The sequence below is a fragment of the Salvelinus namaycush genome, chromosome 38, assembly GCF_016432855.1.
Source record: "Salvelinus namaycush isolate Seneca chromosome 38, SaNama_1.0, whole genome shotgun sequence".
In the NCBI taxonomy this organism is placed as follows: domain Eukaryota; kingdom Metazoa; phylum Chordata; class Actinopteri; order Salmoniformes; family Salmonidae; genus Salvelinus; species Salvelinus namaycush.
Genome location: NC_052344.1, coordinates 4,104,217 through 4,176,305, shown reverse-complemented (window position 1 = coordinate 4,176,305; position 72,089 = coordinate 4,104,217). Strand labels below are relative to the sequence as shown.

At 44.7% G+C, this 72,089-nt stretch overlaps 1 protein-coding gene across 1 annotated transcript; it reads right to left on the bottom strand.

The window, feature by feature from the left end:
• Window positions 1–22,425: 22,425 nt before the first annotated feature.
• Window positions 22,426–34,500, bottom strand: LOC120031809 (interferon-related developmental regulator 1-like). The gene is made up of 11 exons (XM_038977630.1): window positions 34,301–34,500; window positions 32,581–32,685; window positions 32,262–32,343; window positions 31,889–32,013; window positions 28,482–28,639; window positions 27,343–27,393; window positions 26,938–27,116; window positions 26,621–26,729; window positions 24,463–24,597; window positions 23,990–24,214; window positions 22,426–23,367 (listed from the first exon to the last, which is right to left on the bottom strand). Exons 1-11 carry the CDS (start codon window positions 34,329–34,331, stop codon window positions 23,281–23,283), a joined length of 1,287 nt encoding a protein of 428 aa, XP_038833558.1. The 5' UTR covers window positions 34,332–34,500; the 3' UTR covers window positions 22,426–23,280.
• Between the last annotated feature and the right edge of the window lie 37,589 nt (window positions 34,501–72,089).

Below are 72,089 nucleotides of genomic sequence, written 5' to 3'. Positions count from 1 at the left end.
GGTTATGGTGGTGATGGTAGTGGTGGTGGTGATGGTGGTGGTGGTGTTGGTGATGGTAGTGATAGTGATAGTGGTGGTGGTGGTGGTGGTGGTGGTGATGGTAGTGGTAGGTGTGGTGATGGTAGTGGTGATGGTAGTGGTGATGGTAGTCGTGATGGTGGTGGTGGTGGTGGTGTTGGTTATTGTGATGATGGTGGTGATGGTAGTGGTGGTGGTGGTGATGGTAGTGGTAGTGGTAGTGATGGTAGTGGTGGTGTTGGTGGTGGTGGCAATGGTGGTGGAGGTAGTGGTGGTGATGGTGGTGGTAGTGGTGGTGGTGATGGTGGTGGTGGTAGTGGTGGTGGTGATGGTGGTGGTGGTAGTGGTGGTGTTGGTGGTGGTGGCTGTGGTGGTGGTGATGGTGGTGGTTGTGGTGATTGGGATGGTGGTGGTGATGGTAGTGGTGGTGATGGTGGTGGTGATGGTAGTGGTAGAGGTGGTGATGGTAGTTGTAGTGGTGGTGGTGGTGGTAGTTGTAGTGGTGGTGATGGTAGTGATGGTGGTTGTGATGGTAGTGGTGGTGGGGGTGGTGGTGGTGGTGATGGTGATGGTGGTGGGGGTGGTGGTGGTGGCAATGGTGGTTGTGGTGGTGGTGATGGTGGTGGTGGTAGTTGTGGTAATTGTGATGGTGGTGGTGATGGTAGTGTTAGTGATATAGGTGGTGATGGTAGTTGTTTTGGTGGTGGTGGTGATGGTGATGGTAGTGGTGCTGGCCGTGGTGGTGATTGAGATGGTGGTGATGGTAATGGTGGTGGTAATGATAGTGGTGGTGGTAATGGTAGTGGTAGTGGGGGTGATGGTAGTGGTGATGGTAGTGGTGGTGGTGGTGTTGGTTATTGTGATGGTTGTGTTGGTGGTGATGGTAGTGGTGGTGGTGATGGTGGTAGTGGTGGTGATGGTAGTGGTAGTGATGGTAGTGGTAGTGATGGTAGTGGTGGTAGTGGTTGTGGTGGTGATGATGGTGGTGGTAGTTGTAGTGGTGGTGGTGGTGATGGTGATGGTAGTGGTGGTGATGGTGGTGGTGGTGATGGTGGTGGTGATGGTAGTGGTGGTGGTGATGGTAGTGGTAGTGATGGTAGTGGTTGTGGTGGTGGTGATGGTGGTGGTAGTTGTAGTGGTGGTGGTGGTGATGGTGGTGGTGATGATGCTGGTGGTGATGGTGGTAGTGGTGGTGATGGTGGTAGTGGTAGTGGTGGTGGTGATGGTGGTAGTGGTGGTGATGGTGGTGTTGGTGGTGATGGTAGTGCTGGTGGTGATGGTGGTAGTGGTGGTGATGGTGGTAGTGGTGGTGGTGGGGATGGTTATGGTGGTGATGGTAGTGTTGGTGGTGATGGTAGTGGTGGTGGTGATGGTGGTGGTGGTGTTGGTGATGGTAGTGATAGTGATAGTGGTGGTGGTGGTGGTGGTGGTGATGGTAGTGGTAGGTGTGGTGATGGTAGTGGTGATGGTAGTGGTGATGGTAGTCGTGATGGTGGTGGTGGTGGTGGTGTTGGTTATTGTGATGATGGTGGTGATGGTATTGGTGGTGGTGGTGATGGTAGTGGTAGTGGTAGTGATGGTAGTGGTGGTGTTGGTGGTGGTGGCAATGGTGGTGGAGGTAGTGGTGGTGATGGTGGTGGTAGTGGTGGTGGTGATGGTGGTGGTGGTAGTGGTGGTGGTGATGGTGGTGGTGGTAGTGGTGGTGTTGGTGGTGGTGGTGATGGTGGTGGTTGTGGTGATTGGGATGGTGGTGGTGATGGTAGTGGTGGTGATGGTGGTGGTGATGGTAGTGGTAGAGGTGGTGATGGTTGTTGTAGTGGAGGTGGTGGTGGTGGTAGTTGTAGTGGTGGTGATGGTAGTGATGGTGGTTGTGATGGTAGTGGTGGTGGGGGTGGTGGTGGGGGTGGTGTTGATGGTGGTGGCAATGGTGGTTGTGGTGGTGGTGATGGTAGTTGTGGTAATTGTGATGGTGGTGGTGATGGTAGTGTTAGTGATATAGGTGGTGATGGTAGTTGTTTTGGTGGTGGTGGTGATGGTGATGGTAGTGGTAGTGGTGGTGGCCGTGGTGGTGATTGAGATGGTGATGATGGTAGTGGTGGTGGTGATGGTGGTGTTGATGGTAGTGGTAGTGGTGGTGTCAGTGACTGCAGGGATGGGATTGGTTGTGAATGTTGCTGTTGGTTGTGGTATATTGGTTGTGGTATAAAGCTACGGGCAAAAAAGTTGCACGTTTCAGTCGCGTTGTGGAGAATTTTAGCATTTTAGCTAACCCTTAATCTAATTCTCCTTACGTGCTATGTTCATTTCTATGAACCTGCTGCGTAAGTTCTCCTAACCTGCTACAAAAAGTAAATCTGTCCATAGTTTTATAGCTTACTATCTAAAACCGATGGCTTTAGTGTTGTGTTGAGAGGAAGATGGGGAGCATCTGAGCATTAAGCTCACCTATGATGACTGCATGCACTGCATGTCACGCCCTGACCATAGTTTGCTTTGTATGTTTTATGTTTTGTTTGGTCAGGGTGTGATCTGAGTGGGCATTCTATGTTGTATGTCTGGTTTGTCTATTTCTATGTGTTTGGCCTGATATGGTTCTCAATCAGAGACAGGTGTTTTGAGATGTCTCTGATTGGGAACCATATTTAGGAAGCCTGTTTTGTATTGTGGGTTGTGGGTTATTGTCTATATGTTAGTTGCTTGTGTCTGCACTGTTTGTATATAGCGTCACGTTCGTTTGTTGTTTTGTAAGTTTGTCAAGTGTTCTTCGTTTCTTCTTTAATATATAGAAGAATGTATTCACTTCACGCTGCGCCTTGGTCCTCCTCTCTTCCTCCATACGACGAACGTGACAGAATAACTCACCATCAATGGACCAAGCAGCGTGAAATGGAGGAACAGCGCTTTGTGGAGAAATGGACACAGGCTGGTGAATATCGCCGCCCAAAAGCTGAGCTGGAGGCAGCGAAAGCGGAGAGGCGGCGGTATGAGGAGGCTGCACGTAAGCGCGGCTGGAAGCCAGAGAGGCAGCCCTAAAAATGTATTGGGGGGGGGGGGGCACACGGGGAGTGTGGCTAAGCCAGGTAGGAGACCTGAGCCAACTCCCTGGACTTACCGTGGAGAGAGAGCGACCGGGCAGGCACCGTGTTATGCAGAGATGCGCACGGTGTCCCCGGTGCGCAGGCATAGCCCGGTGCGCTACATAACAGCACCTCGTATCGGCCGGGCTAGATTGGGCATTGAGCCAGGTGCCATGAAACCGGCTCTACGCATCTGGTCACCAGTGCGTCTCCTTGGGCCGGGGTACATGGCAACAGCCCTACGCATGGTGTCCCCGGTTCGCCAGCACAGCCCAGTGTGGGCTATTCCACCTCGCCGCACTGGCCTGGCTACGGGGAGCATTCAGCCAGGTAGGGTTGGGCAGGCTCGGTGCTCGAGACCTGTAATGCGCCTCCACGGTCCGGTTTATCCGGTGCCTTCTCCACGCACCAGTCCGCCTGTGACAGTCCCTCGCACCAGCCCAGTACCACCAGTGCCTACACCACGCACCAGGCTTCCTGTGCGTCTCCAGAGCTCTGTACGCCCTGTTTCTCCTCTCCGCACTCGCCCGGAGGTGCGTGTCCCCAGCCCAGTACCACCAGTGCCGGCACCACGCACCAGGCTTATAGTGCGCCTCGGCAGTCCAGTATGCCCTGTTCCTTCTCCCCGCACTCGCCTTGAGGTGCGTGTTCCCAGCCTGGTACCACCAGTTCCGGCACCACGCACCAGGACTACAGTGCGCCTCGGCACGCCTGAGCTGCCCGTCTGTCCAGCGCCGCCTGAGCTGCCCGTCTGTCCAGCGCCGCCTGAGCTGCCCGTCTGTCCAGCGCCGCCTGAGCTGCCCGTCTGTCCTGAGCCGTTAGAGCCATCCGTCAGTCAGGAGCCGCCAGAGCCGCCCGCCAGTCAGGAGCCGCCAGAGTCGCCCGCCAGTCAGGAGCCGCCAGAGCCGCCCGCCAGTCAGGAGCCGCCAGAGCCGCCCGCCAGTCAGGAGCCGCCAGAGCCGCCCGCCAGTCGGGAGCTACCAGAGCCGCCCGCCAGTCAGGAGCTGCCCGTCAGTCCGGAGCTGCCCCTCAGTCCTGAGCTACCCCTCAGTCCTGAGCTGCCCCTCAGTCCTGAGCTGCCCCTCAGTCCGGAGCTGCCCGTCAGTCCGGAGCTGCCCGTCAGTCCGGAGCTGCCCCTCAGTCCGGAGCTGCCCCTCAGTCCTGAGCTACCCCTCAGTCCTGAGCTACCCCTCAGTCCTGAGCTGCCCCTCAGTCCGGAGCTGCCCCTCAGTCCTGAGCTGCCCCTCAGTCCTGAGCTGCCCCTCAGTCCGGAGCTGCCCCTCAGTCCGGAGATGCCCCTCAGTCCGGAGCTGCCCCTCCATCCAGTGGCGCCCTCTAGGATGGTCTTCAGTCCGGGACCCGCTGCAAGGGTCCCCGCTCCAGAGGCGCCACCAAAGCGGGTTATGACTATGGTGGAGTGGGGTCCACGTCCCGCGCCGGAGCCGCCACCGCGGACAGATGCCCACCCAGACCCTCCCCTATAGGTTTAGGTTTGCGGCCGGAGTCCGCACCTTGGGGGGGGGGGGGGGTACTGTCACGCCCTGACCATAGTTTGCTTTGTATGTTTTATGTTTTGTTTGGTCAGGGTGTGATCTGAGTGGGCATTCTATGTTGTATGTCTGGTTTGTCTATTTCTATGTGTTTGGCCTGATATGGTTCTCAATCAGAGACAGGTGTTTTGAGATGTCTTTGATTGGGAACCATATTTAGGAAGCCTGTTTTGTATTGTGGGTTGTGGGTTATTGTCTATATGTTAGTTGCTTGTGTCTGCACTGTTTATATATAGCGTTCCGTTCGTTTGTTGTTTTGTAAGTTTGTCAAGTGTTCTTCGTTTCTTCTTTAATAAATAGAAGAATGTATTCACTTCACGCTGCGCCTTGGTCCTCCTCTCTTCCTCCATACGACGAACGTGACACAGCAACTGACCAGGAACCAGTAGCACGGTTAACCCTCCACAGCCCCTCTAATGGATCGACTGGTCTCACCACTGATCCAGGATGAATTATGACCCTCGTTGGATAACGTACTGTATGATTCACAATGCCAAACTGAGCCAAACCATGCCGAGCTGAACTGACCTGGTTACGCATTCACCATAGCTGCTGTAACAATGCTGTAGAGGACAGTGTGAAAGGGAAATATCAGAGAAACCACAGTGTATCCACAGTGAATCAGATATAATGGTCCCCCTTGGTTTCACCACTGATCCAGGGAGAGTTACGGCCACGGTGGGATGACACACTGTATCTAAAGTCTGAAGGGGACTCATCAGGTTGGGGTATGTCCAACAGATACCTGTCTCCATCTGTAACCCATCATGCATCTCTTTAGAAATCTAATCACACATTAAGGGGCAACAACCTTGAGATCCAAACAAGTCTCCCTTCATATGAACTCCCCATTACTAATCTGTTGTCAGGGAGGGACACCAATATGGTGAGTTAGGGGAGGAGGAGAAGGAGGAGGCGTGAGTTACCGGTTTGAACTCTCTTCCTGTCCGTGCTCATTTTCAGCATCAAATGACCTCGGGAGCGCATCACCGTACAATAACTGTAAATCACCAAATGAGAAGAAATGATTTTGCAATTTCTAAAGGGCAAAAGAGCTCAGCCGATGAATTACAAGGTAGGGGATCTAACTGAAGCGAAAGACTAATTAGAAGACATCAATAACCAGGCGAGGAGGAGAGCTGTCCACGGCCAGCAGACCAAAGGTTAATAGATAAAAGGATAGCGATCCCACTCCATGGGTTTTCAGTGACACCCGCTTTGACTCTGAATATTCAACGGGCTTGTATTCATCCCTTTGACATGCTGTCAAAATGGAAATCTATCATTTGAATTGCAAGCAGTCAAGCACTTGCTTTCATATTTGAGTGCGAGGGTGTTTGTGATTTTTGTCAAAGACAGGTGTTCTCTGTAGGCCGGGCGGATGCAACTTGAGAGTGTAATTTTGGAAGATATTATGTATTATTCTTTTCCTGGTGGATAGTTGTTATAGCGACTGCTTGACTAGTTGAGAGAGGAAGTGATTTGTACAGCTGAAGGAGTAAGCCACTGATTACCAGGTAGGCTAATTATAATTCTTTCTATGATTTTAGTTCTTGGCACCTGAAAAATTTAGTTAGTTAATATTATATCATTGTACTAATTTTCTCCACAGAGCAGTGAAGATCACTTCTCTTGGTTATTTTGACAGCGCAGGAAGAAGCGACTTATCAACCACATTTTTATAATGAGATTATCCTTGCTGACTTATGCATGAAATACTAGATATGGTCTATGTGGTTTGTGTATTTCACGGGGGAATATGCAAATCAATTGGATGTGCAATGTAGTAAACGTAATGTCAAACCAACAATATCCCTCTACTAACCACTACTAAACCACTCAAATAATGAATGGATATATTTTCCCAATTTGTCCTCTATTTCATTGTCAAAGTGACTTTGTATTTTCATGTTCTTTCTGTGGCTGGCTGAGTCTGTGGTCAGAAGTCAGTGTCTTAGCATCACCAGGCTCAGTAGTGTGTGTACTGCAGTGCAGAGATAGATAGGACTCTGACTGACCAACAGAGAGAGAGAGAGAGAGAGAGAGAGAGAGAGAGAGAGAGAGAGAGAGAGAGAGATAGAGAGAGAGAGAGAGAGAGAGAGAGAGAGAGAGAGAGAGAGAGAGAGAGAGAGAGAGAGAGAGAGAGAGAGAGATAGGACTCTGACTGACCAACAGAGAGAGAGGGAGAGAGAGAGAGAGGGGATGAGAGAGAGAGAGAGAGAGAGGAGGCTAAAATTAGCCTGTCTGATATCATTCCCAGAGACCATTGGACTGTAATGATGTTCTTGTCATCTGAATTTGCATCTGAAGGGCCATTCTTCACAATCAAATCAAATCATATCACAGACACACACACACATGCACACACAGATATGTACACACAGGCATGTACACAAGCACTCATACACACAGAGACAGACAGACATAGACACACACACACACACACACACATTCCCTCAGGTGAGGGGATAACATAATGCATCAGCTGAGGGATATTGAATGCATGAAACCAGAGCGTTCGTCTGGAATGTGATTACCATTTTGATGACTCTTCTCATTTCTTCCTCTGGATTATCTATGAGATTTTCATTTGTTACATGTCTATCAGCTGTGATGAAAATCATACTTTTTCTGACGAATCCAGTGCCTTTTCCTGGTCTAGCTAGTCATCTGCTTTCTCTTTTGTGTGCAATAACTGGGGAAAGCAGAGAATTCAAATGCCAGTCACATCATCTGAATATCACGGTTCAAAAAGATACATGTGGGCAGATCCTGGAGCTGAGCAGTAGTCTGTGAGTGTGCTTCAGGGAGCGACTCGAAGTCAGACCACAACATCGTTCAGCAGTACAGAGGCAGACCAGAACATCCTTCAGCAGTACAGAGGCAGACCAGAACATCCTTCAGCAATACAGAGGCAGACCAGAACATCCTTCAGCAATACAGAGGCAGACCAGAACATCCTTCAGCAGTACAGAGGCAGACCAGAACATCGTTCAGCAGTACAGAGGCAGACCAGAACATCCTTCAGCAGTACAGAGGCAGACCAGAACATCCTTCAGCAGTACAGAGGCAGACCAGAACATCCTTCAGCAGTACAGAGGCAGACCAGAACATCCTTCAGCAGTACAGAGGCAGACCAGAACATCGTTCAGCAGTACAGAGGCAGACCAGAACATCCTTCAGCAGTACAGAGGCAGACCAGAACATCCTTCAGCAGTACAGAGGCAGACCAGAACATCGTTCAGCAGTACAGAGGCAGACCAGAACATCCTTCAGCAGTACAGAGGCAGACCAGAACATCCTTCAGCAGTACAGAGGCAGACCAGAACATTGTTCATCAGTACAGAGGCAGACCAGAACATCCTTCAGCAGTACAGAGGCAGACCAGAACATCGTTCAGCAGTACAGAGGCAGACCAGAACATCCTTCAGCAGTACAGAGGCAGACCAAAACATCCTTCAGCAGTACAGAGGCAGACCAGAACATCGTTCAGCAGTACAGAGGCAGACCAGAACATCCTTCAGCAGTACAGAGGCAGACCAGAACATCCTTCAGCAGTACAGAGGCAGACCAGAACATCGTTCAGCAGTACAGAGGCAGACCAGAACATCCTTCAGCAGTACAGAGGCAGACCAGAACATCCTTCAGCAGTACAGAGGCAGACCAGAACATCGTTCAGCAGTACAGAGGCAGACCAGAACATCCTTCAGCAGTACAGAGGCAGACCAGAACATCCTTCAGCAGTACAGAGGCAGACCAGAACATCGTTCAGCAGTACAGAGGCAGACCAGAACATCCTTCAGCAGTACAGAGGCAGACCAGAACATCCTTCAGCAGTACAGAGGCAGACCAGAACATCGTTCAGCAGTACAGAGGCAGACCAGAACATCCTTCAGCAATACAGAGGCAGACCAGAACATCGTTCAGCAGTACAGAGGCAGACCAGAACATCGTTCAGCAGTACAGAGGCAGACCAGAACATCCTTCAGCAGTACAGAGGCAGACCAGAACATCCTTCAGCAGTACAGAGGCAGACCAGAACATCGTTCAGCAGTACAGAGGCAGACCAGAACATCCTTCAGCAGTACAGAGGCAGACCAGAACATCCTTCAGCAGTACAGAGGCAGACCAGAACATCCTTCAGCAGTACAGAGGCAGACCAGAACATCGTTCAGCAGTACAGAGGCAGACCAGAACATCCTTCAGCAATACAGAGACAGACCAGAACATCGTTCAGCAGTACAGAGGCAGACCAGAACATCCTTCAGCAGTACAGAGGCAGACCAGAACATCCTTCAGCAGTACAGAGGCAGACCAGAACATCGTTCATCAGTACAGAGGCAGACCAGAACATCCTTCAGCAATACAGAGACAGACCAGAACATCGTTCAGCAGTACAGAGGCAGACCAGAACATCCTTCAGCAATACAGAGGAAGACCAGAACATCCTTCAGCAGTACAGAGGCAGACCAGAACATCCTTCAGCAATACAGAGGAAGACCAGAACATCGTTCAGCAGTACAGAGGCAGACCAGAACATCCTTCAGCAATACAGAGGAAGACCAGAACATCCTTCAGCAGTACAGAGGCAGACCAGAACATCCTTCAGCAGTACAGAGGCAGACCAGAACATCCTTCAGCAGTACAGAGGCAGACCAGAACATCGTTCAGCAGTACAGAGGCAGACCAGAACATCCTTCAGCAATACAGAGACAGACCAGAACATCCTTCATCAGTACAGAGGCAGACCAGAACATCCTTCATCAGTACAGAGGCAGACCAGAACATCCTTCAGCAGTACAGAGGCAGACCAGAACATCCTTCAGCAATACAGAGGCAGACCAGAACATCCTTCAGCAGTACAGAGGCAGACCAGAACATCCTTCAGCAGTACAGAGGCAGACCAGAACATCCTTCAGCAATACAGAGGCAGACCAGAACATCCTTCAGCAGTACAGAGGCAGACCAGAACATCCTTCATCAGTACAGAGGCAGACCAGAACATCCTTCAGCAGTACAGAGGCAGACCAGAACATCCTTCAGCAATACAGAGGCAGACCAGAACATCCTTCAGCAGTACAGAGGCAGACCAGAACATCCTTCATCAGTACAGAGGCAGACCAGAACATCCTTCATCAATGCAGAGGCAGACCAGGGATAGGGTGACTATGCAGCTACTGACGGTAAATGACTGTTTCCTGTTAGAGAGGAGAACAAAATGTTACAGTAAACGGGAAAGCAGTGACAGTGCTGATGGAAAGTGAAACGGCCGCCATAAATAATGGCGATGTATTTACTGCCCTTGTAAAGAAATATGATGGAATGCATTTGAACCCTGAATGCATATTAAAATGAGTTGAAGGATATATGGCGGGTGGCGGATGGCTAACTGACGGTAATTGCGCCTTAGATAACCTTATCTATTGTAGAGGGGTGTTCAGACGGCTGACATACTGTATGGGAGTATTCCTTTAGAGGAAATCATTGTTGCCAGCCTGGCACTTGATGACCTTGTTTAATTCACTGGCACACTCTTACACTCTTGCCGAGAGACGCAAGCGCACACACACACACACATGGATATGTACACACGGACGCGCACAAACTCACAAACGCACGCGCAAATGTGCAGACCGGCCACACACACACACACACACACACACACACACACACACACACACACACACACACACACACACACACACACACACACACACACACACACACACACACACACACACACACACACACACACACACACACACACACACACACACATACACACCAGCACCAGCCCCAAGGCAAGACATCTCAGTCCTCAGTGTTATCAGCAACCAGAAGCCACGGACAAGGAAGCTCTGTGAAGTAACTGTCTACTCTACATGTCTACATAGATTTGTCTGTGTTCTACGATCCTCTCGTGTTAATACACAGTTATCTATTTTCTGCCTCACACAGCTAACCTTCATGTCCTTTTATCAAGTAAAGATCGCAGAATGTTCTAAAAAAAATCCCTCCTTTTACAGAATTCACAACGCTTCCATCCACACTGATACACTCATCATTTGTGTAATTACGATCCCGAGGATAGATCTGTCAGATGAAAACGAGTGTCCCTCACCTTGGCTACTGTACTGTAGCGCTGATATAAAAACAGCTCCTTTGAAACAAACCTAATTAAAAGAGGATGGGCTGTGTGGGCTGATGGGGAGTGTAACGAGAGAACCAGTGGTTGGTGGGGGAGATGGGAAAACAAGTTAAAAGGTTCCTGTTTTAGAGGAGAGAGAAGACCGTCTGACTGGTGGGGGATTCTCCAGTCATGGGAATGAGCCAATCGGCTTGCTCTCTCCCTCTGAGCCGCTTGGCAACAACCTCCCCGGCAAAGGCAAGCTTCTGTGTGTGTGAGGAGTGTGTGTGTGCGGGCATGTTAATCATATGACAGCCAGTACATGCCCCACTCCTCTGTATTCAGGTATTGTATGAGAGTCAGCTGTTTAATGCACTCAGGTTAGACTAAGCACACACATGTGCGCGCACACACACACACACACACTTTAATTTGTGCTATAAAATGCATGATTCAGGGGCGACCACTTCCATCCCATGATTGACAGATAAATGGATGACCTCGTGAATTAATAATGAAGATCCAGCTATAAGTAGACATGGCATTACAGTCTGTATAGTTGGGACCAGAATATACAATGAACATTTACAAGCTGCAGTTTAAACTGATAGCACAAGTCCAATACAGAAAACATAAAGAAGAATTGAGCAAGATTCTTATTTTCTACCTGCAGCAAATACATATGCAATATTTATAGAAGATTCTTGTAATAGCTGACTTACTGTTTGTGTTGCATGTGTTGTATTAAAACCATAGAAGAGACATGTAAGCTACGTCTTCTCAGGTCTCACACACCATATCTATGGAGGAAAATCATCACAGTCCTGTATTCAACTCAAATCAAATGTATTTATAAAGCCCGTTTTACATCAGCAGATGTCACAAAGCTTATACAGTATTCAATCGTGTTGCCACATAGGCATTCAAGGTAACACGTATACAAATACACCACTGACATATAATCAGACGTACGAGATTCTTATTTGACTTTGATTATTCTTTTCCATGTGGGTTTATACATCCTTTATCGTGTATCCAGGTTAGTCCTATTGAGATACTGACATCTCCATTCTATAAGGAAACCCAGGGCAAGAGGATGTATAATAATGTTTTTATTAACCAGTGTAAGAAGTCTACGAAAGGGTACAGAATATTCTCACTCACCAGCATATTAAGGGAATTAAAGGGTGTTCAGCACATGATATAGGTAAACTTCACTATTGGCCCCTGTATCTCTCCCTTCCTGTCAGGGTGGCTCTGTTTTGGGCTCCTAGGCAATGTTTCTAAAGAGGAGATGAAGTCGGGTTCCCGCTGAGGCGTTGGCTCCACTGCCAGAGCGCTAGCTGGCTCGTGCTGCTCACTCACAGGTGTCTTCCAATGCACCATGGCCTCCTGTATCTGGCAGATACACACAAACAGTTGTCAGCCTCAATGGGGGGCCTGTGTGTCACTGGCCATCATAGGAGAGAGGGGAGATGATGGAGGGAGAGGGTAGTGGGGAAAGGGGGGTGTGTGTGTGTGTGTGTGTGTGTGTGTGTGTGTGTGTGTGTGTGTGTGTGTGTGTGTGTGTGTGTGTGTGTGTGTGTGTGTGTGTGTGTGTGTGTGTGTGTGTGTGTGTGTGTGTGTGTGTGTGTGTACATGCTTTGCTGGGTGAACATCTAAGTCACACTGCCGCACAGAGTAGGAGCTACAATGCATCTGTGCCCAGCATGACAAATGCGTACCACTTGACTCAGGCCCAGAAAATATTATGTCTGGACACCCAATGACATACAATAATGTGTAGACTGATGGGTTGCTGTTTTACAAAGTGGATTAGTTCAACAAACTATTTCATTGGTCTGTTAAGTGATTATATCATCAGATTAAAACAAAAATGCATATATTTTCTTATGGCAAACAAACATTGTTTTCACAAATTCGCTGCTGTAGATCAGCGTCTGTTGAATGTTTACAGAAAGGCAAATGAGATAAATCAAATCAAATTTTATTGGTCACATACACATGTTTAGCAGATGTTATTGCGGGTGTAGCGAAATGCTTGTGTTTCTAGCTCCAACAGTGCAGTAATATCTAACAAATAATTTCTAACAATTTCACAACATTTAAACACAATACACACAAATTTAAAGTAAAGGAATGGAATTAAGAATATATAAATATTTGGATGAGCAATTTCGGAGCGGCATAGACAAAAATATGGTAGAATAAAATATAATAAGGTATATACATATGACATGAGTAATGCAACATATGTAAACATTATTAAAGTGACAAGTGTTCCAATTATTAAAGTGGCCAGTGATTTCAAGTCTATGTCTATAGGGCAGCAGCCTCTACGGTGCTAGTGATGGCTATTTAACAGTCTGATGGCCTTGAGATAGAAGCTGTTTTTCAGTCTCACGGTCCCTGCTTTGATGCACCTGTACTGACCTCGCCTTCTGGATGATAGCGGGGTGACCAGGCAGTGTCTCGGGTAGTTGTTGTCCTTGATGATCTTTTTGGCCTTCCTGTGACATCGGGTGCTGTAGGTGTCCTGGAGGGCAGCTAGTTTGCCCCAAGTGATGCGTTGGGCAGACCGCACCACCCTCTGGAGAGCCCTGCAGTTGCGGCCGGTGCAGTTGCCATACCAGGTGGTGATACAGCCCGACAGGATGCTCTCAATTGTGCATCTGTAAAAGTTTGTGAGGGTTTTAGGTGCAAATACCCATATATTCAGTCCCCTGAGGTTGAAGAGGCACTGTTGCTCCTTCTTCACCACACTATCTGTGTGGGTGGACCATTTCAGTTTGTCAGTGATGTGTACGCCGAGGAACTTTAAGTTGTCCACCTTCTCCACTGCGGTCCCATCAATGTGGATAGGGGGGTGCTCCTTATCCACAGTGGAGTAGTTTCAGAAGTGAAAGAAGCACCAATGTGATATTCCCAAGGCTCTCTGTTTGTACAGTATAGTGCATAAAGACCTGCCATTCCATTCAGTTTAGTGGTAAATAACTGCCACCTGCTGGTGGAAAATAAAAACTACAGTCTGCTTGAGATTACTCAGACATACTCTCAGAAAATGTAAATGTTTTTAAAAAATTATAAAGATGAAGACATGAATACACAATTATAAACTGTTTAAAATAATGCCAAATACAACGCATTCAAATACCACCTATTATAAATTTAGATTCTACAGCCGTACAGTATCCCTTCACCCCCTTCATAATCATTTATTTGATTAAAACAGGCTCTAAATAATCCACTGTATCATTCTCTCCTCACATAACCTATCATAACAGAACCTATATGATACGGGAGAGGAGGAGGAGAGGAGAGGGACAGTCACAGAGCCATATCATCAAGAAATAAATTGTGCCATTAACCCATACGGCCTCTTTTGAGGTAAGTGCTCCGTTCAAGTCGGCCCTGCATCAAGCGCAGCAGACCGCACCAAGACAAAAGACTTACGTCTAAATCCTTTCTAAGAACTGCTTAGGAGGCTGACGATGAGCGACCGACCCTCTCTCTTTGGCAAGCATGCTGTTTCAACATGCGTTCTGTCTGTGTAAAGTGTATTATGAGCCACACTCTCTTGTGAGCGTTGAGAGGAAGGCTGGAGAGAAGCGGTACCTCACTATGAGCAGTGGTTCTGGCTGAGGTCCAGGTACTGTTGAAGGAGAATCTTCCACTGTCTCATCTCCTCCAGGTAAGTCCTCTCCACCTCACTACCGCCTGCTAACTCGCCCATCCTAGATGTTGTCTCAACTGAGGACACAACATGGAAAGATAGAGTTGATTGAATGATTGCTTGAATGAATGAATAGGGGTATCAATATGTTGCATAGCATAATATTTGCATAGCATAAAGCAGGTGGGGTTTGGGTTTCTTGAGTGATGTAGGCCTATAGCATTTGAAATAATGTATGTAGAATATTGCTAGGTTACCCATGAGAAAGACAGCGTAGGCAGACAGCACCAGGATCAGCAGCAGAGCCAAAGTCAGGAGGATGAAGAGGATGAGGAACAGTCTGGGTCGAGGGTGAGTGTGTGATGTTTTACTGCCCTCCTCTACATCACTGGTGTGTAGAGTCTTGATGCGCTCCTCTTCGATGCCAACAGCACTGTGTACATTTACCAGCTGCATCACACCACCCAGGCAGTCTGGGAGATTAATAAATACTTGAACCTTTTCTTCGAAGGGTTATCGTTGAGCTTCATGTTTTGTTTGTAGAGGTAGATGGAGACGCTGCCTCTGGCTCTTTTAGAACATATTTTGTGTGTGTTAAGGAGCCTTATCTATGTCTTTTGATAGTACTTTGATTGATCCCTGGTAAATTAGTAGGAATAAATTCAGAGGTGTCATAGACATATTTTTTGAAACGTATAATTAGGCATAATAATTATGGCTCTAGATTGCAGGAAAATTATGTTTCAGGTGTTTGAAAAATGCTAAATTCAGCGAACCCCCCTCCATCCTCACATACTTTGTGCCTCCTCTACAATAATGGGTGCATGACGCCCCTGAATATATTTGTATGCTTTTGCTGCCCTAACCTGCTGCCCGTGTTATGATACTGATGATTTGTCGCCACAGATGGATTGTTTAAGTTCTAACGTTGTGACTAGATGGAGTTGGCCTACAGCTCCATCTAGTGGTCGCGTCGGGGAGCATTGAAGCTAAGTCTTACCCTAACCCTTTTCCTAAGCATAACCTCATTCTCCTAACCTGCTACTTTAATTTACCTAACCTGCCACGTTAATGATCCTAACCAGCAACGTTTGTTATCCTAACTTGCTTTGTAAACTAACCATACCATCAGTATCACCACACTGGTCATTGCTGTTGGCATTCTTCCCTCTTCTTTCTCCAGCAGTGGGTGTGGTCTGAGAGCTCATTGGCTGTTCTGAAATCAACCGAGGAGAGGACAGTCAGGGCCTACTACTATATCTATCCAGAACTCTTAAAGACCAATCACACTACCATAGAAAATAAGCCATGATATTATAAAGAAGATACAATTCATATACTGGACCATCATGACAGGAGCATTTATAACTCAATCTGGTACAACTGATTCCAGATAAACCATGTGAGGGACATTTTATTTCCTGGATTCTGCCAGATCTCTGTCGTTGATCAAAATAAATGCATGCCTCTCATTATGGGGGATTATTGATATGCACATATTAATAATCAGAGTACATAATATGAATATCTGAGTACATACAACAGTACATTTTGCACATACAGTACCAGTCAAAAGTTTGGACACACCTACTCATTAAAGGGTTGTTCTTTATTTTTATTATGTTCTACATTGTAGAATAATAGTAGAATATGTATGTATGTATGTATGTATGTATGTATGTATGTATGTATGTATGTATGTATGTATGTATGTATGTATGTATCTATCTATCTATCTATCTATCTATCTATCTATCTATCTATCTATCTATCTATCTATCTATCTATCTATCTATCTATCTATCTATCTATCTATCTGTCTGGTTTCTTGTTGATGAGGAAAGAAAATTATAAACTCTTCCTTCATTCCTTCACCGTATTTGTGCATGCTCAGTCTCAATACATAATTTCCTCCGTCCATCATATTTCCTTCTGTAAAAGAAGATTGACATCCACCATCTTGAAACCAGGTCCGTAAAAACACTTCACTGTGAGCCTATACGTGTACCTGCACCTCTCAGTGAACGTTTCTCTGACACAACCATAGCCCCACACTTCCTTTGTGCCTTGTCACTAAGGCAGAGAGCCTCGAGGCCAGAGCTGGCTAATTATACCCCAGCGGAGGTGACACACTAACAGGTGGCCGCTCTCCCAGGCTCCCAGTCTCCCTAGAGACATGGACAGCCGTGCCACCACTGCAGCCAGCCAGCACTCAGTTCAGCTGTTTTTTTCTTGCTCTTACAGTACCTCTGAAGACTAGTTTGCTGCATCTGATTTATAGGCACCCAACACTCGCCACCATGGAGAGGTTCAGATTAGATATACTGTATATGCTAGGAGTCACCTGGACACTGTGAAAACAATGCATGCATCTCCCAGTGTGTTTACATCCATCAGCGGGAGCTGCCATTTTGTCAACACAGCAGCACACACAACAGTGAGCCCCTGAGAAGAAAACATGAGGAGTGAGGCGTTCTGTGACAATTTTTTTATTGTGATAGGCAGCAGAGCTGGCTGACTCCAGGGCCAGCTGTATACAGGGGTGGAGGGCTGGTTGGGTGGACAGTGTGAGTGTGTGTGTGGGGGGGATAAATGCTATGGAGATGAAAGTGGTTAGCATGAAAGTGGTTAGCATCCATCTGGAAGTGTGTGTGTGTGTGTGCGTGTGTGCGTGCGTGCGTGCGTGCGTGCGTGCGTGCGTGCGCGGACATGGTCACACCTGTTCTTAGGCTTCGATAGGCTGGATGCCTCTATTACCCTGGGGGGACTAACTCTAACATGACCGGAGCCTGGAGCATAACTACTCATCACTAAGAGCTATTCTATGCTGTTCAGACCTTCAAGCTCTCAAAAGGTCTAGACAATATTGTTGTTCACCATGGAAAGCACATATTGGTAATCCTAGAGAGGTTTAGTGAAGAGAAAGTGCTAAGTCATTCAGTGAAACAAGCACAGCTATTGAGTCTAGACAAAAGTGAGGTGAGGTCAGAGAATGCATTCAATAGCCTGATGGAATTCGTACCCTCCGAGGAACACTCCTTCTTCTTTGTATCTCGGACTGAATAACCCACAGATAGATAAAGAGCGTATATATTGTAAGATTCCACACAGCCTCAAGAGAATAGTGTCTGTGGACTGACTGACCTACAGTCTGCATGCATATGACGTGGGAATGAATATGACAATTCATTCATTAATAAACACCAACCTGTGAGTTTCAGCAGGTCCTTGGGGTCGGAGCACACGTTCATCTTGTGGAGGTCGTTCAGTGATTCTGCCGAGTACAGTTTCCTCTCCTCGTCGAAGCAGTCCAGGTCTAGACATATCTCTGTCATCGTCTCTGATGTTAGGGCCATCTTGAAGACAGGAAAGTCTCTCTCAATGGAGTGTTATCACAAACTTAACCAGAGAGCGCCAATTCCATGCCTTAAACCTGAACCCCTTCCATAAACCAGATACTTTCAAAACAAATGGACTTCAAAATGAGTTGAATCCAAAAATAGTCCAAATTAAGAGGCTAACAGTCTGTTTTTTAAGTGAGTCTAAAAGCCTAGCTTTGGTAATGGGTGACCCAGTGGCCCCTGAGAAATGGGGCCAGGGTATGGACCCCTGGGGAGGTATGTGGGGCATGACCCTCAGCAGGTCCACCCAGTCAGGGCAATGGAGGGAGGAATGACACTGTCTGGCACTGCCATCCCCTATATCCCTCCGTCACTCCCGATTCGTCTGACTGACAGACAGACAGCTGTGCCCTTGTCTTTTCCCCTGGGTCCCTGATAAATGACAGCTCGGAGGGTTTTAGAGAATGCTATTTGCCATACCAGAAGGGTCTCACATATCGGAATTCACACATTAAAGGGTCAGTCCATGTCCATTAGCACGCAGCCTTCACCCCCATTAACACTGATACTGTAGGTCTATCGGTCTCTGGTTCCAAGTGCCTTATAAAGTGACACGTACAGTAGTCTGGTCCAAGATCTGTATGTGATTTATTCAATTCCTCTGAGTATCATTGTTATACATACATTATATATCATGATAACAATAGACTGCGGAGTGAGTTCTCCAGAGCACACAGTAGTGATTTGGGGCCAGGCTAGTGTAGCAGTGTGATGCTGTTCCTCTAGATTATGCACCAAGTTGCACACAAGGACCAGTTCGCATAGGCCAGGTCAAGAAGGGATGTTAATCATTTGATAATAATAATATTTCAGTGTGTTTTTTTTATTTAATTACAGCTGCATAGCTAATGTTATTTTTTGGTGTACAAACACTTTTTCATATCTATATTGTACATACACATGATTGTAAAGGTTTTGTATATTTTGGTTTGGTCCATCGCGGGTTACCATCGTACCCCCTTATTTTTCCCTTTTGCCCGACCTTCGGCTAGCGAGTTATGTATTCCTTGGCTCCGCAATTGTTCAATATAAAACCGTGGTAATGTTACACAATGTGCTGTTATGCAACCATTAGTTTTGTTACAATGTGGACAATATAAAGATTTATGTTAACAAGTTTCACCGAACTTGCTAACTAGGGTACCTATTGTAACTTGTGAGTACTTGGGACAGTGTTTGAGTGAGTTTCCATGTGCTCGCGCACATGCCTGAGATCTGTGACTGCGCCAAGGGTTAACATAATGTGTGTTGTCTCTTCGTGTGCAGGTATGTCTTTTATTTTGTCCGAATTATGTTGTATGTCATTTTACTTGTATTGTGTGGTGTGCTGTTGTGCACTGAATGTGTGCACGAAGCACCTGTTATTTATTTTTGGCGCTCTCTTTTGCCTGACCTTCGGCTAGCGAGGTGCCTGAGAGCTGTGACTGCACCAAGGGCTAACATATTGTGTGTTGTCTCTTCGTGTGCAGGGCAAATAAAAAAATCCAACCAGCAGACCAGTTGTGGCAGTGTCCTACTTAAATCACACAACGCAGAACGAACCACGCTACACTAGCAAGTACTGTCGTCTAAACAAAATCAACAGAAAGTGTTGATCATTAGCTAAGCTGGTTTGACAACAAAGATACTTTGTTCCCCCACCTTTAAGAATCACTGGCTGAGATTGCTAATTTACATACTGTTAGTCCTAATTGTAAAACTATCAGTTATCTATTGCCTGGCCTTACTCTACAGTTTTCTGTCAGCAAGTTATTGTTTTTCTATCACTGTACTTACCAGTTTGCAGGAGAAAAACAAAGCCCGAAAGATACAGGATTTCCAAGCTGGATCACAATAAACTTGTGTGGTTGTTAACCCAGGCGGATACAGTGTTATTATCACAGCATTGTGTGTGTGTGTCGGTGTGTCCTCCTTTGCATGAGGATCCATTTATCCCGACTAAATTTGTCTCGAGAGACAGAGCAGAGGATCAAGTTTCCGAATAGGCCTACTACCCGCCAGAACTTTAGATGGAGACCATTCCGTTGCCAATGTAAGTGGAAACCCTAGGCATGAAAGATGCATCTGAATATTTGTTCCTAACTTGGTGTACCGTTTTCATAGCCTAAAGTTCAAGGCTTTGGTAGACTAAAGGGATATAGTTTACCAAGTCTATGGACAAGGTATGACAGTCAATGGTACACTATATATACAAGGTATGTGGACACCCCTTCAAATGAGTGGATTCAGCTATTTCAGCCACACATCTTCATAGACAAACACTGGAAAATGGAATGAATGGCCTTACTGAAGAGCTCAGTGACTTTCAACGCGGCACCGTCATACGATGTCACCTTTCCAACAAGTCAGGTCGTCAAATGTCTGCCTTGCTAGAGCTGCCCCGGTCAACAGAGCTGTTATTGTGAAGTGGAAAAGTCTAGGAGCAACAACGGCTCAGCCGCGAAGTAGTAGGCCACACAAGCTCACAGAACGGGATTGCCGAGTACTGAAGCGCCTACCGCTTAAAAATCACTCACTACCGAGTTCCAAACTGTCTCTGGAAGCATCGTCAGCACAAGAACTGTTCGTCGGGAGCTTCATGAAATGGGTTTCCATTGCCGAGCAGCCGCACACAAGCCTAAGATCACCACGCGCAATGACAATCGTCGGCTGGAGTGGTGTAAAGCTCACTGCCATTGGACTCTGGAGAAGTGGAAAATGTTCTCTGGAGTGATGAATCATGCTTCACCATCTGGCAGTGCGATGGATTAATCTGGGTTTGGCGGATGCCAGGAGAACGCTACCTGCCCAAATGCAAAATAGTACCAACTGTAAAGTTTGGTGGAGGAGGATTAATAGTCTGGGGCTGTTTTTCATGGTTCAGGCTAGGCCCATTAGTTCCAGTGAAGGGAAATCTTAACGCTACAGCACACAATGACATTCTAGACGATTTTGCGCTTCCAACTTTGTGGCAACAGTTTGGGGAAGGCAATTTCCTGTTTCAGCATGACAATGCCCCCATACACAAAGCGAGGTCCATACAGAAATGGTTTGTCGAGATCGGTGTGGAAGAACTTGATTGGCCTGCACAAAGCTCTGACTTCAACCCCATCGAACATTGGAATGAATTGGAACGCCGACTGCGAGCCAGGCCTAATCGCCCAGCATCAGTGCCTGACCTCACTAATGCTCGAGGCTGAAAGGAAGCAAGTCCCCACAGCAATGTTCCAACATCTAGCGGAAAGCCTTCCCAGAAGAGTTGAGGCTTTTATAGCAGCAAAGGGAGACCAACTCCATATTAAATCCCATGATTTTGGAATGAGATGTTCAACGAGCAGGTGTTCACATAATTTTGGTCATGTAGTGTAACAACTGTATCCTATCTATGTTAGCATGTTCACATTTCACATCCAAATCATCTATAAATAACTTGACTCACACAGATTTTTATTCTTAAGGTTGATTTGGACATGAAGCACAAAAATGCTTATATAGAAATGCTTATATAGGTACCGTTCACTTGCATTGGTGCAATATGTCATTTTGCGATTTGGTTGAACTATCCATTAAAGCTAGAATCCTTTGTTGCTACATTCAGTTTATAGCCACTGATTCCTGAAAAATAAAAAACTTAAAACACCCGATGAGCTTAGTTCAAATGTCATACTGCATCAGAACCCAAAATATAAGCTTGTTTTACTCCATTTGTAAACAATGTTAAACACTGTATATCCTCAAAACATGGTTAAAACTATACGTTTGCTATCATTGATGGTCAGTCACTGCATCCACACCGCTGTCTGAATTTGAGAGTGGTTACATTCCCGGTAACACTTTATTTGGATAGTCTTGTCTCTTGATGCTCTACAGACGAGCAGTAACAGTTCAACTATCTAACCCAAATGATGGGCTATCCAAATAAAGCGTGGCCCATTTCTCCAGGCCCATCCTCAGCTTTGTACCAACAGGCAGGTGATCACTTATAGCTTTATTAAGGTGTCTAGAAATATTTTATATATATATATATAAAATCGACAGGTGTTGGCAGTGTTTGGGGTCCAAACTCCAGAGAAGCAGGAGCTCGTGGATATTTGACTAGTTACTTAATCATGCATCTCTGCTGTGCTGCGTTAGTGTTCTATTAAAAGTCATACTTGTGGGGAGAACATCAAGTACTGTAATGCTGCATATCTTCTTCCCCAGTCTTTTCCCCACTCAGTTTACACAAGGACTAAAGCGCGTATCTCTGGAGAACCCATTTTACAGCCGTCTGTACAAACAGCAACGTTCTCTGAAAAACATGTTCAGCTGTGTCGTTATGTCAACGTGACCGTTTCATAGGCAACTAACTGTAAAGCAGTTCCTCAAATGTGAACTCGGCTTCCAGGAACAGCTGAGAGAATCGATTAAATTAGCCAGAAGTCCATTTGGTTGTCTGCTAATTGGTCTCGGCGCTTCTACTCATTTTGTGTCAGAGAAACCCATTACGACACACCTCAGCTTAACATGTGTCTTATCCTCTAACTGGTGTGCTTTAAGACTAGTCATAACAATGATTGACTGGGTGATATGTACTGAAGATCAAGAAACACACATTGAGACTTGTTCAGTTAGTATTTATTTTGGGTTTCTCACATCCAATAGACATACTAAACTACACTGAGTGTACAAAACATTAACACCCCCCTCTTGTTAATGACTGACCAGGTGAAAGCTATGAGCCCTTATTCATGTCACTTCTTAGAGCCTCTTCCATCAGTGTAGATGAAGGGGACGAGGTGGGTTAAAGAATCACTTTTAAGCCTTGAGACGTGGATTGTGTTATGTGTGCTATTCAGAAGATGAACTGGCAAGAGATTTAAATGCCTTTGAACAGGGTATTGCAGTACGTGCCAGGCGCACCGGTTTGTGTCAACACCACAGGGTTTACACACCATTTCCCCATGTGTATCAGGAATGGTCCACCACCCAAAGGACATCCAGCCAACGTGACAGTGGTAAACATTGGAGTCAACATGAGCCAGCATCCATGTGGAACACTTGTAGTCCATGCCCCGACGAATTGAGGCTGTTCTGAGGGTGACTAAATACTAAGGTATCCTAATGTTTGGTGTAATCTGTGTATAACAAAATACCAGACAATAAACCAGGGTTCAAGGGGAAGTCCATAGGAAACGTTAACCAATTAGTGCATTTTCAAATATTAGAACTCAATGGTAAATGGTACACAAACATTAAAACAGAGCAACAAAGTCTACATCTCACATAACACTTTATTCCCTACATAGACACCGGCAAGCCTATGGGGAATAGAGCATCACTTGAGACAGACATGATTATTCATATTTACAAATTCCAAACACTTGACAACTGGATAAATTAAGGATAGTAAGTGATATTCAAGAAGGGTAAATAGATGGTAAATAAAGGAGCAGGTTGGACCCATCAAATCACATCAAAACTCCCCGACGTCAACCCTCTTGTCTCTGAACTTGTTCCTGGCCTTTGTCCGAGCCTTGAATGCAGCCGCGTTGTAGAGATGCTGGAAAAGAAAACCGCAATGTTAAAACACAATAAGAGACGGGCTCTTTTATTGCGTTGGTATATCCATTTGAAATTTTAAAAAAAAGGGCAAATAATTAACCATATTAGTCCAACCAACATGATTTGCACTTTTAGCCCCTTTTAATTAAACAGTGTACGTGTCAGCTACTGACTGCCGGGTTGTACCATTGGATTCATCCATTTCTTCTGCATCCGTTGGTCTGTGTGATTAACGGAGAGGTGGGGTGAGCTAGAGCGGTGTTTGTGAGACATGGGCAGATCCCGAAAGGGCTGGGTCTTTTTACAAAAACCTCTGTAGAGGCCAAATGGTTTGATCTACAAAATTGGCATTTGTGAAAAACTCATGAACGCAACACTATGTCAACTTGTTTTGTGATGCACTTGTAGACCTGGTTGTCCTGAAAATAAAGTGGTAAAACACTTCATTGTGAGGCTAAATATAAGGGTTGAACATTAAAGTCAGATAAGACGATTTGTGCTGGTGTCTCGAGACTGATCGGGTTAATTGAAAGAAAATACACTTGACCTTTTCAAAACATTAGTAGAGTTAAATTAGCCATCAAAGGAAGAAAAGAACGCAGTCTAGTAAGGATACTTACCCGTTCGAAGCGGGAGATTTTCATGGACTTCAGTGTGGCCGCGTCAACCAGCATGGGTGGTCCCAGCTCAAACACGTCACGAATAAACTCATTGGCCTGTAGGTGGTAGTTCATGCCAGAGCCCACAAACTCCCTGAACGCGTCATAAGTCCTTTTCCTCACCCAGCTGTCGATGGTCATACGCTCGGTGCTGAAGCGGATCGTCTCAGTCTGAAAGTCTCTCTCCTAACACACACACACACACACACACACGTCAGCCGAGGCAAGGCTACACTGTTCTGGATTCTCACAAGACAACAAAATGGATAAACGTTATTGATAACGAGAAGGGTAGATTAGGTTTGCAATGGCAACCAGCTGCCGACACAGGCACACAGAATTCCCACAATGAATCAGCAGTGAGTCAACACATGAATTTCAAATTCTATTCCCCAGACAGTGCTCATCTACTATTGTATAATCTGCCCACTCACCTCCACAGCCTTGAGCACGTCCCTGAACACAGACCTCTGCTTCCTCTTGTCAGTCTTGGCACGGTGCTTGTTGCAGTCGGTGGCCAGAGAGTTGAGCTTGTCACACAGGGGCTCCCAGTCGTCATACTCAAACTCCTGACAACGTCACAACAGAGCGTGGGTCAGTCATCAAGTGTTTACAGATTAACATGCTATGCTGGCACTGCATTTCAGTAAAATTCCATTTTAATTCAGTACAGGATGGGGATGTGCACAGCTATACAAATATCCAAAACAGACGTTAGTATTCAAAAACTTGAGTATTCATTTGAGCAAAAACTACTTGTAGGTATATTTTAACTGAAAAGGCGTTACCTACATTAAAATATCCATGTGACATTGTTACATACAAGGATACCATGACAACAAATTATACAACACATTTAAACAGTTTACGAAGTGCCCCCATTAAAAAAAATGTAGCCTTCACATGTAGCTTGTTGGCCAATGAAAGCAGCTCAATGTTTAGCATATGTAGTGAGTTCACTAATGCAAGATGGAATAAAGTTAGATTCATAAAAGTGACCAAAATGAGAAGGAGTAGGCTACAACGAGCAACTAACAGGTAGGTCATTTCATCCGAATGGGTGTTGGGGAGAAATTGCAAAATGTTGTCTCAATTAACCTAGCTAGCTATTCAAGGCTACTCCAGCCAAAACAGGCTGAGGGAAGTCTATATGGGGATAAATAACATTGTGGCTGCTACAAGTTAGGGACACTACAGCCAAGAATAGCTATCTCTGCCGCCGTCTGCTCGCTCCTATCTAACCAGCACTGCCACAGCAGTGCTCAGGACAAAAATACCCACACAATTTTATATACAGGCCACCAGTCAATAGTTTGGACACCTACTCATTCAAGGACTTTTCTTTATTTGTACTATTTTTTACATTGTAGAATAATAGTGAAGACAAACTATGAAATGACATATGGAATCATGTAGTAAAACAGAAAAAGTGTTAAATCTAAATATATTTCTTCAAAGTAACCACCCTGACTTGATGACAGCTTTGCGCACACTTGGCATTCTCTCAACCAGCTTCATGGAAGTAGTCACCTGGAATGCATTTCAATTAACAGGTGTGCCTTGTTAAAAGTTAATTTGTGGAATTTCTTTCCTTAATGCATTTGAGCCAATCAGTTGTGTTGTGACAAGGTAGGGTTGGTATACAGAAGATGGCCCTATTTGGTAAAAGACCAAGGCCATACTATGGCAAGAACAGCTCAAATAAGCAAAGAGAAACGACAGACATGGTCAATAATGTGGAAAATGTGAAACTTTCTTCAAGTGCAGTCGTATAAACCAGCAAGCGCTATGAAACTGGCTCTCATGAGGACCGCCACAGGAAAGAAAGAGTTACCTCTGCTGCAAAGGATAAGTTCATTAGTTACCAGCCTCAGATTTCAGCCCAAATAAATGCATCAGAGTTCAAATACCAGACACATCAACTGTTCAGAGGAGGCTGCATGAATGAGGCCTTCATGGTCGAATTTCTGCAGAGAAACCACTACTAAAGGACACCAATAAGCGAACAATTGCTTGGGTCAAGAAACACGAGCAATGGACATTAGACTGGTGGAAATCGGTCCTTTGGTCTGATGAGTCCAAATTTGATATTTTTGGTTCCAACTGCCGTGTCTTTGAGACAGAGTAGGTTAACGGATAATCTCCACTTGTGTGGTTCCCAAGAGAAGAATGGAGGTGTGATGTTGCTTTTCTGGTGACACTGTCTGCTTTATTTAAAATTCAAGGCACACATAACCAGCATGGCTACCACATTCTGCAGCGATACACCATCCCATCTGCTTTGCACTTAGTGGGACAATCATTTGTTTTTCAACAGGACAATGACCCAACACCAGGCTGTAGTAAAAAATAAAAAGCCTTAAATGAGCAGGTGGGTCCAAACTTTTGACTGGTACTGTACATTATTTAGAATGTCCGGATATCCAACATATTCATGATCCTCGTCGAATAGTGAAACCCCCCCCATTTCCTAGTACAATGGGATTGAATATCCAATGACAGATTTGAACAGAACTTTCTAAACGAATTCAAGAACCTCCTGAATTTAAATGGAACTGAGCCACACAGACCAAAGAACAGACGAGCACTTACTGGATCCATGTCCCTAGCCAGCTCAAACAGCAGAGCGATGGTCTCTCCCGCTGCTATCCTCATGTTGACGTCGTCATTCTCCAACAACCGGGGTAGTTTGGGCAGGTGCCTGAAAGAAACATTTCAGTCAAAAACAAGTTGACTTTCAATTTAAGGCTTCCCATCGCCATGACATTTCCTTCATCTACACTGGTAAGACAACTGGACATCAGGCACACACATTCACTACATTAGGTCTTTGGATGCTTCTGATCCAAAGACCTGTAGGCTGAAAGTTGTGTCCCAGAGAGACTTAGAGGTTCGAGTTAAGTACATACTTGTGTGTGACTGCTTTGACCTGGCTGCATGTGCAGATTGTGAGCAGCAGGGCCCAGGAGAGGAGGGCATTGGTGTGGAGCAGGGTGGTCTGGGGGTTGAGAGGGGGGCGACTCCCATCCTCCTTCACATAGGAACGCATGAACAAACTCTCAAAGCTCTCCATGGTGGCATACACATCCTGTAGACGCAGAGAGAAAGGGGTTCATCATTTTTGTTTAACCAGGGTGTGAGATTGGACTACGCAGTCATTTTGAGAGACGTCTTGGTTTCTGTACCTTGTTTAAAATGCTGAACAGAATAAATGAGACAGAATGTATTTTGTGCTGCTGAAGAATTTGGCAAAGTAGTTCCACATACAATCAAGCATAGAGAGTCACATTGGAACATCAAACATAGCCACATACCAGGATGTCATCTTCCGCCACCAGCGTGCACAGGCCCAAACTTGTTGCGCACTATAAAAGAAACAAAGGCTTTCAGTACAACAATAAAGGCCACTTATAAACTCAGCAAAAAAAGAAACGTCCCTTCAGGACACTGTCTTTGAAAGAATTTGTAAAATAACTTCACAGATCTTCATTGTCAAGGGTTTAAACACCGTTTCCCATGCTTGTTCAATGAACCATAAACATGCACCCGTGGAACTGTCGTTAAGACACTAACAGCTTACAGACTGTGGGCAATTAAGGTCACAGTTATGAAAATTTAGGACACTAAAGAGGCCTTTCTACTGACTCTGAAAAACACGAAAAGAAAGATGCCCAGGGTCCCTGCTTATCTGCGTGAATGTGCCCTAGGCATGCTGCAAGGAGGCATGAGGACTACAGCTGTGGCCAGGGCAATAAATTGCAAAGTCCATACTGTGAGACAGGACGGACAGCTGATCGTCCTTGCAGTGGCAGACCACATGTAACACCTACACAGGATCGGTACATCCAAACATCACACCTGCGGGACAGGTACAGGATGGCAACAACTGCCTGAGTTAGACCAGGAACACACAATCCCTCCATCTGTGCTCAGACTGTCCGCAATAGGCTTAGAGAGGCTGGACTGAGGGCTTGTAGGCCTGTTGTAAGGCAAGTCCTCACCAGACATCACCGGCAACAATGTCGCCTATGGGCACAAACCCACCGTCGCTGGACCAGACAGGACCGGCACAAAGTGCTCTTCACTGACGAGTCGTGGTTTTGTCTCACCAGGTGTGATGGTCGGATTCATCTCACAGCAAGAACTGGCAAATCTGGTGCAGTCCATGAGGAGGAGATGCACTGCAGTACTTAAGGCACACCAGATACTGACTTACTTTTGATTTTGACCCCCCCCCCCCATTCAGGGACAGATTATTCAATTTCCGTGAGTCACATGTCTGTGGAACTTGTTCAGTTTGTGTCTCAGTTGTTGAATCTTATGTTCATACAAATATTTACACATGTTAAGTTTGCTGAAAATAAACGCTGTTGACAGTGAGAGGATGTTTCTTTTCTGGCTGAGTTTAGCAAACCAAACCTATTTTAATGACAGGGTCCAGGCAGATACTCACAGCTTGTCTGGCTTGGATGTTGGCTGCTCCATCCAGCAGAATGTTCTTGAAGATGGGTTTGAGGGTCTTGAACACCTCTTCGCTCTCAATGCCTGAGCCCAGCTGAATACACAGCAGACAGGCCAGGGAGGCTGCTGCACGCTGCTCCTGTCCTTTACCTGAGAGAGGGATGTGATTTATTAGGATCCCCATTAGCAACAGCTAGTCTTACAGAAGTCTGACAAATAAATTACAGACAAGACTTTACATGCATTTAAAGACAATGTTTTTAACAACATCTATCAGTTAAACATGCATGTCAGTATATACACAACAATTAGGTCACATGGGGAGAGGCATTGTATTTGCTTTTTGAAACCAGGTTTGCTGTTCACTTGCACTATATAAGATGGAAGAATGTTCCATGCACCCATGGGTCTGGATAATACTGTACGTTTCCTTGAATTTGTTCTGTACCTGGGAACTGTGAAAAGACCCTGGGTGGCGTATCTGGTGGGGTAAGTGTGTGTTTAAGTTGACTCTGCAAATAATTGGGAATTTCCAACACATGAATGTTTCTTATAGAAACAAGTGACGCAGTCAGTCTTTCCTCAACTCATAGCCAAGAGAGACTGGCATGCGGTGTCCCTAAACCGGGACAGTTGTTGCTCAATATGCGATAATGTGACTAGAATGACATTGTAAACAGCCAACTTTCCAGGACGTAGACATGTCTTATGGGCAGAAAGGTTAAATAATTGTTAATCGAACTGCTGTGTCCAATTTACAGTAGCTATTACAGCAAAAATAATACCATGCTATTGTTTGAGGATAGTGCGCAACAACAAAACACGCATCACGGCAACTGGTTTGATACATTCAGTATTCTTGCTCTGGTTTGTCATCCTGAGGGTCCCAGAGAAAAATGTAGCATAGTTTTGTTTGATAAAAATAAATTGGTTTCTACAGTTTGACCCCACAATAAAACTAGAGCCTCCAGGAATTGCTTTGGAGTGTGGTGTCAAAAAATAAGTTTTGACCATGACAGTTTACAATCTAAGGTAACACCAAGTAATTTTGTCGTCTCAACTTGTTCAACAGCCACACCATTCATAACCAGATTCCCCTGAGGTCTAGAACTTAGGGAATGATTTGTACCAAATACAATGCTCAGTTTTAGAGATCGTCAGGACCAGATTATTAACCTGTTTGGGCTGCAAGCCCGACGTCGGTACACTTATGACAACAGCCAGCTCAAAGTGCAGGGCGCGAAATTCAAAAGATTTATTTTTATTTTTTATATTTAACTTTCACACATTAACAAGTCCAATACAGCATATGAAAGGTACACATCTTGTGAATCCAGCCAACATGTCCGATTTTTAAAATGTTTTACAGGGAAGACAAAATATGTAAATCTATTAGCTAACCACGTTAGCAAAAGACACCACTTTTCTTACTCCATCAGTTTCTTACTCCATCAGTAGCTATCACAAATTCGACCAAATAAAGAAATAAATAGCCACTAACCAAGAAAAAACTTCAGATGACAGTCTGATAACATATTTATTGTATAGCATATGTTTTGTTCGAAAAATTTGCATATTTCAGGTATAAATCATAGTTTACATTTCAGCTACAATCAGAAATTGCACCGAAAGCAGCCATAATATTTACAGACACCAACGTCAAATACCTAATTACTCATCATAAAACATTTCTGAAAAATACATAGTGTACAGCAATTGAAAGACAGGCATCTTGTGATTCCAGACAATATTTCCGATTTATTAAATGTTTTACAGCGAAAACAAAATGTAGCGCTATATTAGCGTAGCCACAATAGCCAGAAACACTTGGGCGCCCACGACCAGTTCACATGCACGACAGATATTAGAAATAGCATCATAAAATGTTTCTTACTTTTGGTGATCTTCCGTCAGAATGTTGGACAAGGTGTCCTTTGTCCAGAACAGTCGTTGTTTTGATCTGGAACGGCAAATATCCCTCTTCATTTAGCATGGGCACTTGCCAAGTGGCACGGATCACTCCAACGTCAACAAAGTCAGAGAATGGAACACGGCAAAACTCCGGAAAAAATTTCAATAATCTGATTAAACTATATTGAAAAAACATACGTTACGATGATATGGTCACATGTATCAAATAAAATCCGAGCCGGAGATAGTTGTCGTCCATAACGGCAGCAAAACAGAAGGCAATCCCACTGTCCAAGTCGCGCGCTTCAGAGTACCGGAAATGACGGTCACGTCATACAAAGAGCTTGTATTCCAATTCAGATGAAGATAAACACAAAATTTCTTCTCTCACAGCCTCTTGACACCCAGAGGAAGGCGTATGAAGTGTACGTAGACTCTTACGTATCATGACCATGTATAGGCAGGAAGTTGAACAGAGCATATATTTCTGACATTCCACTTCCTGGTCAGGAAAAGTGCTGCAGAATGAGTTCGGTTTCACTCAGAGAAATAATTCAAACGGTTTTAGAAACTAGAGAGTGTTTTCTATCCAATAGTAATAATAATATGCATATTGTACGAGCAAGAATTGAGTACGAGGCCGTTTGAAATGGGCACTATTTAACTGGCTACTCAATACTGCCCCTTGCAGCCATAAGAAGTTAATGGCCACGTATTCCAAAACAGACTGCAACACTTTAAGGTTTCAGTGACTTCATTAGCTGTGGTTGTTGATGTGGTTGAGTCAGCACACATGGACACGTGCTTTGTTTAATGCCAGGTCATTGGTAAAACGAGAAAAGAGTAGCGGGCCTAGAGAGCTGCCCTGCGGTTCACCACACTTTACATGTTTGACATTAGAGAAGCTTCCATTAAAGAAAACCCGTTGAGTTCAATGAGATAGATCTGAATCCACAATACAGCAGAGGATGAAAAGCCATAACAAAATTCTCAACAGGTTATGGTCAATAATAAAGTGCTGCACTGAAATCTAGCAGTACAGCTCCCACAATCTTCTTAATATGAATTTCTTTCAACCAATAAGTCAATTGTGTCAGTGCAGTACATGTTGAGTTCCCTTCTCTATATGTCTGTTAATTTGATTACAGAGAAGTAGCATTGTATTTGATTTTTAAAAACATTTGCTAAGCGCTGGCAGCCAGCCAATAGGTCTACTTTACCACTCTTGGGTAGCGGAATGACTAGCTTCCATCCAGACCTGAGGACAAAGACTTTACTCTAGGCTCAAATTAAAGATATGACATATAGGAGTACCTATAGTCAGCTACCAACCTCAGTAACTTTGAGGGGTTATAATAACTACTGGACCAGAACTAAAGACTCAAACACTTAATACAACAATACAATGTGGGTCTGTATCGGTATTCTGTGAATATGAAGCATGAATTGGTGAAAGAGTGAAAGCCTGTAGTAGTGGTAGTAGCTAACCTTTCTTGAGACAGCGCTCAATGCTGTCAGTGATGGTCATCCTCCTGTCTGAAATGAACTCGTACAGGATCCTAGTTGCCATGGCAGCCTTCAGCCCATCCAGGGCTCCCTGTCTGGTCTTGGCACTGTCAACGAGGTAGGAGAACAGTGAAGATTTAGGCCTAGTGTCTGCAGTAGCTTATGTAACAGCTACACATTCAATTATCAGCAGCAATCTGTGAATGGAAAGGGTGACGTCTTGTTGCATTGTGTTCATTATATAGCATCTCAGGTTTCGTCGACCCAGTTCTAGGCCTCTGGTTCCATGTCATCTGAAAGTGATACAGCTAACAGAAATAGCAGGTAGATCAGTTTCCCAGTGGTTTAGACTTGCCTCTTATCCACAATGCTGTCAATGAAAACCTTCAGCTTGTACTGTAAATCCTCCTGGGCTGTCTCCTCACCTGCCTCCCCTCCTACACATATGAAGATGAATACAATACACCCTGAGAAATACAGACTTGTACTAGGCTATTCCCTTTGTAGATTGTATTCTTTGAACCATTTAAGTTAAAAGCACAACATAAAAAGGGCTGTATGGCATTTATAACTTGACAGGTCAAAAGTTGATCCTTTTAAATATTTTTTTTTACTTGCCCTTTGTTACTTTATGACTGGGACACGGGCAAGCATGTGTACATACAATCACATACCTTCCTCTGCCACACTCATGGCATCACTGAAGCTGCTGCAGTGGCTGAGGGTCTCGATGGAGGCATCCTCATCACTGAAAGGCTGCACAGCTCCATGCTGCCCCCCTGAAACGATTACATGCCCAACCCCCCCCCAAAAAAAATCATACATTAAGTCATGGTACAATGTGTGCATTTTGCTCCGGGGGTTTAACAAGTACACTTCCATGCAATCACAACGCAAAACTTTATATGCAATATCTTGACAGAACAAAAGCCAGATCACTACTCTTATGGGATATGCACTTGTTATTCTCTCCCCCCAAAGTCAAAGACCCCCCTAGTCTTCTGCTGAATGTGCAAACAGCACAGCTCCTTGGGTGGGTAGCTGGCCAGGCAGTGACATAAGTTGCACCAGCTGGTGCAACTTATTATGATAAGACTGTTCCCATCTGAGAGGGAGGGCAGTGTGTAAACGTGACCATGTTCACGTGGCAATCCATTGCTTCCTTTTCAGACCACAGCACCGAACAAACAATTCTGAAAGAGGCAGACACCACCCAAATAGCTAGTCGACTAACACGATCCCGCTTTATAGCATAGCTGGCGTAGCTAGCTTGCTGTAATGTGAATAACTAGTTATCTAGCTAGCTAGTCCAGGGACGGTTATATAACCATGGGGGGATTCGATTAATCTGTCCCGGTCAAGCATGTTGTACACCGGGTGAAAGTTGATAGCATTAATTTCAGAACCGGGCTGCCTCCCGTGGGTGAGCCAGTTGCCCCGTTAAGTCCAGGGCGAAGTTCAGTAATTAACGTTAAGCACGTGCAGTAATTGAGTAGGATTCGGTGTTCCCACATCCAAAAGTGATTGCTTTTGATAACGTAATATCTGCCTTCCCAGGGAAAACTTGTTCAATGTAAACGTATTTTATGGAAAAACATGTTGTACGTTTCCGGACGATGCACCATGCTGCCTTGTTCAAAGCATGAGATGGGCGCTTCCCATCATCGTTTTTGCCCGTTGACGTCACGGCAGTCAAGTCCGTTAAAAACAAATTCTTATTTTCAATGACGGCCAGGAACAGTGGGTTAATAACGGCCTTGTTCAGGGACAGAACGACATATTTTTACCTTGTCAGCTCGGGGATTCGATCTTGCAACCTTTCGGTTACTTGTCCAACGCTCACTATGCTACCTGCCGCTCAGCATAATCGAATCATCCCATTATTTGACCTGATCGACTGTCGATCTCACTCAAATGTTGTGGCGTCCTTCCAACTAAACTTCGTGTCCTCAAACAACCTATCCTTTTACAGGAAGGGAGCCAAAGAGAACTCGCTAAAAATTAACAAATATGAGCAACACTGGTCAACTGACCTTAGTTGCTAGGTAACAAATTCGTTTCAAAAGTCAGTCTAAAAAATTATAATATTTTAATCGCGGTATCGGGGGTCGTTTATATAATCACACTACTCATACAATAATGTCCGCAAACAATATATGATGTTGAAGTTAATTAAAATTGTTTTAAGAGAAAGCGAGAGTTCTTTGTCTGGAAGCTCTGATTTCAACGACAAACATGGGCAATGATGCCACACTGTTTTGTAGTTCTGTTAGACATTACCCGTCGTTGAGCTCAACACGCTGTAAGAATGCACAGAACTACAACTCCTACAACGCATAAAACTCAAACCACCAGAGTAGGCCAAAACAACCCGGTCTGTAGCGACTTACTCACCCCTGGAACTCCTCTTCTTGGACCTTGGCATTTTCGTGCAGATAAGTATGAAAATATGAGCAAAAATCAGCCGATACACGACCAGTTTTTATTAAACTGTCTCATAAATTGACAATCTTCCCGTGGCACGGTAGAGAAAAAGGAATTAAAAGCGATCCTGGAGAAAGACTGTTGGCGAAGACGATACATTTTCCCTCAAAAAAAAACTAGGGTTGAGTTAATGTGGCGAGGTTTTAAGTATTTATACGACCAACGTCACATGATCAAATATGGGTTTACCCCTGCACCACCGACCAATCATGTTGTATAAGTGTATGACGCGATGTGATTGGCATCTCTTTGCTGACTGGGGTCATGTTTTCTGTAGTCATGTTCTTTGATAGCCACATGAGGGTGCTGCTACCCTGTCCACAAAATCCCTGCTGTATCGGTCGTTGCGCTTTAGATTTCTTTGGATGTCCAACTCTGATGTCACCCTATAGAAGTTGAAAATTGTTTAAGGTTAGGGTTACTAAGGTTAGGTTAGGTAAGGGTTATGGTTAAGTTTAGGATAGGAATGTCCCAAGGATTCTGGATAGCACGAACCCTGATGTAAAAAGCACTATCCCTGGCCTAAAATCCTCAGTGGTGAGGTCTTCTCACTGGGTGGACAATGATGTACATAAAGCAGTGGAGGTTGCTGAGGGGAGGATGGCTCATAATAACATCTGGAACGGAGCCAATGGAATGGTATTTGATACCATTCCACTTATTAACACTCCAGGCAATAGCACGCGCCCATCCTCCAAAATTAAGGTGCCACCAACCTCCTGTGGTCATCTGCTCATAGATCTCAGGTTTCTTCACCAGCATGTCTTTGCCCATGCAGCTGGGGTCTCAATCCCCAGTTGGGTCTCTGGAGTGATCATCTTCCTGTGGACTTTGGAGGGGCGCCAGTGCCTGATTTGCCAGTGGCCACGCGGGAGTCCAGCATGCTCTTCATCATCACATCAATTTCTGTAGTCAGGTCCTTTGTGCGGGTCTCTGGAGACGCCCTGGGTCCAATGCAGGTGGCTGTGACCTCGGAGCTCAAACCTGGAGGTCCAGCACACTTCTTCTTCCCGTTCACGACAGTCCCCAAGAAGCCCAAACACCATCTTGTTGATGTTATCGGCAGGGCTCTCTAGGGGCAGGGCAGGGGAAGCCCAGACCAGCCTCTCTCTCCTCAATGGCCTTGTCAGCCTTCTGTAGCATTGAGTCAAGGTTGATGCTATAGCTATCCATGTCTAATGGATTTATGAAAGACAATCGGTTATGGCACGCTTTTATACATTTTGGAGCGTGCGTCATAATGGATCCCCAAATTACATCATATTACTTTTTGACCACATTGTCTGCTGTTTGCGTGTTTAATATATATATATATATATATATATATATATATATATTTTTTTTTGCAATCTGGTGTGCAGGATGTTTAAACTAAATATTTGCTATCAAAGAATCAGTGCTGAAACACTCTATAGCGGGTCACTGCCAAGCATAATGAAATAAAATAATCTGACTTTCAGAATGTGGGGGTCCCCCACGTCCCCTGTGAAAGTTGTGCCCCTGTGCTAAACTGTGCAGAAACCATATGAAAAGGGTTGGTGACCATAAAATACCTATATTCATATTCTATCGACCATTAGGCCTATGTAAAACAGGTTGATTGCACTTACCAGCCAGTTTTCATCTTCACCGTGGATCTCTGACTGTATCACTGGTTGAATATAAGTAGTACTTAAATCGCCCACAACCCAAGCTACATACACTAGAGTAGGGGCGCTACTTTGGTTTTAGAAGTGGGGGGGCATAACCTGTCAGGGGGACCTCCCCCAGAATGTTTTTGGGCATCTAAAGCAAATTTCCTGCATTTTTACACAATCCAATATGCCTTCTCCATTTGGAACAAAAAGTAACCAACAATGCCCACAGTCATCAAGCTAGGTAAGAGATCGTTATTAAATATGTTTAAGTGATTAATAAGACTGAACTAGATCTAAGGTAATTCAATAATAGATATTGTGTTGCACCTTCAACCAAATGCCTAACAAATGATCAACTCTTGAAAAAATACAAAGACTTTTGATTGGCTTTATTAAGACATCCTCTTAATAGGGTAGCCTAGTGGTTAGAGTGTTGGACTTGTAACCAAAAGGTTGCAAGTTCAAATCCCCGAGCTGACAAGGGGCAGATCTGTCGTTCTGCCCCCTGAACAGGCAGTTAACCCACTGTTCCTAGGCCGTCATTGAAAATAAGAATTTGTTCTTAACTGACTTGCCTAGTTAAATAAAGGTAAAAATAAAATTACATTTTTGCCAGAACAACAGCCAGCCCGGGCCGCCTGCACGCCCGACGCCCACCAGTCTAGTCAATGACTAAACTCTCTCCCAAGACAATTTCCTTCCCAGAGTACACCTTAAATTGTTTTAATTCCCAAGGGAAGGTTTGGAAACAAAAAATAAACAAAAAACCAACATACACCTCAAATATACATTAATAAACAGAAACAGCAAATCCTCCATGTATTTAAACTCATAGGACTAATAGTACTGTAGAACTCTTTTACTTCCACACAATATAGCTGGGTCGCCCTGTACCTAGGGGTCCACCACCCTGCAGCACCCCAACCCAACACACCCCACTCAACTGTAGGATCTTAGTGAAACATTCAATATTGGTTTCGGGTGTGTTAGGCCAAGGCCAGAGTGACAAGCCACAGGACGGCAGACCATCAGGGCCAGGACTGAGTACCTCAGCAGCTAGGGATTGCCTAAATAGGAATCTCCCCTGAGGTAAGCATGTTTTCAATGCAGACTCCTTTAGTCGTAGGCCGTCATTGTAAATAAGAATTTGTTCTTAACTGACTTGCCTAGTTAAATAAAGGTTAAATAAAGAAATAAAGTTGTACTGTATTCCATATACGGCATCCAGGCCTTATGAAAGTTGCCCAGTATACCCTTAATCTGGTAATAAATCAAATCTAGTGATACATAACTTGACATTGTGGGAGGATAACCAACCAACCAATATTTCCAAGCAAACACAAACAGGGAGAAGGGGGAATCAAATCAAATTTTATTGGTCACACTGTCACGTTCTGACCCTAGTTAGTGTGTTATTTCTTTGTTTTAGTTGGTCAGGACGTGAGTTGGGTGGGTATTCTATGTTTTGTGTTTCTAGGTTGGGTTTCTCGTTTGGCCTGATATGGTTCTCAATCAGAGGCAGGTGTTAGTCATTGTCTCTGATTGGGAACCATATTTAGGTAGCCTGTTTTCTGTTGTGTTTTGTGGGTGGTTGTCTTCCGTGTCTGTATGTTCCACACAGAACTGTTTCGGTTTTCGTTCGTTACTTTATTGTTGTTTTGTATTTCAGTGTTCAGTTTTTGTTCTATTAAACTCATCATGAACACTTACCACGCTGCGCATTGGTTCTCCGATCCTTGTTACTCTTCATCCTCAGAGGAAGAGGAAAGCCGTTACACACACACACCTGATTAGCAGATGTTATTGCAGGTGTAGTGAAATGCTTGTGCCTCTAGCTCTCTTCCAATCTCTTCCAATACACGTTGCCTGTGAGCATCAGAGGTGAACCAGTTGCATACACAGCTCGAGCAAGACATTCATCAGCATTTCTCTGACTACGTTCCTCCATTGAGTCAAAAAACTTCTGATTCCAGGAGGACCATGAGCTGTTGCTATGGATAAGGTGTCTGATTCATCATTTTCACCTCGAATAGAAGTAGAGGGACTTTTGTCAGAGGTTGCTTGTTGTGAGCGCTGAGCGAACTTTATGCACTTGGCCAGATGATTCTGCATCTTTGTTGCATTCACATATGATTTGCCACAGTATTTGCAGATGTACACAGCTTTTCCTTCTACATTAGCTGCAGTGAAATGTCTCCACACATCAGATAGTGCCTGTGGCATTTCCCTGTAAAGATGAGAAAAAATTAGTAAAAAAACCCAAATACAATTCCATGTACAGATAAATAGTTAAGCAGTTAGAATAAACAACTCCTTTGTAAGATAAATGTTTTTAAATGAAACATGTATGGAAACAGGTGAATTAACACTCCTCAGTTAGCAGGCTCAAGCAAGCTAAAACCCACATGGTAACAAAAACTAACTAGCAGAAATTGTTAACAAGTTAGAAATGATTTATAAACACTTTGCTGTAGGCTACTATTTACTAGTTAACAAAAAATAATGTATGTCCTATAAAATATATTCACCCCACCCAGTATTGTAATCAAAACTTACCAGAAAGCATGTAGTCCTTGGCTCAGACAGTGTAGTGGTGTGGGCTATAGCGTCTCATTAGTGTGCAAGATCTTGGGAATCAGCTGTACATGTGATGGAAGAGTGCACTGCACATGTGATGGAAGAATGCACTGTGCATGCAGTGTTGCAATTCCATTGAATTGGGGACAGTTTAACCAAAATATGCCACAAGACCTATAATTGCCTTATGTGTATCCCACAAAAAAGGTTCACTGTTATAAGCTAACTTTTTTGATGATTTAAGCAAAATTCCCTAAATTCTAGGGCTTAACTTCCCATGGAAAATTTCCCGGAAAGTTTCTGACCCTTTGCAACCCTAGCGCCTAGTATATGTAGTCTCATTTAAATAGAGTAGGCTGCCTACATGGGCGGAGAATCAAGTGGCAGTTAACTTGAATATGAAATAACTTAAATATGATTAGACTGTAGTTTACTACAGTGTCTGTAAATAAATATTGTTAGATCAGGTACGAATGTGATCTCAAAATAGAGTAGGATATAGCCTATGCACGGGTGGAGAAGCACTGGTAGTTATCTTTCCAAGGAAATGTACTTCCATAATAGGCCTATGATTAGGCTATAGTTTATTACAACAGAATGAGTCACAACAAAACATGTTATAACCGTGTATGTGTGTGGTAGGCTAACTGACGCTATTTGTCACAGGGGAAGACTCCAGATGATGAGGAATATTTCCAGGAGAACATACTATTGCTTGCCTCTGACATCATTTCCTGTGTTTTGATTGATTGTGTGTTGTTGAGTTGGAGCTAGAAGACAAATAGTAGTGTGATTGAATACCATGGGTGCCTGCTAAAACTAACACAGGGTATTTCCTTAGGGAATAGAATATAATATTATCGGTGCCCATTTTGAAGGTGGCTAACTGAATTGCTCTATCCAGTCTCAGAGAGACGTTTATCAGTCATAGACTATACCTGCAATATAGTCACAACCTTTACCCACTACACCAAGCAGGTTGATATGGCCTGTACAGACAGTGAACAGACTGGCGAGCAGTTATATTATGTATTCTTTTTGGAAAGGGATACATTTGATAGACATTAGGAATATTCCAACCCCACTAGATTGTACAATTGTGCCCTAATATCTGAATAACTATCAATTTAGAAGAAAAGATCAAATAGAAGTATCGTTGCTTTGTTTTTCTAAATAAACTTAATAACTGCTATCACTGGGTTGATGTGTCACTATTTGGAGTTTCTCACATGTAGTTAAAAAAAACTCTGTTATTCCAACAAACCAATTTGGTTTCAATTTCGACCACATTAAAACACTGCTCTGATGTTTACGGAAGACAGGTTATAGATAACCACTGGGAGTCAGTCCGACATAAAGCAGGGAGAACGAGAGTTTTAATAATCAGAAGAACACTCGCTCACTCACCGCGAATTTTACCGCGAATTTATAACTTAAAACTTCGCCAACTGGCGCAGGCGTAGTACACGTAAGTAGGCCTTGCTTTTTATTTGATAAATAAGTAAGTGCCGATTTAATAACTTAAACTTTGTTCAAACTTTGTCATCGTGAAAGTTTTACTGTCCAGTTTCCCAGTACGCGCCTGGTAGTGGACATTGATAATATTTCAGAGATATGCTTGTTTTTGTGAGAAATCTTCCTAACGGGAATTTCGCATTAATATGAAAAACGTATACTAAAAAATGAAAATACTACATGTAATGTCTCAAAGTCGATATATATCTTAGCTCGATATTGTTTTAAATCCTCCGGATTCGAGAAGAAAGGTGATGAGTTCAACAGTGAGCCTGTCAGTTTGCCTTAATAATTCTCGCACAGCATCCAGCGTAATTGACGCGATGCTATTTGCCTGATATTTTACCTGTTTTTTTTCTTCTGGCCTCCATTGAATTATCCACTCCAATAATTTTTGAACGGATTATGTTAGAGACATGAGGTTTGGGCCATTGGTTTTCTTAGAGGAGTATCTACCCAATTAACAATACATTTTAGCCGTTGATCAAAATATGCGTTTTTGTTTAGACACTCTACAATTTATGACATTTGGGACGAAACATTTTGTATCTAAAATAATTATAATTTGGTGGGTGCTTATATTTGTCCAATTTCACACGTGTAGGCTACAAGTGTGTATTATAAGCGTATTGGAAATATGTTTTGGGGGATTCAAACTAGCAACCTTTCAGTTACTGGCCCAAAGCTCTAACCGCTATGCTACCTGCCACCTTTGATGTAATTTGTCAAACTGAGAAACACATTTGTCAAACTGAGAAAACTCAGTCACAGGACAAAAGGGCATGCCTTGGCATGTTGTCTTCCCATTTTTAGGCATCAAAGTTATGCCCTTTACCACTACACGAGTGTTGCTGCTCTCGAGAGGCTGGTTTTAATGTTTTTGCAATGAAAATTCTCATTCTCCATTCCTGTTAGGGCTGACTGTGCATTGCACTCTTCCAGGAAAGTATATGTTCATAAACTGTTTTTAAATTGCATAGGAGAACTTAATCATCAATATTGTCACATTTGTGTAACGGAGGACGTTGCAGCTATACACTCACTTCCTGTTGTGGTTTGTTTGTTTATTTTTGTTTAGGGAGATGGCGAACAGCAATGCCAAGCTGTGTGTGTCTGTTTTGGGTTCATTGGGGAGATGAGCTGGAGGAGGAGGGAGCTTCAATCCTGGGGACCTGGAGACTGACGGAGAGGAAGGTATAAGGCCGACTCAGCCGCCATACTTGGGTTGTATTCATTAGGCACCAAATGGAAGAAAAGGGACTGAAAATGGGAGGGACTACCTGAACTTATCTAATAAGAATCGCTCGTTTTTATTTTACGTCTTGAAACGTTTTCATATGATGTGCCTTAAATGAATATGACCCTGAACTCCTCTTTGTTTGTTTTTTTAACCCTAATCCCTTACCCTCTTCTATCAGATGCTATATAGAGACTGGTGGGGCTGCTGCTGAGAAGAGTGGGAGACAAACTCAATGAGGAGGTAAAGTATGGCAGGAAATATCAGTTTCTGTAGGTAGATCCAGTGTGATTGTGTAGTTCTGTCTCTGCCCACTTGGTGTCACTCTACACACAGATAATGGTAATCTATCTGCAAGACTGGAGTTGTGTTTAATATTATTTTATTTTACCAGGCAAGTCAGTTAAGAACAAATTCTTATTTTCAATGACGGCCTAGGGACAGTGGGTTGACTGCCTTGTTCAGGGGCAGAATGTCAGCTTGGGGATTCGATCTTGCAACCTTTCAGTTCCTAGTCCAACTACTAGTCCTTCTCTAACCACTAGGCTATACTAACCGCACTAACTGTACTATTTGTGGCGTCAATTGAGAAAATAGTATGCTTATTGGTCATAGTATGGATATAGTTCCCGGATGTTGTACTAAATGTGCCAAAATATGAAGTATACGCATGAGGACACTATTTACGTACTTTAGGGCCCAAAATGCAGTTCTTCCGGAAATGGGCGTGGCTCAGTGTTTTCAGATTTGAAGAACATGGCGCAAAATATGCAGCCGAAGTACAAATAATTATGACAAATGTTAAGAAATTGTTGAGCAATGTAATAAAGTAATTACTTTTCAAATAAGTTACCTTACATGTTATGTTGGCTGACAATTTGTTAGCTACGCTGTCCTTACGAACCACATAGCATATCATTACAGCATGTACCGGTGTTATTTGGCTACTTATACATCAAACTTGTCAGTATATTAACTATAGGCTATCTAACTACCCGTGTCATAGGTTTATTGACTTGATTATTCCCGTCATTCTTTGTTTAGCTAAATGTTATAGTCGTTGTGCGTTCTCAATGGATATTCGGGTGCTTTCGTAAATTCGCTCTGGCTATCTACTCCGATTTCGCCTGAGTGTACGCGCGCTCAACACTGGTTGAATATGGCCGGTGTCAGTAAACGTCGGGGAAAAAGCGTTATTAAATTGTTGCAAGCAGCACATTCAGTCACCAACGCTCTGGATAACATGAAAACTGTAACATGAAAACTGCCTAAACAGCTGTGCTTCGGTGAGTAAAATGGTCAGAGTGGTCTCATTTGTTTATGGAAGTAGCTAGCAAGCTAGCCAACGTTAGCTTGGGTGCTTGACTGCTGTTGTAAGGTCAGAACGCTCAAATCAACCCTACTCCTCGGCCCGTGTGTCCAGTGTGCGCTCCGAGAGCGAAACGCTCTGAATTTACGAGCCTACGCTGGCACTCCAGATTGAATTTAAGAACCCACCCGAAATCGTAAAATGTCTAACTAGTAATTTGTTACGCTAACTAGCTAGCAAGAGGTTGCATAGCAACAGCATCAACTTCCAATAGACAGGCGAATAGCTAATATGCTCAACTGAAAGGGTACTGTTAATTTACAGTATACTAAAACGAACTATAGTATATACTCATTAAGTATGTAGTATACAGTATGTTAGTATGGGTATTCTAACACAGCTTGGGTTTTAGTGATGGCATGTTTATAGTGGTTGTTGCCCTGTCCTTCCCTCACAAAGAGAAACATGGAAGAGATGGTGGTGCATTCATTTTTCATCACACAGGCATTCACCCAGAAAATACTTGTTGGGATGGGGTGTAAACTTTACTGTCCTTTATCCTGTCCCTGACAGGTCCTGAAGGACGCCTCACTGTCCTCAGAGCTGTTTGGCTTCTATGAGAGGACCATCTCTACCAGCACTCATGGGTCACCCAAGGCCCTGACTTGATAGGTAATCATGACAGTTACATAAGAACGTTTTTTCCCCAACCCATTTTCAAACACTAAATGGGCAGTTTCCCAGACATATATTTAAACCTAGTCCTCGACTAAAAAGCATGCTCAAGAATCCCAATTGAAAGTGTTTTTACTCCAGGAATACGCTTAATCTGAGTCTTGGAAACTGTCCCTGTAAGTGCTTTACATTGTACGCGGCTAAATCACCCATTGGAGTACCACAAGCATGTATACCCATTGGCACAAAGCAGCCATTTTGTGTCAAAAGTCTCAGCCCTCTCTGCTCCACCAGGTGACCAGTCGCCTGTACGTGGTGGACAGCCTCCCTATGAGCCTGGTGCTGGGCTTCGGAGCCAAATACCTGCAGGATCACTTCTCTTCCTGGGCCAGACAGCAGAGTGGATATGTACGTACAAACAGAGATATATATTGCCTATAGTACTGGAGGTCCACCTTCTTGCTCCTATCAATGATCTACAGCTGACAAAAATGTCAATGCTATTTTGTGAGATGTTGAGCAATGATCAATACAGTTTTAATTTCTCTCTCAACAGGAGGAAGCTTTTGTGAATGATGATGAGGAGGTAGTAGACTGAGCCAGAGGGATTTTCCCCATTCTATACCCCCATTGTCTTCTTCCCGATTATCCACTCTTTTCCCAAAGTATGCACTTGCGCATTTTCTGTCATGGATCAGAATTTGATTGGTGTAATTATTGGCTAAAGGAAGTTCCCACCATTGTTAAATCTACGACGGGAGGGAAAGGGTGGATAATTGGGATCTAGCTCTCTAACCCCTAGAGAAGTTTCAACTCAGGGTAATGTATTGCTATTATTGCATGCCCAATTAAACATTGATTTTGCACAAAGAAACATGTACATAGACATATAGATGACTGTCTTCCAGAGCCATAGGATATGAGGGAAACTGTTCATCTCAAGCCCCATTCCATCTTTTGAATTATAAACGTATATGATATAAGAATGTATATGAAAGTACAGTATTCAGGTGTTTTTGTTACAACATTTTAATTGGGACTATAGGAATGTAAAACATAGACATCTGTTGAATGAAACATATTTACTTGTATTATTTTACATTATATTTAGTTATTTACTTTTTTATTGTAAAAATGATGAGACTGCATACCATTGATCTAGCCTTGTCACACCGTGATCTGTTTCACCTGTCCTTGTGCTTGTCTCCTCCCCCCTCCAGGTGTCGCCCATCTTCCATATTATCACCTGTGTATTTATACCTGTGTTCTCTGTCTTGTTTGTTGCCAGTTTGTCTTGTTTGTTCAAGCTTACCAGCGGTTTTCCTGTCAGCGCCTATTGTTTCCAAGCCTTGCTTTGCTAGTCCTCCTGGTTTTGACCGATGCCTGACCCTGCACCGTTGCTCCACCTCTGGATTGCTGAACCCTGCCTGACCCTGAGTCTGCCTGCTGTCCTGTACCGTCGCCTAACCCTTGATTTTCGACCCCTTCCTGCCTGGACCTGTCTTTGCATGCCTCTGTTTGCTACAGTAAACAGGGTTACTTCGACAGTCTGCATCTGGGTCTTACCTTGATTCTTGATAAGCCTATACTGTCAGATCCAAATAATGTTTACATAAAGCAACATTACCAAAGATGTCAACATTCCAGACCTCCAGGACATGTCCTCAGTTGATCCAGAGATGGAACCACTATATGGTTAAATCATGACTGGACCAAAGACTGGGGCAGCTACTGTAGCCTACATATACTGTGTGGAAGTGCTTCTATTCTGAGTGGTATATGGTCAAACGGTAATTCTGTGTGCTGAGTCTATGCATTGGAATGTCTGCCTTATTTGTTTAATAAGAACAATTAAACAAATTCCATGTTATGATTATAGTGTTCAATGTTAAAACTGATTTAAACAGCTTTGTGACTGTTTGATTTGTTATTAATTTATTGAATAAAAATAGATATACTGTGCTCCTGAGTGGCGCAGAGGTCTAAGGCACTGCATCTCAGCGCTAGAGGCGTCACTAAAGACCCTGATTTCGAATCCAGGCTGTTTCACAACTGGCCGTGATTGGGAGTCCGCACAATTGGCCCAGCGTCATCCGGGTTTGGCCGGTGTAGGCCGTCATTGTAAATAAGATTTTGTTGTAAGAATGATGATGATCTAGCCTTGTCATGCCGTGATCAGTTTCACCTGTCCTTGTGCTTGTCTCCTGACTTGCCTAGTTAAATAAAAAATACTGAGAAGACTCCTAACATAGTGTGAAATTATTTATGACCAAAATGGTAATTATATTGAAATGCAATCTCAAGATCATCATGCACAGCATACCTGTACAGGTATGTCACTCATGGAGGGAGGGGGGATTTCTTGGGGTCTGTACTGGTATTAACCCAACCCCATGTCCTGCACCTGCTCAACCTGCTTACAAGACAACATGAAGACACACAAACAGGCCAGAGAGAGGACGCCGTGTCATCTATTCACATAATGTGGATTTCAACATGCAGGTAAACACCTTGTTCTGTATCTCACCTGTGAAACGCCCAAGACTCACCATTGCTGTCGCTTGTGTGCTCGAGAGAGAGTGCGTGGTAATGTAACACGATGCACCAAAGTAGGAAGTACTCACCGATAGCTCTGGATTTCGTTAATAAATCAGCACTGGCACAGAGGACGAAGACGGTGGACTATGGTCGAGGGGAATTGTTCAACCCGCCCAGGATGCACCATTCGAAAGTCAATGGAGTCAGAGCTGTCCGGAGGCATATCTCTCCTCCAAGCCGCAGTCTGGAGAGCATCGAGGCAGTCTGGAGCGAGAGAAAAGCAGACTCGTTACCAAACCTCGCAGAGAGAAGACCGGAGCCGGTGAGCAGACCGGGCCCGGTGAAGGTGATGAACCCCGCTGAGAACGGCTGCCCTGGCCGCGGAAGTAGGAAAAGGGGGTTCAAGCCCCCGGATGTGAGGACCATATTCTCCCCCGGTGAGAGAAACACCCGGGCGAGGGAGGAGAGCGGGGAGGGACACACCTTCTACCTAGGTCTTTCGGGCGCATGGTGCGATGTTTGCTGCGAGTACATCCTCCGCTTCTCCCTGATGTGTTCAGGTGAGTTCTACTACAGTGTGATGTTTCAGGTGAGATAGTTTGACTGTCTTAACTCCAAATATCATCTACTACAGCAGACAACATATTGGTTAACAGATAGCCTCAAGGTATACAGCTTATCAATATAATGACTTAACTGGATAAACTGCCTTATAAATCTAGACTTTCTTATACAATCGGTATATAAACACATACAGTGCGTTCAGAAAGCATTCTTACCTCTTGGCTTATTCCACATTTTGTTGTGTTAAGCCAGAATTCTAAATGCATTTTTTTAATCACCCATCTACACACAATACCCCATAATGACAAAGTAGAAACTTGTTTAGACATTTTTGCAAATGTATTCGAAATGAAATACAGAAATATCTCAAATACATAAGTATTCACACCCCTGAGTCAATACTTTGTAAAAGCGCCTTTGGCAGCGATTAAAGCTGTGAGTGTTTTCTGGTTTAAGTCTAAGAGCTTTCCACACATGGATTGTGCGACATTTGCCCATTATTCTTTAAAAAAATATTCAAGCTTTGTCAAATTGATTGATGATCATTGCTAGACAACCACGGGAAAAGTCAAAGGGTGGGAATACTTTCTGTAGGCTGTACACGTTCAGAAAGGCATGGGTACATACAGACTACTCATACACAGGGCCAGGCTCCACTCACTCTCACACTCACACACACACACCATGCTGATAAACTGGTTTGAAGGGAAAACGCAACCATTCCTGTACGTTCATCCACATGCTTTCCTCTCGGCTCAGCTCTCTCTGCATTCTTCCACAGATAGTCACTCACTCACTCCCTCAAGCTAATGTCATAGGAACCTGTTTACTGTTGATTGATACAATATATTCTTGTTGTTACTCCTATCATTGCTGCATTACTCCCCACTGGGAAAAACAGGTTGAATCAACGTTGCTTCCACGTCACTTCAACCACTAAAATCTATGCGATGACGTTGAATCAATGTGGAAAACAAATTGGATTTGCAAAAAGTCATCAACTTAAGGGCATTTCTTTGAACCTAAATCCAATGGCATGGTGACCTTTGTTGTTGATTGCGCGCCGAATTCACATTAGTTGACAACTCAACCAAATGTACATCAAAACTAGACCTTGAACTGACGTCTGTGCCCAGTGGACCATCAGTCATCACACGTGTAAAAGCATTGCTTGTACGTTGATGGTTTTAAAGCACCTCTCCACATTGTCTTGTCATTCTGCCGTGGTCTGATACAGTTGCTTACAGGCCTCTGCTGTTGGTCTGTGTTACATGAAGTTGTGGACTTACGCAATATGATGGTCAAATGTCCAGTTCGTGTCTTAACTAGACAGAGAGGGGGTAAATGCATATGCTGTAAAATATTTCCGCCTCCACACACCTGACATAGAATGGGTAATAACCCAATCATGATTAGAACCATACCTTGGCCATTAGAACCCTAACCTGGCCATTAGAACCCTAACCTGGCCAATATAACCTAACCTGGCCATTAGAACCCTAACCTGGTCAATACAACCATTTTCAAGTTTTAATGTCACATGCACAAGTACAGTGAAATGCCTTTCTTGCAAGCTCTAATCAATAACACTGTAATACAAAAAAATAACAAGGTTGAACAAAAACACACAATGTATAGAAATAAGAACAAGTAAGCATACAGGGTCAGTTCCAGTACCATATTTACAATGTGCAGGGATACTGGATCGATAGAGGTAGATATGTATGGGGGTAAGGGGATTAGGCATCAGAATATATGATGAACAGAGTAGCAGCAACGTATATGATGATTGTATCTGAGTGAGTGTGTGTAGAGTCAGTATAAATGTATGTGCTTATTATGTGTGTGTGTGAGCAAATGATGGAGTGAGTGTTTGTGTGTGTGTGTGTTGGAGTATCAGTGTGCGTAGTGTGTAGAGCTTGTGAGTAACCATTCTGTTAGTTATTCAATAGTATAGAGATCCTATTAAATGACTATTAATATTCCTAATTCTATAGACAATAGAACCCTAACCTGGATTTTAGAACCCTTACTTGGCCATTAGAACTCTAACCCTCACAGGTTCTGCGTTGCTGTCCCCTGCCCTATGTAGCAGCCCTCGCAGTATTTTATCCTAGGCTAACTAGCTGAATTCCTTCTGTTAACCCAAATGTGACATTGGGCTGTAAGGACAAAGGTGACTTTCACAGCTGTCTACTGTGTCCACCTCAGCCCCACAGTGAGACTGGACTCAGGTTGCAGCAGGTGACCCGGTGTGGGAGGGAAAAATAACCAGCAGTATGTTCTGACCACTTAGTGAATGTTTAATGGTGTTGTGAAGTTTTCTGCTCTCGCACTTAGTTGACTCCCTCCCTGTGGGGTTCTGTGTCGGGGGGGAGGAGCTATTCAATTATCACATAAGATCAAATGCAATTTTATTGGTCACGTTACACATATTTGGCAGATGTTATTGCGGGTGTAGCGAAATGCTTGAGTTCCTAGCTCCAACAGTGCAGTAATATCTAACAATACACACATCTAAAAGTAAAAGAATGGAATGAAGAAATAAACATTTTAGGACGAGCAATGTCCTACGTATATATATACAGTGCATTCGGAAAGTATTCAGACGCCTTTTTCCACATTTTGTAATGCCTTATTCTAAAATGTATTAAACCGTTTTTTCCTCATCAATCTACACACAATAACCCATAATGACAAAGTAAAAACAGGTTTTAGATTTTTTTCAACATTGGAAATATTACATTTACATAAGTATTCAGACCCTTTACTCAGTACTTTGTTGAAGCAACTTTGGCAGCGATTACAGCCTCAAGTCTTCTTGGGTATGACGCTACAAGCTTCACACCTGTATTTGGGGAGTTTCTCCATTCTTCTCTGCAGATCCTCTCAAACTCTGTCAGGTTGGATGGGGAGCGTCGCTGCACAGGTATTTTCAGGTCTCTTCAGAGATGTTAGATTAGGTTCAAGTCCGGGCTCTGGCTGGGCCACTCAAGGACTTTCAGAGACTTGTCCCGAAGCCACTCCTGCATTGCCTTGGCTGTGTGCATAGGGTCTTTGTCCTGTTGGAAGGTGAACCTTCGCCCCAGTCTGAGGTCCTGAGCACTCTAGAGTAGATCTCTCTGTACTTTGCTCCGTACATTTTTCCCTCAATCCTGACTAGACTCCCAGTCCCTGCCGCTGGAAAATATCCCCACAGCATGATGAAACATCCCCACAGTAAGGGAAGAGCACTGTGTATATATATATATGTATGTGTGTGTGTGTGTGTGTGTGTGTGCCGTACCAGTTTGGACACACCTACTCATTCAAGGGTTTTTATTTATTATGTTCTACATTGTAGAATAATAGTGAAGACATAACAACTATGAAATAACACATATGGAGTCGTGTAGTAACCCACAAAAGTTTTAAACAAATCTAAATATATTTGAGATCCTTCAAAGTATCCACGCTTTGCGTTGATGACAGCTTTGCATACTTTTGGCATTCTCTCAACCAGCTTCGTTAGGTAGTCACATGGAATGCATTTCAATTAACAGGTGTGCCTTGTTAAAAGTTAATTTGTGGAATTTCTTTCCTTCTTAATCCGTTTGAGCCAACCAGTTGTGTTGTGACAAGGTAGGGGTGGTATACAGAAGATAGCCCTTTTTGGTAAAAGACCAAGTCCATATTATGGCAAGAACAGCTCAAATAAGCAAAGAGAAACGACAGTCCATCTTTACTTTAAGACATGAAGGTCGGTCAATGCGAAAATTTTAAGAACTTGGAAAGTTTCTTCAAGTGCAGCCGCATAAACCATCAAGCACTATGATGAAACTGGCTCTCATGAGGACCGCCACAGGAAAGGAAGACCCAGAGTTACCTCTGCTGCAGAGAATAAGTTCATTAGAATTACCAGCCTCAGATATTGCAGGCCAAATAAATGCTTCACAGAGTTCAAGTAACAGACACATCTCAACATCAATTGTTCAGAGGAGACTGCATGAATCAGGCCTTCATGGTTGAATTACTGCAAAGAAACCACTACTAAAGGACACCAATAAGAAGAGCCTTGCATGGGCCAAGAAACACGAGCAATGGACTTTAAATTGGTGGAAATCTGTCCTTTGGTCTGATGAGTCCAAATTTGAGATTTTTGGTTCCAACTGCTGTGTCTTTGTGACGGTGAATGGATGATCTCCACTTGTGTGGTTCCCACGTGAAGCATGGAGGTGTGATGGTGTGGGGGTGCTTTGCTGGCGACACTGTCTGTGATTTATTTAGAATTCAAGGCACACATAACCAGCATGGCTACAACATCATTCTGCAGCAATACACCATCCCATCTGGTTTGCGCTTAGGCCCACTATCATTTGTTTTTCTACAGGACAATGACCCAACACACCACCAGGCTGTGGGACAATGGGAGAAACTCCCCAAATACAGGTGTGCCAAGCTTGTAGCGTCATACCCAAGAAGACTTGATGCTGTAATAGCTGCCAAAAGTGCTTCAACAAAGTACTGAGTAAAGGGTCTGAATACTTATGTAAATGTGATATTGGACAGAACGCGGATAAAATATGTATATCTGAATAATACGTAGGATACAATAGTATATGTTCAGCAATAGTTGAGTAGGATGGACCGGACGAGAATACAGTATATACATATGAAATGGGTAAAACAGTATGTAAACATTATCAAAGTGACCAGTGTTCCATGTCTATGTAAAAGTTAGTAGTTAGTAGTTTGGAGAGCCCACAACCGTAAGGCTCTCCAGAGGGTAGTGAGGTCTGCACAACGCATCACCGGGGGCAAACTACCTGCCCTCCAGGACACCTACACCACCCGATGTCACAGGAAGGCCATAAAGATCATCAAGGACAACAACCACCCAAGCCACTGCCTGTTCACCCCGCTATCATCCAGAAGGCGAGGTCAGTACAGGTGCATCAAAGCAGGGACCGAGAGACTGAAAAACAGCTTCTATCTCAAGGCCATCAGACTGTTAAACAGCCACCACTAACATTTAGTGGCCGCTGCCAACATACTGACTCAATTCCAGACACTTTAATAATGGGAATTGATGGAAATTATGTAAAAATTTACCACTAGCCACTTTAAACAATGCCACTTAATATAATGTTTACATACCCTACATTACTCATCTCATATGTATATGTATATACTGTACTCTATATCATCTACTGCATCTTGCCATCTTTATGTAATACATGTATCACTAGCCACTTTAAACTATGCCACTTTATGTTTACATACCCTACATTACTCATCTCATATGTATATACTGTACTCTATACCATATGCTGCATCTTGCCTATGCCGTTCTGTACCATCACTCATTCATATATCTTTATGTACATATTCTTTATCCCTTTACACTTGTGTGTATAAGGTAGTAGTTGTGGAATTGTTAGATTACTTGTTGGTTATTACTGCATTGTCGGAACTAGAAGCACAAGCATTTCGCTACACTCGCATTAACATCTGCTAACCATGTGTATGTGACAAATAAAATTTGATTTGATGTACATAGGGAAACAGCCTATAAGGTGCAGGATTGAGTAACTGGGTGGTAGCCGGCTAGTGACAGTGACTAAGTTCAGGGCAGGGTACTGGTTGGAGGCCGTCTAGTGATGGCTATTTAACGGTCTGATAGCCTTGAGATGGAAGCTGTTTTTTAGTCTCTCGGTCCCAGCTTTGATGCACCTGTACTGACCTCGCCTTCTGGATGATAGTGGGGCTCGGGTGTCCTTGATGATCTTCTTGGCCTTCCTGTGACACCGGGTGCTGTAGATGTCCTAGAGAGCAGGCATTGTGCCCCTGCTGATGCGTCTGGAGAGCCCTGCGGTTGCGGACGCTGCAGTTGATACAGACGTTGATACAGACTGACAGGGTGCTCTCAATGGTCCACCTGTAAATGTCTGTGAGGGTCTTAGGAGCCAAGCCGAAATACTTCAGCATCCTGAGGTTGAAGAAGCGCTATTGCGCCTTCTTCACCAAACTGTCTGTGTGGGTGGACCATTTCAGGTTGTCAGTGATGTGTACGCCGAGGAACTTGAAGCTTTCCAACTTCTCCACTGTGGCTCCATAGATGTGGATGGGAGCGTGCTCCCTCTGCTGTTTCCTGAAGTCCACGATCAGCTCCTTCATTTTGTTGACGTTGAGGGAGAGTTTATTTTCCTGGCGCCATTCCGCCAGGGCCCTCACCTCCTCCCTGTAGGCTGTCGCATCATTGTTGGTAATCAGGCCTACCACTTTTGTGTCGTCTGCAAACCTGATGATCGAGTTGGAGGCGTGCGTGGCCACGCAGTCATGGGTGAACAGGGAGTAAAGGAGGGGGCTGAGGATCAGCAAAGTGGAGGTGTTGTCAGGAAGTCCAGGACCCAGTTGCACAGGGCGGGGTTCAGACTCAGGGCCCCGGGCTTGGAGGGTACTATGGTGTTGAAGGCTGAGCTGTAGTCAATGAACAGCATGGTTCTATTGGGGCGGTGTTTATCCCTGTCATTCACACTTAGCTGGCCAGAACCGTTAGGCCCAAATGGTCAGCTCGGCCTGTGGGCCTGGGCCAAATTCATTTACACGGAGAGGTGAGAAGTTGGTGGAATCAGATTAGACACGGAGGAGATGGTGGATTAACATGACCATTCATTCACCACAGGGAAATGTTCGAGACCTGTTGAGCTCCTGGATGAAGAAATAACTTGTTGTAATTCCCCATGAAAAGATCAGCTTTCATTCTCCACTGACGGCTGTGTGTGTGTACTTGCGCCTGCCTGCCTGCCCGTATATTTGCTCTAGCGCCCAGCTGCTGTTTGTGCAGGCGCAGTGACAGTGTGGCTCCAGAAGACACTACCCTCTGTGACAGGTTAATGACCCATCACAATGACCACACACACTTTATGTTTTACTGTCCTTGTGAGGATTTCAGGTACCCACGAGGATAGTAATACACACGCACACTCACGTGGGGGGTGAATGGGGGGCTACAGTAAGGGGAGGGACTAGCCCAGGCCAGACAGGACACAGAAAAGCCAGACGGGGCAGGATAGAGAGAGAGGGGTAGAGAGGGGCCAGAGTGAAAGACAGTCCAGAGCTGGGATTTGCAGGACTGGGGCGACCTTATGTTGGATATGCGCAGCGCTCTCTGCAAAATGGAGCTCAGTGTGTATGAGTTGGAACCTGGGTGTGTGAGTGAATGAGCAATGGGGCTGGCTAAAGGATTTGGGAGGACTCTGAGGAGGTTATCTGGTTTCTTCTTCCGTGTTCCCAAACTGATCCGCTGCTCTGGACGCCTGGAACTAAGCCTGCTTTGGAGGAACTCTGGTGAGTGTGTGTGTGTGTGTACATTTGTATATGTGAGTGTGTGTATGTGGGCCTGTGTTTAGCCAACCCCAGAGCATGGTGGTAAGGCAGACAGAGGGTTTGGTGTCACTAAGAGGCCATGACCTGAGAGATAATACAAGTGTATCCACTGTACATACTGTTCCTGCACTGTACATACTGTTCCTGCACTGTACATACTGTTCCTTATAAGCACATACTGTTTAGGGACCTACAGTTCAGGTCCTTCAGTGTTCATGTTCTGTAGAGACCAGCCACAGATGCAGTGTTGTGTCCACAGACAGATCACTCAATGTCATCCCTGACCTGCCATGAAACATGCGAGACTCCGCACAAACACTTGGTGTGGAAGGCAGGCAAACAGACAGACAGACAGACTCTGCAGAGAGACGGAAAGAGAGGGAGAGTGGAAGAGAGATGGAAAGATATGCCCGTTCGGTAATTAAGTGTGTGTGCATTTCAGTATGGTGTTTAGCAGCCATGTGTGAAAAGGCTCATAAGTGCTGAGTGAATGGGTTTAGTCCTGTAGCTGGTTCTATGGGAAACTGATTACTGTTTACTGAGGAAAACAACACTACCACAGTGGAATGACAACCCTTCCGTCTCTTCCACTGACAGTCAGCGCGGTCTGAGACCACCTGCTGTCCCGGCAGTGTGTTTTAGGGCAGTGTGTTGTTAGTGGGGGCCTGAGTGGAGCCGGTTAGGAATGAGAGACATGGATTTTAGAATTGAAGTCCCCTGAATGTAGAATGTGGAATGTAGAATGAAGTTAAGAAGACGCAATGCTGCTTCAAAAAGGAGATATATTTTCTATTGTCTAAAGACAGCGCAGGAAGAAATACAACACACCACCTGTCTGGACTAGCCACACAAATACACAGCTCTCCAGCCCCAGACCATTCTACTCCTATTACAGTCCAATACTAAACAGTGTAGTTCTATGACAGGTATTGTGTTGCTGCATCCAGAGCCTTGGTGTCATACCAACTGCTTTAGTAAATTGATCACGTCGGCCCATAGCCCAGATAAAGCTATTGTACCTACTGAAACATAAGGCTTCACTCAGCTTTGATTACAGGATTAGAAAACTATCTCTCTCTCTCTCTCTCTCTCTCTCTCAATTCAAGGGGCTTTATTGGCATGGGAAACATATGTTTACATGGCCAAAGCAAGTGAAATGGATAAACAAAAGTGAAATAAAAAGTGAACAGTAAATATTACACTCGCACAAGTTCCTAAATAATAGAGACATATTAAATGTCATATTATGTCTATGTACAGTGTTGTAACGATGTGCAAATAATTAAAGTACAAAATTAAAAATAAATAAACATAAATATGGGTTGTATTTACAATGGTGTTTGTTCTTCACTGGTTGCCTTTTCTTGTGGCAACAGGTCACACATCTTGGTGCTAGTGGCCGGGGACTTTAATGCAGGGAAACTTAAATCCGTTTTTACCAAATTTCTATCATCATGTTAAATGTGCAACCAGAGGGAAAAAACTCTGGACCACCTTTACTCCACACACAGAGACGGATACAAAGCTCTCCCTCGCCCTCCATTTGGCAAATCTGACCATAATTCTATCCTCCTGATTCCTGCTTACAAGCAAAAATTAAAGCAGGAAGTACTAGTGACTAGATCAATAAAAAAGTGGTCAGATGAAGCAGATGCTAAACTACAGGACGGTTTTGCTAGCACAGACTGGAATATGTTCCGCGATTCCGCCGATGACATTGACACCACATCAGTCACTGGCTTCATCAATAAGTGCATCGATGATGTCATCCCCACAGTGACCGAATATACATACCCCAACCAGAAGCCATGGATTAGAGGCAACATCTGCACTGAGCTAAAGGCTAGAGCTGCCGCTTTCAAGGAGCGGGACTCTAACCCGAAAGCTTGTAAGAAATACCGCTATGCCCTCCGATGAACCATCAAACAGGCAAAGCATCAATACAGGACTAAGATCGAATCATACTACACCAGCTCTGAAGCTCGTCGGATGTGGCAGAGCTAGATGGAACATTCACAAGGCCGCAGGGTTAGACAGATTACCAGGACGTGTACTGCGAGCATGCACTGACCAACTGGCAAGTGTCTTCACTGACATTTTTAACCTCTACCTGTTCGAGTCTGTAATACAAACATGTTTTAAGCAGACCCCCATAGTCCCTGTGCCCAAGAACACTAAGGTAACCTGCCTAAATGACTACTGACCCATAGCACTCACGTCTGTAGCCATGAAGTGCTTTGAAAGGCTGGCCATGGCTCACATCAACACCATTATCCCAGAAACCCTAGACCCACTCCAATTTGCATACCGCCCCAATAGATCCACAGATGATGCCATCTCTATTACACTCCACACTGCCCTTTCACACCTGGACAAAAGGAACACCTATGTGAGAATGCTATTCATTGACTACAGCTCAGCGTTCAACACCATAGTGCACTCAAAGCTCATCACTAAGCTAAGGACCCTGGGACTAAACACCTCCCTCTGCTGGATCCTGGACTTCCTGATGGGCCGCCCTCAGGTGGTAAGGGTAGGTAACAGCACATCCACCACGATGATCCTCAACACGGGGGCCCCTCAGGGGTGCGTGCTCTGTCCTCTCCTGTACTCCCTGTTCACTCATGACTGCACGGCCAAGCATGACTCCAACACCATCATTAAGTTTGCCGATGACACTACAGTGGTAGGCTTGATCAACGACAACGATAAGACAGCCTATAGGGAGGAGGTCAGACACCTGGCCGTGTGGTGCCAGAACAACAACCTCTCCCTCAACATGATCAAGACAAAGGAGATGATTGTGGACAACAGGAAAAAGAGGACCGAGCACGCCCCCATTCTCATCGACGGGCTGTAGTGGAGCAGGTTAAGAGCTTCAAGTTCATTGGTGTCCACATCACCAACAAACTACCATGGTCCAAACACACTAAGAAAGCCGTGAAGAGGGCACGACAAAGCCTATTCCCCCTCAGGAGACTGAAAAGATTTGGCATGGGCCCTCAGATTTTCAAAAGGTTCAACAGCTGCACCATCGAGAGCATCCTGACTGGTTGCATCACTGCCTGGTATGGCAACTGCTCGGCCTCCGACCGCAAGACACTACAGAGAGTAGTGCGAACGGCCCAGTACATCACTGGGGTCAAGCTTCCTGCCATCCAGGACCTCTATACCAGGCAGTGTCAGAGGAAGGCCCTAAAAATTGTCAAAGACTCCAGCCACCCTAGTCATAGACTGTTCTCTCTGCTACCGCACGGCAAGCGGTACTGGAGCTCCAAGCCTAGGTCCAAGAGGCTTCTAAACAGCTTCTACCCCCAAGCCATAAGACTCATGAACGTCTAATCAAATGGCTACCCAGACTATTTGCATTGCTCCCCCCCTCCTCTTTTACACCGCTGCTACTCTCTGTTGTTATCATCTATACATAGTCACTTTAATAACTCTACCTACATGTACATATTACCTCAACTAACCGGTCCCCCCTCACATTGACTCTGTACCGGTACCCCCCTGTATATAGTCTCGCTATTGTTATTTTACTGCTGCTCTTTAATTACTTGTTACTTTTATTTCTTATTCTTATCCATATTTTTTTTAACTGCATTGTTGGTTAGGGGCTCGTTTCATTGCACACTGTGGTATTTCACCCAATAGATATGGGAGTTTATCAAAATGTGACTTATTTTCTAATTCTTTGTGGGTCTGTGTAATCTGAGGTAAATATGTGTCTCTAATATGGTCATACATTTGGAAGGAGGTTAGGAAGTGCAGCTCAGTTTCCATCTCATTTTATGGGCAGTGTCCACATAGCCTGTCTTCTCTTGAGAGCCATTTCTGCCTACGATGACCTTTCTCAAAAGCAAGGCTATGCTCACTGAGTCTGTACATAGTCAAAGCATTCTTTTATTTGTGGTCACAGTGGTCAGGCATTCTGCCACTTTGTACTTTCTGTTTAGGGCCAAATAGCATTCTAGTTTGCTCTGTTTTTTTGTTAATTCTTTCCTATGTGTCAAGTAATTATCTTTTTGTTTTCTCATGATTTGGTTGTGTCTAATTGTATTGCTGTCCTGGGGTTCTGTGGGGTCTTTATTGGCATGGGAAACATGTGTTTACATTGCCAAAGCAAGTGAAATAGATAATAATCAAACAGTAAACATTACACAATCTCTCTCGCTCTTTTTCTCTCTCTCTATCGCTCTTCTCGCTCTCTTTCTTTCTTTCTTTCTTTCTCACTCACACACACACACACACACACACACACACACAAACACACAAACACTCCATTCCCGAAAACACGCACCTGGTCACAGCGGGACTCCAAGAAGTGTAGTCTTGAGTACTGTTATGTCTTCTGCAACCACACAGTGTCCTCTGGGTGAAGGTCTGTCTCTGCCCTGTTTATACACACTCTGCAAACCCTTTGTTAAGGCTATGGTCTGTACATGTTGGGAGTGGTACTGCAAGATACAAGTATTTTACTCCGATAAACAGCCTTTGCATCAGGGGCTGGGTCAGCTGCTGTCATCCCTGACTGAGGACAAATGGTGGTCGGGGGGGGGGGGGGGGGGGTAGAGTTTGACTGAATTGGCTCTTAGCACGTCAGTGAGAAGGTCGCCACAGGTTCCTCATCTCTCCTCCCAGCACACAGAGACATAGTTAGACAGCCATCTCTAAATACTACACACAGAGACATGGTTAGACAGCCAGCTCTAAATACTACACAGAGAGACATGGTTAGACAGCCATCTCTAAATACTACACACTGAGACATGGTTAGACAGCCATCTCTAAATACTACACACTGAGACATGGTTAGACAGCCAGCTCTAAATACTACACACAGAGACATGGTTAGACAGCCAGCTCTAAATACTACACACAGAGACCTGGTTAGACAGCCAGCTCTAAATACTACACACAGAGACATGGTTAGACAGCCAGCTCTAAATACTACACACAGAGACATGGTTAGACAGCCAGTTCTAAATACTACACACAGAGACATGGATAGACAGCCAGCTCTAAATACTACACACAGAGACATGGATAGACAGCCATCTCTAAATACTACACACAGCTGACACTGGCTAGGCTCAGGGGCGAGTGGTGTTGGTATGCATCTGTTTGTGGAGTGTGTTGTTGTTCTGTGAGTGAGTGTGGGAGAGTTGCGCTCTTCTCCTCTTAGCTCCACTGATTAAGTCTGATCAGTTGGGTTTGTATGGCTGATTACAGCTATTATCAAAGCATCAGCACAGCTATACTCCGCACACACACACACACACACACGCGCGCGTGCGCACAGCACTCCCCACAGGCCCAGGAGACTCCCAGGGGGGAAAAAGTACTTGACTCATCAGACAGACAGTAAAAATAATCATCATCAGATGTCTGTATTTTGCAGTGAGACTAATCTTTGGGGTGAGACAAATCTCCTCTAAGTTACAAAGGGTTAGGCAGCGTTAGGGCAGGAAGCCTAGCAGACGAGACCACCCTCTTTGTGTGCTGGTGAGTGAGCTCAGAGAGGGGCATCCGTGGCCCACACACTCTCTCACACGCGCACGCTCAGGCTCACACACTCTCTCCCTCCATCTCTCCCGCTCTCTTCTCTCCAACTGTCTGTGTGTCCATCACTGTGACCCACTGAGCCTCCATTTGACAGGCAAATCACCCACTCAGCACTACCATACAGAGAGAGTGGGAGACAGAGAATGAGTGAGTGAGTGAGTGTGTGAGAGAGAGAGAGAGTGTGGTAGCTGCTAGGCAAATGAGTCTCTGTGTAGGTCTGGGCTGACTGGGATTCCCCTAATCCCAGTCAACCAAGGATATTGTTCCTGATGCTTGTTGTGCCTGTGTGTAAGAGAGTGAGTGCGTCGAAGCTGGGCCTGTTGCTACTGGCCAGTGGTGGTAGAGTGTAGGCAGTGGTCAAGGAGTATTGGTTATCAGACAGAGCAGTGAGGGAGAGCTTCAGAGAGAGGAGTGTGCGAGGCAGGAGGGAGATGGTGCGCTGGTCGGGGATGGGAGCAGCCATCTGTAAACTGTCGGTGAAGCTCAGCCAGCAGGTGAAGAGGAGGTCCTCAGGTAAGAGAGGTGACACACACACACACACACACACACACACACCACACTGTTCCTGTACACCAGTGCTAACAGTGAGGACTTGCTGGATGTTCTGTACTCTGCAGAGGGACTGTCACAGTGGTGTGTAATGTATTCTGTGTTATTGGCAGTCTCTCCCTGTCTCTCCTCCACACTGAGTTATTTCTACGTGGGCTGCAGGATGCTGGCCAAGCCAGCGCAGAGAACAAGAGGAGAAAGAGAAAGAAAAAGAGTACATATTAGAGATTCCTTAAACCTTTTTGTTCTGCCGTGGCGGAGTTACAGTATGCACGGGAGGAGGTTTCTGTGTCACTCGACATTTCCCAGCCTGTCAGACAGATCTGACTGGCTGTCAGCTGAACAGTTCCTCTTGTTCTTTGTCATTCCAATGTGTTGTATGATGTTTACATTTTGTTGCACTTGGAATAGTTAGAATAGTAACATTGCTTCACTTGACTGAGCTGAACGTTGAGAGCTCAGATGAAAGATTTTTGAATGGCGACTGTGAATGGGGTCAGTATGAGTCTTTGCATACTGTGTGGACAACCTCATTTCCTTCCTGTCCTCTCTCTCCAGACACAACACAGCCTCACCTGGTTATTGCTGTTGCTGGAGTCCCAGGGAATATTTGCGTAGCCGTTTGTGGTTGCGTTCTAGACTAAAGATGTTAGCGGCTGGGTTATACGTTGGTTATTTGGTTGTGGATGAGACTTGTTAGGGGTCGGCTGCGTATTTAACATAGTACTTGTGACCTGGGTGAATCCACAGGTCTCTGTTAATGATCACGCCGCTATTGAGTCAACACAGATAAAAGACTTTAAATCCTCCTGGCAAGGAGGTGGCAAGAGTCTTCGAAAGGTGTAAGAATAACTAGGAGTATGAAATGAGGGTATTTGGTGCAGGGTTAAACACTCTCGGCAGCAGCACTGGACCGCTCTGTTGACCCACGTCGAGAGAGAATACAGGCTCTGTGAGTCTGCAAGGTCAGGTCTTCGCAATTGTTTAACAAGCTCCTCTCTTCCTACTCCAGGGTGTAAGTATACTTGTCACCCAGAGTGTCGAGAACGAGTGTCGTTGGACTGTCACCCCGGCGGTCCTGGTACCGTTGACACCCCCCTCAACCAGGACCACCTCAACGACAAGACACAGCCCACTGTGAGTACCCGCCTTCTCTCTCTCTCTGTGTGTGTGTGTGTGTGTGTGTGTGTGTGTGTGTGTGTGTGTGTGTGTGTGTGTGTGTGTGTGTGTGTGTGTGTGTGTGTGTGTGTGTGTGTGTGTGTGTGTGTGTGTGTGTGGTCTAATTAAAGGGTCAACACTTTGTTCCTTGAGATGTGCTGATATTATATTCTGTGATGGTCACATTAGCACTGTATTTAGTGTATTTCACCACAAGGGGGCGTTGGAGTGCATAGAATGAGTATTCACCCTGCCCGTGATTTGTGAGGGACTGAGACGTAGTTCACTAATGTACCACCAGATGGCGCTCTCTCTGTCTCTATACTGCATCTCTTGTCATAGATCTCTTGGCGGGAGTGAGTGAGTGTTTGGGGGATGTGTTGCTTTTAGGGTCTTTTTGGGGGGGGGATAAATGGCTTGGCTCTGAATACTCTGATGGTATCACACAGAAGGGCGTGTGTTTGAGATTAACTAGGTGGTGCCAATGCTTTGAAACCAGCAGTCCATGCCATTCTCCATATAATAGCCCTGGAGTCATTGTTTGTGTGTGTGTATTCAAAAGGACCTGGCCCTGTAGCCCGCCCAACAGCAACAGGAGCCGGCTGCCACATATAGCGGGGGGTCGTGTTGGGTGGCCTCACACACATTTCTGTCCTCTGTGGTCCCAGGGGAATCGAAAGGTGTGTGTGTGTGTGTGTGGAGGCACTGTCCCTATGTCTCTGAGTCTTGGTCAACTTGTGATGGATGGAAGGATGGGATGAGTGAGGACATTACACACCTCTGTGGATCGTATTTAGCATGTAAAATAAAAGAATAATAATAAAATTGTCAAAACAGTCCGACTTCAATACTGCAGTGAAACAGTTTAGTGTTGAGATGTTAGCTCAGCAGAAACCTGAGACCAGGGCTAAATAGTGCGGAACAGTGCTGCTGAGACATGCTGATATCTGTCATGTTGTTGTTTCACAGTGTCGTGTTTCTGTGTTAATCTGTGGCTGGGTGTGTCTCTGTCTGTGTGTGTGTGTGTGTGTCTCTGTGCGTGTGTCTCTGTGTGTGTGTGCGGACAGGTCAGACAGCGGGAGATATTGTTGGGTTTTGACCAAACTCTCCCATGTGACTGCCCAGAACCAGAACCAGACTCATATGTTCAGATGATCCTTTACTATCCTTATTTAAAGTACTCTGAACCTCCCAGTAGACTGTAGCTCTGTCTCTGTCCAACTCTCTGTCTCTGCTCTGTGGTCTGTGGTTGAAACTCTCCTGAAATGGACTCTGGCAGATAATGATATGAAGCCAGGAGATTTACTGTCTGTCTCAGTGAAGGAAATGGAATCAGAGAGACGCTAGATGGATAGATGGATCTTCTCAGCCTCTGTTATACCCAGAGGACACAGACACAGGAAGACAATGAGCTCCTTATCCCAGTTTAGAAGAGTCTGCAATAAACTAGGGATAGAGAGGGCCTCTACAATATGTCTGTCTGTCTGTCTGTCTGTCTGTCTGTCTGTCTGTCTGTCTGTCTGTCTGTCTGTCTGTCTGTCTGTCTGTCTGTCTGTCTGTCTGTCTGTCTGTCTGTCTGTCTGTCTGTCTGTCTGTCTGTCTGTCTGTCTGTCTGTCTGTCTGTCTGTCTGTCTGTCTGTCTGTCTGTCTGTCTGTCTGTCCGTCCGAGCAGATGAATCACAGACAGCTGGTTAGCTGATGAAGTTCACAGGAGTGAAGGAATGACACTGACTCAATATGGCTGCCAGCCAACACATGTTGACACTTATAACTAGGAGTCAATTCAACGTGGTGGAATCCTACACACTCTGTAATGCACCCTCTGAGTGAGACAAGATCTCGGGCAGCGCTCAGTCATGACGTGCAGGAGCGCAAAGTGATTTAGCTGATTGAAAAGATCAGACCGGTTGTTCCGGTCTGGAGTTTGTCACTGAGTTGACTATAACAGAGTAATACAGAGATTGACATCAGTCTGACCCAGAGCTCTTGCCCTGTCATGGGCCTGAAACACAGTTCTTGGAAATGACAGTGTCACTGTACATTTTTCACCATGGAGACATGATTCACATGCAAAATACATCTCTGTCAGAGCTAACTGAAGTTCGATACACAGCAAGATCTCGCGAACTCAAAAATGAACTCGCAAAAAAATGATGCACGGAGACAGCTGGGTACATAATTTGTACTGAGTTAGTTCATGTGTAACTAGTTAATGTGTGATGTAGTTAGTAGTAAGTAAGTTGAGCTGTAGAGAAAGTTGTTCTGACTGAGGGGATGTGTTTTCTGAGGGAGTGACCACGCACAGTGCTGAGAGTGACCTCTGAACTCTATACGCCCATGTCCCCTCCTGCACTCTTATAGGCTGAGCCATGCCCTCTGATAGGCTGAGCCATGCCCTCTGATAGGCTATCTAGCCAGACAGGCAGTAAATAATAGGGCCACTTCCTGTTCTTGAACGATGGGAAAGTCAAACACAGAGACCTGGGGGAAAACAGTCGTTAGGAGGAGAAGAATGTTGATGTATTCCCTCTGGGTTTCATTGCTGCTCGTTAACCCCAAATGTTAGGTTAGGAACACCTGCGTAAGCTGTTGATCTTTAACGTTTGACCTTTGTGATGTCACCTCGGTTAATATGTGCATTCTTCACAAACCTTCACAGACCTCTTTATCTGTGGGGGAATGATCAGGGACTCTACACCTCTCTGAGATCTCAGACTAAAGGGAGTCTCCCTCATTCCCTTCCCTCTTCTCCTCCTCGTGCGTGGGGTAATTTAGTACGTCTTATAGGGTTGCTTGCGTCATGCCATAGATGTGCTGTCTTACCTGCTTTTGTCAGTTTTTTCTTCCTTTTCTTAGCAGGGTTACCTTCTCTTATCACTCCTCTTAAAAACATCAACTCTGATCTGAAGACCGACTGATTACTAAGCTATGGGCCAAAGTGATAGGATACTGTAAGTATATACAAGAGGTCAGGAAAAGCTCTACATAGATCGAACAAAGCTTTAGACCTCATGCTGAATGAAGATTCCTCAACAGCACACTGTGCAGTCAACAGAAATTGCCAACCGTTTCCTTAGTGACCCCAAATGTTATATAATATGATGTTGAGTGGAAATACCCCTGAACTCTGTTACGACTCTGTTTTTCACTTTCGCTATGTTAATCACTAACAGGCTGCTCTGCCACACTCACACGGCTCTAGTTCTAAGATAGAACGGCCCACACTCCTCTGGCAACAGAACCCAACCTCTCAGCAGAGTGCCTGGTAGAGTGCCTGGTTCTCCAAAACCGTTCTCCAACCCAGAACACGGAACAAAATCCACAAAATCGTATTTTGCGTAACAGCTCTGTTCTATATCCTTTGTAACCTAACCTCAACTGCAGGGATGTTGTGAAACACAATGAACCAGTTGGTTATCCAGGTCACACCCGGTCTTGATTTACTCTAGATGTTGATGTCGGAAAGTCCGTTTTTTTTTTTATTGTTACATGGTTGTTGTGAGAGAGCGGGGTCAGAGTTCAGCCCAGATTGGTTCAGCGTGTTACTGTTTTACAGACAACGTGTTCCGGCTGTCTTAATGTTCCCTCTCTGTGTCAAACTGGGCAGATAAAGATGTACGATAACACCTTAAACCCACTAGAAATCCCCAGGCTTTCCCCATACCCCAGCTACCTCTGACAGACAGCGTTTCCTATCAGCAGACATAGAGGACATGACTGTCTGGATGGAGGGAATCTTCTGGGACTCGACAGTGAACTCTACTGAGCTAGAATGGCTATCACCACTAGTCAATATTCAGTGGTCTTCCCAGTCCCTTACGGTTCCAGCGTAGTTCCCCTATCATTCACAGCCCTGGGAATCATGTCAATAAAATAAAACCTTATGTCGAACCACAAGACAGAGTGGCCTCTGTGCCACAATCACAGTCCCATCAAAATCCCGTCAACATCACAGCCCGATGACTTCCAGGTCAGCCTGTAAATACATGATGTATTATCGTTTCTTATCTGCACCTCCTTTCCCCCGTTTCCCATCGTCTCCTCTCTTTCCTGCCGGTCTGTAGTGAAATCAGTGAGTCATTGTGTTGTTACCTGAGGAGGAGAGACGGCCATGTTGTTGACAGAGCCAACATCTAATCAGAGCCTGCGTCTAATCCAAGTGAGATGAGGGATAATCTAACCAGATGTTTACGTTGCCTGTCGTGACTGTGTGTTTTAACTGTAGCGTCTCTGCGCTTCCCCCTCATTGTCTGTAGGTAGTGTGTGCGCTTCCCACTTAATGTACGGACAGAGTGGGGCCCTGATGATTCTAAGCCCTGTGTCCATCTAAGGGCCAGACAAAGGAGCCACAGTTAGTTAATGTATATGGGACATAAGGTGGGGAGAGAGCAGGTCTATTGTAACTCTTTAAGCGAGTCCTGACCTGCCTATACTATTATACCTGTGAGCAGCAGCTGTTCCTGTGTTGTCTGCAGTTATGAGTAGGATAAAGTTGCCCCTATACATTTATCCAGGCTAAGTTTTGTGTTTCCTCATTTAGGGTGAGGGAGCTGAACTTAGATCTGTGCCTATGGGCTGATCGTAGGGTAGCCTATGGTGTGGTATGAATTGGGTGTGTGTGTGTTTACGTTCACGATGCTGTCTTGAACTCTGCCCACTGTATCTACCCATATCATCTCGGCCTCCGCCTCTGCTCCACTCCGATAAGCTTCCACTGTAAATGGCACACATTCATCACTGATAAAGGTTCAGGAGAAAATGGTATAAAAACGTTCAAAATAAATGTTGAAAGACTTGATTTGAGAACCAGAGCGTGTGTGAAGTGAATAGTGTTGATCTGGCTCTGGTTTGGCAACAAAGGGTGCAGAATTATGGGCGGCAGCTCAACTCCCCAAAGAGTAAATGTGTTACCCAGTAGAATAGTCCCTTTGATCTCTCCAGGGTCAATGTTGCGTGCCAGGTTCTTTACCGTTTGAAGCGCAAAATGGAGGGTGGTTTGTATAGCTCCGAAACCAGTTAAATGAGATACTGTAGCCTGCACATAACTCAGAACTTTTTTGTTGATGTTGTTAATAAAGTTGGGAAGATGTGAAAATTAGGTAACTACCGTAGCAAAGGTGGAATATATTACAGAAGCATAGTATCCGTATCCAAGCATTCCTATGGTGTTTGCTCATGAGTGAGTGGAGCGTCTTGGCTGTCAGAGTTTTGTGACTTACTGTGCCTCAGAGGAAGAGAGGCAGCAGATATATTACAACATGCATACTCACACACACTCACTCCAGTACACTCAGTGCCTCAGGAGAAACACAGGAGAAGTCAAAGCTGAGTCACTCAGGCTTTACTTGGCTCAGTCAAGTGGGTAGGGACAGGTATCCACTACTATTGTGTTGTAATCTAACCTCATATATGGTCACAGGGGTTTAAAGTTGATCCACAGAGAAGGGGCCAGGGTGTAATCCATATACAGTGCATTCAGAAAGAATTCAGACCCCTTGACTTTCTCCACATTTTGTTACATTACAGCCTTATTCTAAAATCGATTAAATTGTTTTTTTCCCCTCAACAATCTACACACAATACCCCACAACGACAGAGCAAAAACAGGCTTTTAGAAATGTTTGCACATTTATTAAAAATAAACAACTGAAATATCACATTTACATTAGTGTTCAGACCCTTTACTCAGTACTTTGTTGAAGCACCTTTGGCAACGATTACATTCTCCAGTCTTCTTGGGTATGACGCTACAAGCTTGGCACACCTGTATTTGGGGAGTTTCTCCCGTTCTTCTCTGCATATCCTCTCAAGCTCTGTCAGGTTGGATGGGGAGCATTGCTGCACAGCTATTTTCAGGTCTTTACAGAGATGTTCGATCGGGTTTAAGTCCGGGCTCTGACTGGGCCACTGAAGGACATTCAGAGACTTGTCCCGAAGCCATTCCTGCGTTGTCTTGGCTGTGTGCTTAGTTTCGTTGTCCTGTTGGAATGTGAACCAGGTTTTCATCAATGATCTCTCTGTACTTTGCTTTGTTCATCTTTCCCTCGATCCCGACAGTCTCCCAGCCCCTGCCACTGAAAAACATCCCCAAAGCATGATGCTGCCACCACCATGCATCACCGTAGGGATGGTGCCAGGTTTCTTCCAGGCGTGATGCTTGGCATTAAGGCCAAAGAGTTCAATCTTGTTTTCATCAGACCAGAGAATCTTGTTTCTCATGGTCTGAGGCCTTTAGGTGCGTTTTGGCAAACTCCAAGTGGGCTGTCATGTGCCTTTTACTAAGGAGTGGCTTCCATGTAGCCACTCTACCATAAGGGCCTGATTGGTGGAATGCTGCAGAGATGGTTGTCCTTCCGGAAGGTTATCCCATCTCCACAGAGGAACTCTGGAGCTCTGTCTGTGACCATCGGGTTCTTGGTCACCTCCCTGACCAAAGGCCCTTCTCCCCCGATTGCTCAGTTTGGCCGGGCGGCCAGCTCTAGGAGGAGTCTTGGTGGTTCCATACTTCTTACATTTAAGAATGATGGAGGCCACTGTGTTCTTGGGGACCTTCAATGCTGCAGAATTGTTTTGCTACCCTTCCCCTTATCTGAGCCTCGACACAATCCTGTCTCGGAGCTCTACAGACAATTCCTTCGACCTCATGGCTTGGTTTTTGCTCTGGAAAAAGAAAAGGAGACCCGGCACACTCTAGGAGCTCCGATGCAATAATTGAATAACCTTATAGCCAACGTTTCCACAGACAAGCTGTCTTCGTCAGGGTATAATGACAAACACTGTGAGTCACTAGTTTATATAGTGTCAAAGGACACACACAGGTGTCTGTAATCATGGTCGGGTGTGGCCTGATATCATTGGTTATAAGATATAAAAATAACATACAAAAAACATGAATGGATAGCATACGATTATAGATACAATTTGGCAACATAGGCCTACAAATATTTACAATGAATAGCAAAATCAAAATAATCACAAGAATTACTTCAGATCAAAGTCTACGTTGAGACCGAAGGGAGCAAGGGTCTTTAAATTAATGATCCAGGCAGCCTCTCGTTTTAACAATAAATTGTCGAGGTCACCCCCTCTCCTGGTTTTTGCTCTGACATGCACTGTCAACTGTGGGACCTTATATAGACAGGTGTGTGCCTTTTCAAAATCATGTCCAATCAATAGAATTTACCACAGGTGGACTCCAATCAAGTTGTAGAAACATCTCAAGGATGATCAGTGGAAACAGGATGCACCTGAGCACAATTTCGGGTCTCATAACAAAGGGTCTGAATATTTATGTAAATAAGATATTTCAGTTTATTTTATTTTATACATTTGCAAAAATAAAAAATAAACTATTTTCACTTTGTCATTATGGGGTATTGTTTGTAGATTGATGAGGATTTTTTTTATTTAATCCATTTTAGATTAAGGTTGTAATGTGACAAAATGTGAAAAAGGGAAGGGGTCTGAATGATTTCTGAATGCACTGTATACAGTATACTGAAAGTAGCTATCCATCACTCTTATGAGTGAGCATTCCTCATCTGTGTTTTATCTCAAGCACATTTGAAGTCATTATCAGTACTTCCTGATAATAAAATAGGGTGAGTTATTACAACAATGACGTCATTCTAGATGATAAAGGTAGAGGGAACTCAGACTCCCACACTCACTTAAACAACCTCCTTAGAAATACACCTTTGTAGAGAGTAGGCATGTAAACCTGAAGTAGAGAGTGTCTGTTATCTCACAACTCTCTCTCCACAGAACAGTCTTTGTGGTGCAATTCTCATTTATGGAGTCATTTATGGGACATTCCTTACGCCTCCCGACCTCACCCATTCACATCATTACGCCCTTACCCCTTTCATCTCACCACCTCACCCCCTCTTCACCCACACCTCTTCTTACCCCTTCACCTATAACTAACTAAACCTGCAGCATGTAAACAAGCAGTGCTGAGAACCTTAAGGCCTTACCTGCAGAGGAATGTGGGTAATGTCTGCCAAGGGCTGTGGCTCTCAGCCAGAGAGACTACAGGCCCAGTGACCGTTCACCTCCCTCTAGCCTGGCCTGCCTGACCTATCTTTCTCTCTGTGGAGACCGGGTAGGGGGGTGGGGTCCATGCCGAGTGTCCATTGTTTTACACCAGGGAAGGGAGGGGGAGGGGGTTGGGACTGAGAATGAGTTTCCATGTGTCTGAGACGTTCTCTGTGCTGTTTTCACACACTTCCAGTCACCTACAGGAGCCGATCTGTTCCTTCCAAAGTCAGTAAAGAAATATAGGCCAAGGATGCCGCAACTAGTGCCCATCACTCCACCTGACCAGAAGCTGTTGGTTAGACAGGGTTCTAGTGGACAGTATAGTTTCTCCTTAACAGACATGTGGGCAGTTGGCTCTGAGACTGCAAGAGAACTGGACAGTAGAGAGGCCAGCTGTATGAATCTTCTCTGGCCAGGCTGTGGTGTGGTTTGGAGGGTTTGGCTGTTCCTGTGCTCTTAGGTTACTTTAAGGTCGCCTCTGCACTCTGGGTTTTAAATTAGGCCTGTCTCTCCATAAACCCCCAAGAAGCTACAGTATGTGTTGGGTGTGGTCAGGATAAGGGTTGTACGCCTTATTCACTACATGTGTAACATAGATTTGACCCAGTAGCTGAAGTTGTAACAGCCTTTCTAGTGACTGGGTGGGCTAGTTAGTTGTATGATATTAGTGTGTAAAAGAACAAGCCACACGGGAGGAGTCATGTAGAAATGTACTAAGAAAAAAGCCTCAGGCAACTAAAATCCTAATAGAAATTAACTGCATGCACTTTTCATTGTGGTTGTTAAATTAAAGCATTATAGTTCTGCTCTCTGAGAACCCAGTAATGGGTTCCATTTGTTGGCTGATGCAAGACAACTCTATCAGATGCTAAAAACACCACCACAGAGTTAAAACATTAATTAAACCATATTACACATTTATAACCAAATAAACCCAGGAGACAGCTAGCCTCCCCACAGTCAAACACCAAATGTGTTTTCAGAATGTTTATTGATACTTTTACAACAGATTATCTGACACTGCATGGGTGGCTGTCGTAACAGCAGCATGGGAAGCTGCTGCTGAAATGATTCAATTCCATTCAAATAACTTTATTGACTCGCTGTGATCAGCGCCAGTAGGAGAGAAAGCCAACCCACACCAGTGAATGAGAGTCAGTACCAGAGAGTGATTTATCCCTAGCTAGAACCCAACCCAGCCTCATGGCTAACAGAGGGCCTCCAGATGGAACAAGGCTTTAATTTGTGTGTTTTTGATTCAGCTTTTTCTCGTCCAGGCCAAACGTTTACATAACCCAATCTGTCCTCAGATGGAACAGATATGGACCCCAGGTCACTATAACCAATTGCTTGACCAGTTTGGATTGAAAGGTGGGAATGCAGTTGAACCAGAGTTTTCGCGTAGGGTTCTCACATCCCATTTCCTGGTTACTGATGATGTCATGTCACCTCTGGCTACGAGCACCTTGAACTGTGAGAGGGTGGCTCACACAGGCCTATGCAGAGCTTTGAAAGCTTAGAAGTTGCTGTGACATTCTGATTTTATATATAGGTTATATGTAGTTGTGACAGATAGGCACGTGTTATTTGCATATACACGACACATGCTTAGACACACACACACACACCACCACCACCACCACCACCACCACCACCAAGGGCCACAGGAAATGTTAAAAGGTTGGTCCGAGCGAACGCCTGCTGTTCCACCCATTCATCTGGGCGTATGTCAGTCTAAAGTATTAGATGCCTTCGGTCTGTATTTTTAGATTAGTTGGTCCTGGAGCTCGGGTAAAGCAGCATGTTGCAGCGAAGGAAAATAAGAAAGCTAGCTTCGCTGTGCTGCATGTTCATTGAGGTAAGTGGGAAGCAGATGTTATGTTGTCTGTTTTAGGATGTGTGCTTTTATGGATTCATATGGCTTATTTGATGATGAGCGGAAGTGCTGAGCGTGTAGATCTACAGTATGACATTCAGTGCCACACTGACAAAGGAAAGAAAAGTATGAGGAGGCAGGAGGAGAGAAGCAAGAAAGAAAGAAAGAACTATGGCTTTCACTTCATTGGAGTGAATGTAATGGTTTATCTCTACTTATTCTATTGTATTCAACAAATCAAAGGGGGACCACGGAGAAGCCGGTGGAAAGTGTAGGTTGGGAAGAGGCGAAGGAGGTGCGACGCCGCGAAAGCGCAAGAGAAAGCGCTGCTAAGATCAGAGGTTTGTCTCCTGTGTATACACCTTCGTTTGAGGAGGACATACTGTACATACTTACGTCTCCTGATTACAAACCAAGTCATCTTACTTATAGGTCGTCATGCTCTCTTGAGAACCTTGAGGATCTTGAAATGGAGTCAGTCGGCAGTGGCGAGCACTCAGAAGTTGAGCCGGTCCAGGATGTAGTGGGCCTGCCTGCGGCAGCAGGTGTGGTAGAGTCTTTCAACGTTTGCCCTGAGAATCCTACCAGAGATGATTTTGGACCGTTAGGAGTGAGATATTTTAGAAAGGGTTGATTCCTGCTTTTTGGCCGACCCATATGTTGTGTCAAGCTGGGTAAAGGACGAACTGGGAATGGTTACATCTGTGAAGTTTCGAGAAGTGGAATTGTTTGGATTTTTTAATGTATCCGCCTCCCAGAGGAAGCGGGCGCTTTGAGTCACGCGACTCGGGGTTAAACCCGTGGTGTGCTTTGCTCTCCGGAGCAGGGCGCCGCTGAAAGGGGTGATCTGTGGGGTAGCGTTGAATGTAGAGGTGGATCAAATGAAGATTCCTAGTGTTTGTGACTCCCGCCATTTGGTGAGACATAGACCCGGTGGCAACGGCAAGACTGAAAATACCCTGTCTGTCTTGTTGAGCTTTGATCCAGAGTTTCTATCTGTTAAGGTTAGGTTATTTTTGCTTTTCTGTGAGGGCCTATGTTTAGAACCCGCTGCGGTGCTTTAGGTGCCAAGGATTCGGACATGTTGCAGC

Bases quoted from the DNA above. Each gene is read 5' to 3' on its own strand.
- LOC120031809 (XM_038977630.1), bottom strand. From the start codon at position 34,331: ATGCCAAGGTCCAAGAAGAGGAGTTCCAGGG. The intron at 28,640-31,888 runs GTTAGCTACTAC...TCCCTCTCTCAG, and splicing joins TGAGCGCTGTCTCAAGAAAG to GTAAAGGACAGGAGCAGCGT. The intron at 24,598-26,620 runs GTAAGTGCTCGT...TGACGTTGTCAG, and splicing joins TGGCTAGGGACATGGATCCA to GAGTTTGAGTATGACGACTG.